At 41.9% G+C, this 72,089-nt stretch overlaps 2 protein-coding genes across 2 annotated transcripts; one reads left to right on the top strand and one right to left on the bottom strand.

Annotated features, from left to right (window-relative positions):
* Positions 1–42,160: 42,160 nt before the first annotated feature.
* Positions 42,161–58,041, top strand: LOC110901667 (DNA-binding protein HU homolog). Its single transcript, XM_022148476.1, has 2 exons — positions 42,161–42,465; positions 57,753–58,041. The coding sequence occupies exons 1-2, from the start codon at positions 42,161–42,163 to the stop codon at positions 58,039–58,041; spliced, it is 594 nt and encodes a 197-aa protein (XP_022004168.1).
* Positions 58,042–58,536: 495 nt separating this feature from the next.
* Positions 58,537–68,705, bottom strand: LOC110899283 (DNA repair protein RAD50). Its single transcript, XM_022146162.2, has 15 exons — positions 68,377–68,705; positions 67,492–67,640; positions 67,330–67,401; positions 67,140–67,253; positions 66,767–66,835; positions 66,640–66,696; positions 66,327–66,380; positions 66,173–66,235; positions 65,999–66,040; positions 65,245–65,409; positions 65,013–65,168; positions 60,114–60,194; positions 59,688–59,749; positions 59,439–59,561; positions 58,537–58,924 (listed from the first exon to the last, which is right to left on the bottom strand). The coding sequence occupies exons 1-14, from the start codon at positions 68,540–68,542 to the stop codon at positions 59,489–59,491; spliced, it is 1,323 nt and encodes a 440-aa protein (XP_022001854.1). The 5' UTR covers positions 68,543–68,705; the 3' UTR covers positions 58,537–58,924; positions 59,439–59,488.
* Positions 68,706–72,089: the final 3,384 nt, after the last annotated feature.

Below are 72,089 nucleotides of genomic sequence, written 5' to 3'. Positions count from 1 at the left end.
CGGTAAGCAGAAGTCTGATGCTGAGGTGCGGCAGCAGGATGCTGAGCCGCAGAAGTCTCCTGCTGGGGAGAAAGGTAGCGGCTCGTCTGCTGGTTATGACGGGCCTCCAATTCAGCCTGGGGAGTCTGAATTGGAGTATTATTACCGCACCTACTGCCCGGGTCGCAGTATGGTGTATCACCGACCCCCCTGGACTGTTATGCAGGGGGATGATATTTCTAACGACCCTGCGGCATGTAGGGAGATTTTGGGTGGTCTGGGGACCCCGTTTGAAGTCGAGCGTGCCCGTGCCGCGCCCCGAGAGCTGCGTATTAACCAACTTTCATCGATGCTGGTGGGGACTTCCATTGTGGCTAATGCCATCTTGGAAGATTATAAGGTGCTGGGCCGCCGCGAGGAGGAGGCCATTCGTATGCGGGCGGAAGCAGAGAAGTTAGTCGAGGCTGCTCGTGTGGGTGCGGAGCAGCTCGAGAAAGACAAGGCTGCTTTTGAAAAGCAGAAACAGACTTCTGAATGGGCTGCCGCTGCCCAGCTGAAACAGGTGCGTACCCTTGCTAAACTTCTTGCTGATGAGCGCAAAAGTTGGAAAGAAAAAATGTCCAATGAGCGCAAGAAGTGGAATGCATCATGGGCTAAGCAGAATGACATTCTGTTTCATGCTCGGCAGGAGCTGACAAATGCCAAGGCAGCGAATGCTACCTTGAGCCAAGAGAAGGCTGCGGCTGAGGCCATTTCTGTGAAGGCACTGCAGGCGAAGGCCGACGCCTTGAAGGCCCTTGAAGAGGCCAAAGAAGCCGGGGCTCGTGCCTCAAAGGCCCATGAAGAGGCCGCAGAGAAGGAGAGCCGTGCTTCTAAGGCTCTTGAAGAGGCGAATGCGGAGCGCATTCGTTTAGGCAAAGTTGTTGAAAGCCTGCAGGTACGTTTCTTTAACGTTGTTGCTTTCGTCTTTATTGTTTTGAAAATATTCACCGAGTGAACTGTTTGCTGTTCTTGTAACAGGCTGAGGTTCAGGCCCGGGAGGTCGCAGTTACAGACCTTACTGCCCGCGTGTCTGCTGCGGAGAAGCGGGCCGACGCTGCTGCTGAGGCCAAGGATGCCTTGGTGTCCTCTTTTAACCAACTGGAAGCTGACCGTGAGTGGTTGCGGACTCACGGCATCGCGCGTGTAAGTATCCATTGCCTTTACATTGGCTTGGATTAGTATGTTAAGACTTATGATCCTTGTATTGCAGATTGTCGAGGCTATAATGAATGCCCCTGAGACCTCATCTGGTTTGGACCTGGTTAAGGAGCGTGCGCGCGATGCTGGCTTCAAGGCTGGTTATAACCGCTGCATTGGGCATATCAATGTATTATCCGCAGGCGGTTATACTGATCAGGCATCCGGGTTCCGTGATGTGGATACCGAAGGTCGTCTGAAAGCGGCCGTAGCCTCCTTTTATGACACGCCCCTTGCCTGTGTAGGGGAGCTGGACGAGTGTTTGGAGGTTGCGGACTATGTTGACCGCTTGCGGATGCTTTATCCTGATGTGGAAGAGGAAGAACCCGCTGGTGGTGCCGGAGGGGACGCGGGTACCAGCGGTACAAAATAGGGTTTAGGTTGGCGAGTGTGCCTCCTTTTTGTGTTCCTCTTGTATAGAATAGGAACTTTATGTAAATTCAGTAAGCATCATGTGGATACTTGAATTTTTTGAATATAAAGTTTCTTTGTTCAGTTTGTACAAGTGTTTTTAATTCTTGCATGTCTGAACGTGTGTATGCGTAACTTTACCCATTTATGAACGGGGTCAAGTATGCTCCATACTTTTGTTGTATGTGTATGCATCAATTCTGTTATGTACCGTGTGAGGGTTTTAGAATTGCTTTAAGCTTTGTAAAAGCTTATATTACCGGAACTCTACCCATTTGTGAATGGGGTCGAGTGTACTCCATACCTTTGTCGTATGAGTCCGCGTCAATTCCATTGTTTGCCTTTTTGGGCTCAGGAATTGTGTTAAGTGTTTAACAAAACTTGTGTATCCGGCCGGATAAAACATGCAAGTCTTTTTGCCTTTTGCTGGCCTATTACAATATTTGTGTGTGGTTACCACTTTGTATGGGTATCGCGAATGAAGATTTTGCCAATCTGTTTTTGGGATACCGCAAAGTGGAACACGCATTTGTAATAGTAATAACAAACAATAATGTAAAAAATTGCTTATTTATTGATTTGCAAATGGCCTGCGGCCCGATAGGTTACATAGAGAAATGTAAGAACATGGCTTACATATAACAGCGTCGAAGCTGTTGTGCATTCCATGTGCGTGCGATAGGTTCGCCTTCTAGTGTTTGCAATCTGTACGCGCCTTTCCCTAAGACCTCGTTGATGAGGTAGGGTCCTTCCCACTTGGGGGCAAGTTTGCCTGGGCGCTCGGCATTAGATGCCTCATTGTCGCGTAGGACGTAGTCTCCTGGGTTGAAAGTACAAACGCGGACGCGCGCGTTGTAGTACTTTTCAAGTTTGGATTTATATTTGGCCTCGTTGATGGCAGCGTTTTCACGCCTTTCTTCCAAGAGGTCCAAATCGATCCTGCGTTCCATGTTGTTGTCTAGTTTTTCAATAGCCAACATTCTAGGAGAGGGGAGACCTACTTCTGCGGGGATCACCGCTTCTGAACCGTAGACTAGGCTGAAGGGTGTTTCCCCATTGCTTGTTTTTGGGCTTGTGCGGTGAGCCCATAAGATACTTGGGAGTTCATCGACCCAGCCACGCCTGGCCGTTCCCAACCGTGCCTTGATCCCTTCGACTAGGCTTTTATTGATACTCTCGACTTGGCCGTTCCCTTGCGGGTGTGCGACTGAGGAGAATATGTGCTCAATGTGTAGTTCCTCTAGCCATTTTTGAAATTCGTCGGCAGCGAAGTTGGTGCCGTTATCGGTGACAATGCACATTGGTAATCCGAAACGGCAGATGATGTGTTCCCAAATGAATTTTCTTGTTATCATAGCAGTGGTTGAGGCCAGTGGTTTTGCTTCTACCCATTTGGTGAAGTAGTCAACCGCCACTATGATAAATTTAACCGCACCTGGAGCGTCAGGGAAAGGTCCCACAACGTCAATTGCCCATTTCTGAAAGGGCCATGCGGTTGTGACGGGGACTAAGTTGTTTTTTGGCCGCAAGGTTTTTGGAGCATGACGTTGACAGTCGATGCACTTGCGCAACTCTTTGACGGCGTCCAGGTGCATGCCGGGCCAGTAATACCCGGCATTCATGATTTTGGCCACTACCATGCGTGGTCCAGCGTGTATGCCACATATGCCCTCGTGTATCTCTCGAATGAGGTATGTGGCATCCTGGGGGTTGACGCATCGTAGTAGTGGCCCAAGGTATGACTTGCGGTATAAGATACCGTCTCCCATTTGATAATGGCACGCTTTGTATTGTAGTTTGCGTGCTTCTGATTTGCTTTCGGGAGTCACACCGGATTGTAGATATGCGATAATAGGTGTCATCCATGATGTTGAACCGTATTGAATGACGTTGACTTGGCGCAGGGGTACCGAAGGATTTTGCAGGATTTCGATGCGTATCTCCTTTGCCAAGTGTTGGAAGCTGGTAGATGCAAGTTTTGATAGTGCATCGGCGGACTTGTTTTCGCTTCGATTGATATGGCGAATATTGAATGAAGCGAATTTGGATTTTAGTTGCAGGACTTGCTCGAGGTAGAGGATCATGATATCCCCCTTTGCGGCATAGTCGCCGCGTACTTGGCCTGCAACTAACAAAGAGTCGACGTGGGCTTCCAGATGTTGCACGCCGATTTTGACTGCTAAACGTAGCCCTGCTAACAGAGCCTCATATTCTACCTCGTTGTTTGTGCTTTTGAATTCGAGGCGGATTGCATATGTGAGTTCTTGGCCGTCGGGGCTGACGAGTCGCAGACCTGCACCCGCTCCTTCATCGTTGGAGGCACCATCTGTGAAGAGTGCCCATGTCTCTGAGGAGGGTGGCGTTGGTGCAGGAGTTTGTGCTTCTTCGCATTCTTGGATGCGATTCACCGGTACTTCGGCGGCGAAATCAGCTAAGATCTGGCCTTTAATCGCGGGGCGCGGTTTATAATGTATCGTGTGCGCGCCCAGCTCAATGGCCCATTTCGCTAATCGCCCAGAGATGTCGGGTTTGGAGAGGATCGGGCCGATCCTGTAATTGGTTAGCACTGTGATGACGTGGTTTACGAAGTAGCGTCGCAACCGTCTTGAAGCGTGCACTAATGCTAGCACCAATTTCTCCATTATTGAGTACCTCGTCTCTGGGTCGTTGAGCATCTTGCTGATGTAGTAGATGGGTGTTTGAACCCCCTTTCGCTCCACAATTAGTACCGCACCCACCGCGTTGTCCGCGGCGGATAGGTATAGTATGAGTGGCTCATCCTTGCGTGGTGCGGTTAAAGTTGGGAGTTGTATCAAACACTCCTTCATTTCCCGGAAGGCCTGTTCGGCCTCTGCGGTCCACTGGAATTGTTCTTTCCTTGAACAGCTCCGCAGGGTCTTGATGAACGGATAAGACTTAGCTGCGTGGTTGGCTAAGAATCTGTTAAGTGCCGCTAGCCTGCCGGCTAGCCGTTGCATATCCTTCATTGATGAAGGCGATGGCATGCGCTCGATCGCCTGGACCTTCTCCGGGTTTACCTTGAATCCATCTTTAGTCACGATGAACCCAAGGAATTTGCCTTCTTCCATTCCAAACGAGCATTTCCCTGGATTGAGCTTTATGTTAACGCTTCGCAGAGTTTGGAATGTTCTTTCGATATCTGTGAGCATGGTATCTTCTTCCATGCTCATGACGACCAGGTCGTCCATGTAGATTTCGACACTTTTGCTTATTTGGCCGCGGAAAGTGTCGTTCATCAACTTTTGGTAGGTTGAGCCCGCGTTGCGCAACCCAAACGGCATTTTTGTATAGCAGTAATTTCCGGTGGGAGTCCGGAATGCCGTTTTGTCTTCATCCTCGATTGCCATTTGTACTTGATGGTATCCTTTGTAGCAATCGAGGAAACACTTCCACCTGAATGGTGCGAGATTATCGACCTTTTCGTCGATTTCTGGAAGCGCGTAACAATCCTTGGGGCAGGCTTTGTTAAGGTCTTTGTAATCGACGCACATGCGCCAGCCCCCGGACGGTTTTTCTACCATGACTGGGTTGGACAACCAAGTCTGGTATTTAACTTCCCGCAGGATGCCTGCGGAGAGCAGTTCTTCGATCTGCTCTTGCATCGCCTGATTTTTAGCTGACCCAAGGTGGCGTTGGCCTTGGATCACTGGCTTGATACCTGGCATGGTATTCAAGTGATGTTGCGCAATATCACGTGGGACCCCGGTCATGTCTGCGGGTGTCCACGCGAAGATGTCTTGGTTCCTGAAGAGGAGCTGCTTCAGTTGCGCTTTGGCGGTCGGGGACAAGGCGTGACCCAATGTGACCTTTTGTTCTGGGTATCTCGCGTTGAGAACCCATTTTTCTGGCTGGTCATTGGGGGTGGGCCTTGCGACCTTGGTCGGACGTACTTCGTCCGACATCATGACGTCCCTGCGGGCATAGATTATCGCGACCCCCGATTCGGTTGGGAAACCAACCGCAGAGTGGGGGACCGACGTAATCATATTGAAATCTCCTTGGGATTCTCTCCCGAGGAGTATGTCATATCTGGAGGTGTGAGGTAAAACCATGAAGTTCACCTCTTCTGTCCTTGTGCGGTTTCCGCTGGAAAGACGCACAGGAAAAGTAATCTGGCCTAGGGGAAAGACAGTTTCCCCTGCGAACCCGGTTAACGGGTAATCTACTGCTTGCAACCGATCTTTGTCCTCCTGGTCGAACTGGTTGAAGCATTGTTCGTAGATTATATCAGATGTACTGCCCGGGTCGATGAATAGACGCTCGGTGCAGTAGTGTGCCAGTTGGCCTGAAATGACGACGGCGCGCCTATCGCGCGGTCCGCCTCGGACTTTTGGAAAGACGACTTGTTCGTCCTTCCAGTCACATTCCGGCCTTTTTGCCGCTTTCCGCGGCCTGCCCTTGCCTCCGTGGATCATGTGGGTGGAAGCCACGTGCATGGTTCGTTTCCCGGAGGAGGTACCTTCGCCGTGAGGGGTAATGCGCTTGGTGGGTTTTTGCCCACCTGGCAAAAGATGTTGCAGTTTCCCCTCCTTTAAGGCGCGCTCAATCTCCAGTCGGAGACTGATGCAGCTGTTGGTGGTGTGGCCCGAGTCCTTGTGGTACTCACAGTAGAGTGTGAGGTCCTGATTTTTCTTGGACTTCATTGGTTGGGCCGGTCGCAAGAACTGTGGGTCCGCAAGGAGGACCTCACTTGGCGACATGGTGATCTCGGTCCAGTTGCGGTCCCGAGATTCTTTCTTGGACGCCCGATTGTCTCGGGCGGGGTTGTAGTTCTTTGGGTCGAACGTGTTGGTTTGCGGGAAGTATAGTTTGGAAATATCGCGATTTCCAACGTCCCGGTTGCGTTTATTGTTACGCTTGGACCCTTGTTGGGATGTTTCGGCTTGGGGCTTTGCCTTTGCTACATGCGGTTCGAGTGACCGCTGTGTCTGGGCGTATTTCTTGACCGCAGTCATGACATCTTCCCATTTTTTGGGCAAGCCCTCCTTGCCAGAGATGGTCATGATCATCTCTCTGTCTTTGACGGCCCGGATGAAGTGGTTTCGTGCCATCTGGTCTGCCACGTCACCTATCTCCAGGCATTCTTTATTATAACGGGCGACGAATGCTTCGAGCGATTCGTCGTTCCTTCGCCAGATGTTCATGACGTCACACGAATCTCGTTCGTGGCGTCGCTGCTGGCAAAAATGTGCGAGGAACTTGGTACGCAAGTCCTCGAATGAATCCAGTGATCCCACTGGCAAAGAATCGAACCACGCCCTGGCCAGGCCCGTAAGGGTCTGGGGGAAAAAATTGCACCAAGTGGGTTCGTCCCACTGGCCGTTGATGCCCGCGCCTATGAAGACGTTCATGTGGTCGTCCGGGTCGGTCGAACCATTGTATTTCCCAATGTTGAATGGGAACTTTGTCGTGGTGACCTGGGCGTTGGCAATCCGCGTGCCGAACTTGGAATTTTCGGCCGCTGCCTTTGGCCTGTATGGTTCGTTCGCAGGGCGCTTTGCCGCCCTAAGGTATGTGTTGCGGGGGTGACTGGGAGGAACATAGTTGCGTCCTCCCGGTCTGCTACTGGTGTCATGCGAATCACCGCGGTAGCTATGGTCGTCAGGGTCGGTATGACCGTACCCTTCGGTGTATGGTTGTGGGCCCAATCGGCTCTGAATGCCGGGGCCGCGTCTAGAGGTTGATCGCCTCCTGTCCTCGCCATGGGGGCCAAGCCGGGTGTGTACCGGTCCTCTGGTGTGGGACCCGTATGAGGAATCATCCTCGTTGAGGGTGTGGACCGAACAGTAAGACGATCCCCTTTCTTCACGCCGGCTTCTTGAAGCCGGGCGTGAATGGATCCTGCCGTCGTATTGTAAAATACGCTCAACAGGGGTGTGCGGTGCTGGGGGAAGCCCAGCTCGTATATTCGCTTCAGTACAAGCGCGGTTGTATGCTGCAGTCAGCGTAGCTGCCTGCTGCTCGTACCAGGCATGAATGGTCGTGCCTGGTGGGATCACAGATGGGAACTGTGATAAGTCATGTCCGAACATAAAGGAGGGGCTCCTTTGTGTGGACGTGCCAATGTGTCCGGGTTGGGAGGTCGAGGCATTGACCCCTACCGGGTTTGGGATTGGAGGATTTTGGTTATCCGCAGTATTGTTTTGGTGATCAGTCATGATCGTGAGAGGAAAAAGGGATGGATTAGAAAATGCTAAGAGTAGCGGTGGGCGCCAATGATGAAACAATGGTTAACCGGGCGGGGTTAACTCACTGGTCTCGTCAAGAAGGGTTAATCCCTTCCTCTCGAGGATCGCTGGCTGGATCACCGGTGGTTGATCTCCTGCACAAGGAAACAAGCCGTGACTCGTAACAAGGAGGATGGGGTGGGGGGTGCTCCTTGTTACCACTCTCCGGCGTGAGAATCAGTAGTTTGCTTGGGAAGCAAAGTAAGATAGTAGTAGTAGTGAGAGAGTTGTGAGAAGATACCTCAAACCTGGTTTGGGGTTGGTATTTATAGCCGAGGAGTGGAGGAGGATGATGATGGATGGACTGACGACGTGCTGCCCCTTTTCAGGTGTGTCAGGCTCGTCGGTTATGGAGGTTACGCCACGTCAGTCCATTGCTTACGTAGCTCTGACAGGTAACTGTCATTGGTGCCATTTGCACTGTGGTGTCAGTACCACTTGCTTGAGTACATAGGATGCGGTGCAAGCCGCATCGCTACGTGCGGTAACATCTGAAGTTACCGCGTCTCTTACTTGTGATCAAGGAATACGCGAGATGCGGTGCTAGCCGCATCGTCGTCTTGCCTGCATCCCTTGTCGTGACGAAAATGCCCGTATGGTGCGGTGCCAGCCGTACCGCTACGTTCATCTTCTTCTATGCCTAAGGTAAGGCTTTCCTGTATTGATAGAAGTGTTCACTGGACGCGGTGCGATGCCGCGTCGCTGTGAATACTTCTGTTTTCGTACGCCAGATGTGATGCTATGTCGCATCACTCTACCGTTCTCCTGTTCCATGTAAGTCCTCCTTTGCTACTAGATAGATTGGATTCAACCCTTGTGTTGATGCGTTACCGCATGGGCACAAGTGGGTTGTTAGCTAGTGGGGGTTTTGATAAGGGTAATGGTCACTCGCGGTCGATGCTGACGCGAGATCTGGGACCATACCCCTTCAGCAGCCTTGAAGCGTTTCACCTCTAAGCTGGTAGAAAGGTCCCTTCCTTTTTTCAAAACCCTTCAAGGGTGTACAAACAAAAGGGACTTCAAGTGGACAGAATAAGCGGAGGAAGCCTTCAACCAAATGAAGCAGCACTTGGCTTCACTACCAACATTGCAGCACCTGAAACAGGGGAGTTGAACTCTGTCTATCTATCAATCGCCGAGGAAGCAATCAGTGTAGTCCTGACCATCGAAAGAAACAAGGCTCAGGTACCTATTTACTTCTTTAGTAAAACATTAAAATTGGTAGAGACCAAGTACCCCCCACTTGAAAAACTTGCTTTTGCACTAGTCTAAACAGCTAGAAGGCTTCAGAGATACTTTCAAGCACATCCCATACAAGTAGTCACAGGCCAACCAATCAAAAATATGCTTGAAAAACCCGAAACTTTTGGACGTTTAGCCAAATGAGTTGTGGAACTAGGTGAACACAATATCACCTATGTCCCAAGAAAAGCTGTAAAAAAAAACAATTCTTGGCTGACTTTATTTTGGAAGTACCCAAAGAAATAATAACGGAAGTCAATACAGCCTCCACTGAACCCTCCAACCCCCATACCTGGAAGCTCTTTACCGATGGAGCTTCCAGCGTTGAAGGGTCAGGAGCAGGGCTACAAACAACAAAGCTGAGTATGAAGCATTGATTGCTGGGATCAAGCTTGCAAGGAAAATGGGTGTCAAAAAGCTCAAGTGTTCACAAACTCATTACTTGTTTCAAACCAAGTAAGTGATAACTACATGGCCAAAGAACCAAACATTAAGAAATACTGTGAAAAAGCCAAGGAGCTTATGAATTTATTTGAAGCATGCACAATCAAACAAGTCCCAAGATCACAAAACAAAAAGGCTGATGCTTTAAGCAAACTTGCTTCATTGACCTTTGCCCATCTCATAAAAAAGGTATTGGTTGAAGTGTTGAAGCAGTAATTGCTTCAAGAGATCGAAGTACAAGATGTCATCACCGAAGAAGGCACAAATTGGATGACCCCCTTGATTAAATTCCTCACAAATGGCGAACTATCTAGTGATCAAGTAGAAGCCGAAAGGGTTCGAATAAAGTAGAGATAATATGTGCTGCAAGAAAATATCCTTTATAAAAAGGGATACCTTGCACCATTACTTCGTTGTGTTAGCCCGGAACAAAGTCAATATTTGATCAAGGAGGTTCATGAAGGAATTTGTGGAGCTTATTTCGGCCCAAGATCAGTAGTCTCAAAGTTGATGAACCTTTGATACTTTTGGCCAACCATGCATCGAGATGCAAATGACCAATTGAAAAAGTGTGAAGCCTGTCAAATACATGCTCTAGTAAGCATGACTTGGTTCCCATCTCATCTGCCTGGCCATTCCACCAATGGGGTATGGACATTGTTAGACAATTCCCTCCAGCGAAGGGAGGAGTCAAATTCCTTCTAGTAGCAGTGGACTAATTCACCAAATGGCCGGAGGTTAAACCATTGCCAAAGATAACAGGAAAGCAAATTATTGATTTTGTATGGGAAAGCATCATTTGCCGATTTGGGTTACCGGGAGTGTTGGTCACGGATAATGGTAAACAGTTTCCTGAAAAGCCTTTCAGTACATGGTGCAAAGAGTTCCGAATAACACAAGTCTTCAGCTCGGTAGCCTACCCTCAATCCAATGGCCAAGTTGAAAGAACAAATCGAAGCATTGTTGAGGGCATCAAAACACGATTGGGAAAGCATGACACCAATTGGCTTGAAGAACTCCCAAACGTGTTATGGGTAATAAGAACCACCGAAAAAACAAGTCACAAGATAACACCTTATGATGTAGCGTGTGTTACGAAAATGAAGATCAAACACGTTGATTCTACGAATACCCGTGTAGTTCTTCCCCAACCCCCAAGATTCCACCCAAAAGGCATAGAATTTGAAGTGAAAAATGAGTTATGTCAAAATTCAAGTCTACTTCTTCACATTACTAAAGGAACATATAAATAGAAACTGAGATTCGAAATGGGCCTAAAAAAGACAACGGGCCAAACACAAGCCCAAAAACAAAATGCCCAAAACACTTCAAAAAACATAAAATACAAATAACTAATAGAAATAAGCGTTTTTGGCCCGGACGATGACCCAAACCACCATAGGCCATTGGCAGAAAGATGGAGCTCGTTCTCACGTTCGTTTCGCCTGGTCGCACGTCCAAAACGGACCCCCGTAGCCCAAGTTAGAGTCATTTTAGTGAAGCCCCTTTTGTTACGCGGTCTTGGGCCTCCAAATACGAGAGAGCCTGCTGCTCCACACTAGGGCCCGCACCACCTTATAGCTTGGTGTTCGGATCCGAAGCTGTAATCCTAGCAGAAATAGGAGTTACAACAAAGAGAACGTTCAACATTGATCTAGAAGCAAATAAGAAAGACGATGTTGAACTTGGAACTCCTAGAAGAAGTACGGGATCAAGCAGCCATTCAAGAAGCAAGGTATAAACAAAAGATGGAGTCCTACTACAATGCCAGGGTAAAGCATGAACGATTCAAGCCTGGTGACCTAGTCCTCAGAAACAATGAGGTAAGTAAGAAGGAAAGCCAGGGAAAACTTGGTACCAAATGGGAAGGACCATATGCCATCCTCGAAGCCCACAAGGGAGGATCCTACAAGCTAGCTGATTCAAATGGCAAAAGGCTTCCTAGGCATTGGAACAGCAAAAACCTTAAAAGGTTCCATGTTTAAAAAACATGTGTTAGAAAAAATTGGCAAAGTGTTGTTTTTGTTCCTTTGTAATTTGCACACTTTGATGAATGAACAACAAAGTTCTTGTTAAAACTTGTCTTTTTATCCTATGATCAAGTTGAGAACCTAGCAAAAAACTCCATGACAAGGGTCATGTAAGGGGATGAGCTCCCATGCCACATCGCTCAATAGGTTCAAGGGTTGAATGAACCTATATAAGGAGTGAGTTCCTATATCAATACAACTCCATGAGACTTATAAATTTTTTAAAACAAACTTGTCTCATAGACGCGTCTGAGCAGCCTTCACCAAATGTTCCTTAAGCCTTAGAAAATTTTCTAAAAAACAAACCATAATCAACAGGCTTACGAACCAAAATCAAACCAAGAAAGATGATAGATAGGATAAGTGTAATGCCTTCCTGTTAAAAATACCAAGGCTAAGTGACTGCAGCACCGAACCCTTCAAGGTATAAATAACATAAGGATGACATAAAACCAACAAAGACAATTGCATAAACAAAGCACAAGGAAGGAACCAAAACAACAACACAAAAACAAAAGGTGGTATCAAACAAAATCAAAAGTGCTTAGCAAAGCACCAAGCTGCAAACATCAAGCAACAAGCCTTGAAGGCTTCAAGCTGCTTGACAAAAACATTTCAGAAAATATACAACACGAAAATAAAAGAAACATAAAAGATAGCAACATAATGCAAATACGAAAAGTTTAAAGCATAACATAAGGGGCCTTAAGGGCCCTTAAACCTACAAATTGTTCAACAAAGCCTTTAAGGCTTCAACCATCATAGGGACCTAAACGGTTCCCTCCAAGGTAAGAAGTTTAAAAGCATACAAACCGTCAAATTGTTTTAGAGTGCTAAGAAAGCTACGAATATGTTGTTCAAACATCAACAAAAGGCTTTGAAGCCCCAGAACCATCGTTTTTACCTTTTTTGGCCTTCTTTGCCTTCTTGGCCTTTGAACCACCATCACCTCTAACCGCTGAACCCTCGAGGCTTGCTTCCTTGGAAACATCAGCATCTTCTGAAAAATTCTCTTCACTATCTACTGAACGAGAACATTTCTTGGACATGGAATCAAGCACTTCAGCACAAACCTTCTTATTCAGCCCAACTGGTTTCAATTCCTGTAAGATGGAAAGAGGTTTACCATAGCATGATGAAACTTCACTTACATAAGGGTAAGTTAGCCTTTCCATATGTTAAACAAACTTCTTAAAAATTCCGTAAGTATCAGGACGAAACATAGGATATTGTTCCATGGCTTGACCAGACTCGTGAAGTTTGAAACCAACAATCAGGCCCAAATGTTTCCCATAATTCAGCAATTTGGTGTAAACCTCCCCAAGGGCAGAGTTAAATTCATTAGAGTGAAGGAGATAAGTGACAACCTGTTGAAAGCCTTGCTTAAAGCCACTGGTTGTCAGTAGTATCTTGAACGACTGAAGCCTTCAAACCATCCTTCCCCTCAGCAAAGGCCTTCCTTTGAACATCTAGAGCCTCCCTATCAGCCTTCAACTCCAGCTTATCAGCCTCGAAACTCTTCTTCAGATCATTCATCTCAATCTCGTGCCTATGGGTCAACTCACCAACCTTCTTAACCCAGGCTTCCTCCTTTTTCGAAAACCCATCAACCTCCTTTTTCATCACTGCCATGGAAGACTTCATTTTCTCTTTCTTCTTTCAGAATTCTTCGTACTCCTGCATCCCTTTGCGAAAACGGGTGACACCTTCAGCCACCAAGGCAGAAAGGTTGCAGGAACTCAACATCAACCTTGAAATGAAATGGTCACCCTCCATCTCCGATATAGCATCTCGGACACCAGGAGGAGCAAAATGAGCCAACACGTCAGCACAAACATTTGCATCTTTGAAATTGTCCACAACCTTCACACTCCAATCAGGAACATAAACTTCATCTTCACTCAAGCCTTCAACATCTTTGCTTGATAAACCTTGAATAGGGGTTACTATAATCTTCTTGCCTGAAGCTTTCTTTATACCAAGCACCACTAACTTCTTCTCCTTCTCAACATCAGGACCTTGACCCTCAGAAACCTCAATGTCATCACTCAAATCCACAGGATTAGAAGAAGTGGATTTAGGAGCACTCTTCAACATATGACGAGTAGAATGACGAGTCGAAGCCTTAGGAGCAGCAGCCTTGGTCCCTTGACATTCGAAACACTAACATACCCAGCATCTTCAAACCTTTGTTCTGAACCCCTAGCAACTGTATCATCACCCTCTACAGCTTGGGCATTCGTAAAGACAACATCTGATGTGTCATCACTCTTGACAAAATCTAAGGCAGACATGACTGCAAAAATTACAAGAAAACAAAATATAAGCAAACAATTCAAGGAAACCCAAAAAGGTAAAATAGGGAAAATGCATACCCTGACCACTCCTTGTTATAACCGGATCTCGATCAGCCTTATCCCACAATTTGCTAATGCCTAACAGAACTAGCAAAAGTTCGGGAAAAGGCCGAACCCTTGAAGGACATTGCCGGTGGCCTTAAGAAAACAATCATTCAACTCAGACTCCGAGGGTTCCGGTTCATTGAGAACGGCATCCGGGTGTCTCCACACCATTTTAAAGGGAACAATAGAATCAGAAACCCAGAAGAATCGATCTTTCCACGCACCAAGGGTGGTAACCATGGAGGAAATTAAGCAAGTATCAACTTTGGATGTCTCGAAAGTAAACCAATCGCCATTCTTCGCTAGACAGAAGAGCCGGCGGAACAACAACAACGAAGGATCATACCCAGAAGCCCGGCATAAAAATTCAAAATGCAAAACCCTAGCCACACCTTTTGGATGGATTTGACCAAACAAAACCCGGTAATACTCTAAAACATTCGGTACAAAAGTTGAGAAAGGATGACGAAGGTTGGAAAATTCAAAGTGACGACAGTATAAAGCAATAGACCCGGAAGGGCATTGATCAACGGACTTATCACAACTCGTTGCACCCAGATTGAATTTCAGACCAATGCCCTATTCCATACAAAAGGCCTCTACTTCCTCTTGAGTAAGGCGTGAAAAACTAACGGAAAGATCTTTACATGCACCGATGATCAAAGCAAACAGCAGAAAAAAAAACATTGAAGAAAAATCGATGACTAACCTGAATTAAGGAGGAATAACCGGAACTCTTGAAGAAGATAAGTGAAAAAGTTATCAAATGATATTAATAAATGGTAAATGAAATTAAAAGAGAAGTTATCATTACCTATTGGGTAAATTAAAACCGCCGACTGAAAAAACTAGTTGTCAGTTCAAAATTCAAATTATCAACCGCTCCCAACCTTTGAAGCCTTGAAGCCTTCAAGAAATAAAAAAACAATGTGAAAAAGTCAGAAGCATTTGAGCATAAGCCCCAAACACCTCTGACTTGGGGGGCTGATGACGGGGGTAGCCCAAATCTTGAGTAATATGACAAAAACACATGATAGCTTAAAAGGTTAAATGATTAAAGGGTTCAAAACCCGCGAAGTATTGTGAGCAGAAGAGTCCATGCACAGTAATCAGTCACATCAATTGATATCTCACCAACTCAACCGAAAAAAGTAAACATATGCAAAAGGGGATTGCCTTTTGTCTACAGGTCCAAAGCCTTCAACCCCCAAAAAGGGTAAGCCTCCTACTGCAGCAAGGTTCACTATGTCAAAGGTTTCCCCTTTGGGAGAAAACCTTCTCTATAAAAGACATCTCACTGCATTCATTTCAGACATTCCGGATCAGTTCTGACCTTCTTGGGTCTCTGATCTTTCTTCTTGTCTTCCGAGAACTTGTTCGATGCAAGTTTCTCTTCTTCACTTAAAATCACACAATTTACTTGCCCTTGCATCCGAGGCTGAACATCCTTCAGCCGAAGATCATAAGTAAATTACAAACACAACTAGTAAACCTCCTTCTACGTCTAGCAAACGTAGGGGGACCCCACGACCTGCGTTAGGCAAACTTCAACCCTTGAAGCCTTTTGCCTAACCAGCCTGTCCACTACTCAAGGTCGCATATTTGTTGTAACAACAGACCTATCAGGATGTATAAGAGAATAATGGTGGTTTCTCTTGATTGAATTTTGCAATGAAACTTAATCTGTCATACTATCCATCCTTTGTTGCTATAGCTCAAACTTAGTCTGTTGTATGATATACAAAACTTGATTGCCATAGTATGTTCTAATTATGAAGACATGTATTGGTTGATGTTGCATTAAAAAAGTTTAGTCTAATCACAGTTTTCTCCTTTAGTTTGTTGTATCGGCTTATTCATTTCATTTATTCACCTCGTTTAGTCTGTTCAACTAAGAATTCACCATATTAATCTGTTCATAAAAGTCAACTGGATTTGGAAGAAAAGATTAAACGAATTGAACATGTGGAGTTGCAATCATCACTACTAGTGTGCCGCGTGGAGACATGAGTCGTGGCATGGTATAATAAGTTCAGGTGACTTCGGTTTCAGGTCAGGTTTCGGTTAAAAAAGGCAACCGTACATGAGGTAGTGAAGAAGAAAAAGGGCCAGGGTTTTAGTTTATTTGAATTTTATTGGTTTTTATAATAAAATGGTATAATAGCTGTTTATGAAACTTAAAAAAATACTCAACGTCCATTTTCCAGTCGATATCTACCTAGTCTCAGCCGATTATTTACAATAACAAAACCTAATGAATAAACATCCACCAAACCAACCAGATTATGTGGGTGACCGAGAGACAGTCTTCTGTTTACAAGCAGCCCAAGAAACAAGATTGTTACCTAGATAGATGGCAAATCCCTAGATGGATCGACGGTCATCTAGGCATCCAGCCAAGTCAGCATCAAAGAAAGCTATAATAGAGGCATTAGCGTGGCATGAAGTAAGGAACCAGAATCTTGGTGTAGCAAAAGACCATAGTAAAATATGCCCTGATGGTATCGTAACAACCATTTAACGCCAATGGTTAACTGTAGGAGAATGCATAAACCAGAAGAATTTTGTTGATTGCAAAAGTAAGATCAGGTCGAAACAGTGTAACATACTAAAAAGCCCCAACCATTTGTCAATATTGAACTGAGTTATCATGCAGGGAGTTGTCAGCAACTGTTAGATTGGCGGAAGTGGTCATGGGTGAAGGGACCGATTTGGCTTGGGAAAGTCCAGCCCGACATAGTAAGTCCAAAACATATTTTTTTTCTGCGATAGTATAATATCTTTGCCATGGATGATGATGACACAGATGCCTTAGCCTTTGAGTTACAACTCAAAGGGAAAATAAGGGAACTATTGATGAGGCAATAAAGATCTACCAATAATGAAGAGTTTTGACATTATCTGTTCCAGGGGGAGATTGTTGGGATTGAACCCTATAAGAGGAACAGATAATTAAAGCCAAAACTGGATCAGAGTAGGGGATCCAGAATAAGCAGATGTTATGTACACAAGTCTCTCCTCTTGAAAGTGGTTTCAACATCTGCTGACCTCCAATCATCTGATCATTACAACTGCTTACCTACAACTGCTGCTCAAAGTCAAAGACTGATGGAAGACTAAAGCTCTGTTGTTCAATCTACTGCTATGGGTCAAGCTTTGCTGGATATATCAAGTACTGCTGGTTTCACATCAGTGGAAGGATGCAGCAGTAGTTTAGTTTATATTATGAAATGAAATGTACAACAGTAGTTTAGCATAGCAGAGTGTGTATAGGTCAGATGTTAGAGTTTATTAGGAGGTTAGATGTCACTTTCATGGTGACGTCAACTTAGATGCTTCAGTGGTTTGCTCGTGCCTATAAATAGAACAGTGCTCTGTACTGTTCTATTAGCTCTTCACCATCTTTCTCCTGCAAGAACAAATCACAGTGAGCTCAGGCTGAGGGGGAGTTTGTTACATACTTGCAATTGTAATTGAATCTTGTAATAAATTCAAGCATTCGGTTCAATGATAAACTTGTGTGTTGAAAGCAATTCTCCTGTTTGCTTGTGTGCAAAGTTTGTTATCATTTATATTCCGCTGCATTTCTCATTCATCTTCATCTTAATTCAAACGTAAAACATAATCAATCCAAACTTAGATCCTAACAATTGGTATTAGAGCACGGACAGTCAAATTTGATTTAACAATCATTTTGACATAAATAGTTCAGCTCACAATCGTTGATACTGACAGTTTGTTCGTTTTGTTGAAAAACAGAGCAAGGTTTAATCACCATCAAAGTTGATTAATCAGTGCCTGTAAAACAACCAGGATGGCGTCACAATCACAAGATAATAAGAATAACATTGGCTCTCTTTTCAAACCACCCATGCTTAAACGTAATGAATACAACATCTGGGAGAGAAGGGTGGGTCACATCCTTGCTCAACAGAACACTGGATGTTGGAGGTCTATTGTTTTTGGTCCCCATGTTCCTATGGTGCCAAGTGCTGAGGATGCAAAGAAGTTCGTACCTAAACCAACTGAAAATTATACTGAAACTGACTTTCAAAAGTTCGAACTCGATGCCAAAGCATTTAGCATCATTGCATCTGCATTACCAAATGAGATCTATGCTGGACTGTTACATTGTAACAGTGCCAAAGAGCTATGGGATGCACTGAAGGAATAGTTTGGGGGAACAGAAGAAGTTATTGAAAATAATAGGGAAATCCTGAATCAGCAGTATGAAACCTTTTGTCACATCAAGGGTGAATCATTGACCCAACAGTTTGAACGATTTAGCTGTCTCATGAGTGAGCTAAGACTTGTTAAAGTTACATTTCCTAATGCAACTCAAAATAGCAGGTTTCTTAGATCACTGCCTGAAAAATGGGATACAATTTCTTTTGTAACTAGAAATTCAGCTAGTTCAAAGATCTGACCCTGACCCAACTTCATGGTAGACTCTTGACCTATGAAAGGGAGTTAAACCAGAAAAGGAAGTTGCAAGAGTCTGGCAAAGTTACTGATGATTATTCATTTGGCAGCACAGCTCTTCTTGGTCAGGAAGAATCTGGTAGCAGTAGTAAGGATCAGAGTTTTGACCACTTTATTGATATCACTGCTGGTGGAAATTTCAACAACTCTGATTCTCACTCTGCAAATTCTGCTTTCGCTGCAAATTGTGAAAACGAGATGTCAGATAACTTGTGTTTTGAACTTAATGATTTGCAACACTTTGATCCCACTGACTTAGAAGAGATGGACATTTTGCATCAATTGGCTTTGCTTAGTGTAAGAACAAGCAAATTCTATAAAAGAATAGGGGGAAAATTCCCAGGGTTGCATGGGAATTTGAGAGTGGGGTTGGATAAATCAAAACTGAAATGTTACAACTGCAATAGGCTAGGTCATTTTGCTAGGGAATGCAGGAGTCAAACCACTGGTCCAATAATAACTCATCCCAGCTCAAACCCTAGACCACAACATCAAAGCACTGTGCAATATACCCAATATACCCCTGCAACACATGTTAACACTGCCCACTATGCTGCAACCCCTGTGCCTATGCACTATGTTCAAACCACTGTTCCACAAATTCAGTATGTCCAAAACCATGTCTCTCAGGCACAAGTGCAACCTGTTGCACCTCAACAAGCTGCTCCAATAGTGGTACAACCAGATCAACAAAGTTTTTTCACCCAAGGCTTTGTTGACTGGAGCAGTTTGCCTGATGAGCTTGGTGATAAAAATTTTGCACTCTATGCTTCTAATGATACTTTTAATGATGAATTTTGTTTGATGGCATTAGAGTCAATACCAGAAGGGGTAGAAACTGAAGATGAACAGCTAAGTACTGAAACAGTGGATGAAGTGGCTGAAGCAGTGGTTACTGTAGTTGCTGGTGAACTACTGCTGGGAGAAAATTCAGAAACCCTGATTGAACCACTATCTGACCCCTGGTCCAAAGAAGACAAAGAAAAGGAGGAAGAGAAGAAAGCAGGTGAGGAAGAAGTCAGAACTGATGAAGAAGGTGATCATCAATGTGATTGTGCCATGATGGCTGCTGCTAAGGTATCACCTCAAGTTCTTGAAAAACTGTGTTCAGACAAGTGTATTATTGCATTTTCTAACATTAAAGAGGTAAATGAAAACCTGAGGGATAAAGTCTTATCTGATGAAGTCAAATTTGAAAAGTCATTGAAAGAACTTAAAAACAAATTGACTGAAAAAGATAAAGAAACCAGCAGTCTCAAAGAAGAGCAAAGCATAACCAAGACTCAACTCCAAACTATGGTAGAAAAATACCAAGTTTGTAAAAAGGAGTTAGAATCCACCCAAATCACTTGTGAAAAATGGGTAGAGTCTTGCAAAGGTTATGAAGTCATGCTTGAAAAACATATTAAAAGCAATGTGAAATTTGGTGTAGGTTTTAGAAAACATGATGAAATTGAAAACAATGCTTCAAAAGAATCTGTTCAAACCATGGTTGAAGTTATTCCAACAAACAAGGATGGCCAGGAGGTTAAAATAACTGACAAACTTGGTAACAAGATTACTCTGGAAAGATCTGTGGGGTCCTCAACCTTTGAGGAAATTGAAAAATACCAATTTAAACCCACATGGTCTGATGAGTGTGACATCCTTGAAAACTTCAAACCAATGGATTTCACAACCACTGATGGTGTAAAAGCTCCAAAAGAAAAGGTTATTCCTATCAAAGACATCCCAACAGTGGTTCAAAACTCTGTTGCTAAGGAGTCTGAGAAAAGCAAGAAAAGAGAAAAGATCAAAAACCTGTTTTGTGATTTTTGTGAAAAGAGAAATCATCTAACAAAAGACTGTTTTCATCTAAAAGCATATGATCTAAACAAAACAAGTGTCATTGTACCTGCTGAAAGCTGCACCATCTGTGGTAAAACAAACCACAAAACTCAAGAATGTGTGTATCTCAAGAACTTTGATGTAAAAAAGAATTAGTACACTGCTTAAACATCCTTGAGTCCATCATCATCATCATCTATCAAGTTCACAAGGAATCAACCACTGTTTGTGCCAGTCCAAACAACTGTTACAAAACAGCTAAACCAAACATCTGTCCAAAGAGATGTTCAAGTGACTGATGCACCCCCTACCAATCAATTTAGAAGAGGTAAGGGACAACCATCATACCAAAGGATCCCACATGTTTATGAGGCTTACAAAAGGCCTTCTAAACCAAGAGTGAACAGGCATCCTTTTGGTTATCAACAGGTGATTGGTCAAGACCCTCAACAATGACTAGAGAAAAACAGTCCTAAAATTGTCCAAACCCCTGACCTAACCACTGTTCAACCATCTGAACTCACCTCAGACACTGTTGAGACCCCATCCAAAGCCTTATTGGCTTTGGAGACCCTAATGAACTAATCCTTTACTTCATGTGCAGGGAGCTTCTGCATGCTTAGATAGCCTTTGGTATGTAGATAGTGGAGGCTCTAGGCACATGACAGGATGTAAAGCCCTTCTCAAAGATTTCAAAATCCATGGAGGGGGTGATATATCCTTTGGCAATAATAGTAAAGGGAAAGTTCTAGGGTCTGGTACAGTTCAGTCTGGTAATGTAAAATTTGAAAATGTCAATCTGATAGACAATCTAAAAATTCAACCTTCTGAGTGTTTCACAAATGAGTGACAAGGGGTATGGCTCATTTTTCACAAAGGATTGTTGTAGGATTGTTGGACCGGAAATGGTTGAAAAGATTGAAGCAATAATTAAAAGTGGAAAAACTAACCTTGTTGCTCAAAGAAGTGGCAATGTTTATGTAGTTGATATGTCAAAAGACAGCCCCAGAACTGATGTCTGTCTGTTCTCAGCTGCATCAAACAAAGAGATAGAATTATGGCACAGGAGACTGGGGCACACAAATCTCAAGACAATCATTACCATTTCAAAACAGGGGTTAGTAAGAGGTCTACCTCAAAAACTGTTCACCTGTCCTGAGCATTGTGTTTCCTGCTTAAAAGGAAAACAACATAAAAGCTCCTACCAATCCATTGATGAGTCCAAAACAACCAAATGTTTGCAAATGCTTCATATGGATTTGTTTGGCCCAGTTAAAGTCATGAGTCTGAAGAAAAAGAGATATTGTTTGGTTATTGTTGATGACTTTTCTAGGTTTACATGGACATATGTTTTACATTCAAAAGATGAGACTACAGGCATTCTGCAAGACTTTGTGAAACAGGTTGAAAAGCAGTTTGACATTCCAGTAAAAATCTTCAGAAGTGACAATGGCACAGAGTTCAGGAACAAGGAATTAGATGATTTCTGTGTGTCAAAAGGAATTGTGAGGCAATACAGCATTCCAAGAACACCAGAACAAAATGGGGTTGTTGAAAGAAAGAACAGAACTTTGATTGAGGCTGCCAGAACCATACTTGCTGATTCAGGTTTGCCATTAACTTTTTAGGCAGAGGCAGTAAACACTGCTTGCTATGTCCAAACAGAGTTTTAATCAACCCCAGGCATCAAAAGACTGCATATGAACTGTTGTATAAAATTAAGCCATTGATCTCATATTTCAAAGTTTTTGGCTGCCCATGCTTCATTTTAAACTTAAAAGATTCTATCTCAAAGTTTGCAGCCAAAATTGATTGTGGTTATCATCTGGGATACTCAACCACTGCTAAGGCCTACAAAGTGTTTAACACAAGGACCAAAACAGTGGAGGAGACTTTGAATGTAAAGTTCAAAGAACTTTCATCAATGAAAATCCCAGCAAACCCTGCAGACTTATTTGATCTTGATAAATTTACTTTTGAAAATAATGCTGTCAAGACTAACAATGCAGGTCCATCAAAAGAATCATCACCAGACTATGGGTATGAAATCATCATTCCTCAACAAAAGTCTGTCACAATGGGAAGAGCAGCAGAAGTTCAAAACAACTGTCAAAGCTCAACCACTGCTACCTCAACAGTTGTTGACCAAAGTAGCCCCTTAACCCCTGCCTCCACATCATCAAACACTGTTGATAAAAGTCCTCAAACAGTGGATCAAAGTCAGCATGTGTCCACACCATTACCACCTATTCCACCACCTTTTGAAGCCACTGCTGGGTCATCAAAGTCACCAGCAGTGGTTAGCTTAGATGATTCACATTTGCAGCCATCCCCATTCAATGCCATTGTTCCATACCAAGGAGAGCTCATCTTCTTGAAATCTCATCCACCAGACCAAATTGTTGGCAACATCAATGAAGGGGTGCTCATAAGAAGGCAATCCCAAAACATTTGTCTTTTTGTTGGTTTCCTATCACTCCATCAGCCAGTCAAGTACCAAGAGGCACTAATAGACAACAGCTGGGTAGAAGCCATGCAAGAGGAGCTCCAACAGTTTAGAAGACAACAAGTATGGGAGCTTGTTTCATTGCCAGAGGGTGCAAGTCCAATTGGCACAAAATGGGTCTTCAAAAATAAAATTGATGAAAGGGGTATTGTTGTCAAGAATAAAGCCAGGCTTGTGGTTCAAGGCTTCAGACAAGAAGAGGGCATTAACTATGATGAAACATTTGCCCCTGTAGCAAGACTTGAAGCTATCAGATTATTTTTGGCCTTTGCTGTCAACCACAACATCAAGGTGTACCAAATGGATATCAAATGTGCATTCCTCTATGGTAAGATTCAAGAGGAGGTTTATGTTTGTCAACCTCCAGGCTTTGAGGATCCATTTAATCCAAATCATGTCTACAAGCTGAATAAAGCTTTGTATGGCCTGAAACAAGCACCAAGGGCCTGGTATGAAACTCTTTCCACCTTTCTACTTTCCATTGGTTTCACAAGAGGTAAGATAGACAAAACACTGTTTCTAATATGTAGAGGGAAGGATTTGATGATTGTCCAGATTTATGTGGATGACATCATCTTTGGAAGCACATGTAATAAGATGTGTGAAGAGTTCAGAAAACTCATGACAACTGAGTTTGAAATGAGTGCAATGGGTGAACTCCAGTGCTTTCTTGGTCTCCAAGTAAGGCAACAGCAAAATGGCACTTTTATCCATCAAGGCAAATACGCCAAAGAACTTTTAAAGAAATTTGAGATGGATGATTGTAAGCCATGTAGTACACCCATTGCAACCAATAAATTAGTCATGTCTGATGAGAAGGATGAATTGGTTGATCAAACTTTATATAGAAGCATGATTGGGTCTTTATTGTACCTAACTGCATCTAGGCCAGACATCATGTTTGCAACATGTGTTTGTGCAAGATCCCAATTAGCCCCTAGAAAGTCAAACCTTATTGTTGTAAAAAGTATATTCAGATACCTAAAAGGTGCTCCCTGTAACACCTCGAATTTTTGTGTCCAATAATGTGTTAGCACGTGTCATTGGTTTACACGTGGCATTGATATTAAATAAAGGACTAATATTGACAAACCTTGAAAATATATAAATTCGAGGGTTATAAATGTCAAACAAGGGTAAATATACTGTATAGTAACCCTAAATGGTGCTTGTACCTTCAAACGAATAAATTATGGATCGTAAGGGAGCGAAACGCGGAGGAAGTGAGAGATTACAAGCTACAGGGGTTAACTGTGTCAACATGTTTAATTATACCTCTGAGTGACCCTTTAACGCTCCCGAGGCTTCGTAACAGTATTATACGCTCACAGGAACATATTGTATAAATTTCGCGAAGTTCCGTTTTAAAACGAGAAAGTTATAATCGAATTCGTATAAGAAGGGTTAAAAGCGTCAATAATGAAAGTTAAGGCTTTCTGAATAATTAATAAACTAACCGGGGACTTAACAACGCGGGTAAATAACACGAGGTCCTTAGTCGTAATTAACCGAGGGCCAAACCGCAAAGTTACCCCTTCAAACCCGAAAGGTCAGGTTAATAATTACGAAAGATTTCGTTATTAATTACCAGGATTTCGTAATGATTATAAAAGATTTTAAAAATCTGAAAAACAGGCCCCTCGCGACCCGCGTGATGTTTTGGCCTAAGTTGAGGCGGGCCGCGAGCCACCTCTTTTACTCGCCTGATATTTAAATCTCAGGCGACCCGCATTAAACATGCATGGAACTCCCATGCGGGCCGCGTGAGACGCCCAGATGCAGAATGTTTGGACAGACTTGCCTTTTGAGCTTGTGAACGATCAAAACATCAATTAATGAAGCATGAGCGCCCCCTACTCGACCCATAGCACTTAGGGACACCTGCCCATCATCCATACTCAGTTGTAGAATGAGTTGTGATGATCTAAAGGCCTTTTGAACACTATAAATAGCCACATTGTGAGCATATGTTCACCACACCTCAAACACACTTATCTGATCATTCCAAGAGCTCTAAAGTGTTCCTCTGTGTTCTTAAGTCTTGCCTTAAACTTCTGTAAGTGGTCTAACCCTTTGTGGTTTCATATTTCCATAGTTATAGCTTGAAAGTCAATCCGTCGTAACTATCGGTTGACTTTGCGATAACTCACAGATGGTTCAGTCTTATGACGAATCAAAGATAGTTATGAGTTGGTATTTATGTGGGTAACAAACCCCTAAAAGGGTTCCCTCTGATCACCACTCTAACTATGTCAAATATCGAGTCAAACGCGCACTTAAAAAGTCAACAGAAAGTCGTTTTGCCATTTTGTACATAATCTGTAATGTATATGCTATGAAACCTGTTTTGACAATCATAAAACATGATAATAAGTATATAAACTTGTTTGCGCTCGTTTGAATCGACCGTTTGCTATATTGACCCGGTTCGGAGCCGAATGTCGCAAAAGTTTGACTTTTGCTTTGACTTCAGTTCTGACCCGTTTTAGTGAGGTATAGATATGCCTTAGGACTCTCTTAGGACCAGGTTACATGATGGTATAAACCTCTGTGATCGGTTCATGAGTTATCCGAGTCTTTTGCACATTTCCGTTAATCGCCTAAAAGTTGACCGTAACGCCATTTTGAAAATAAAACGAGTATTTCGGACACGTGAACGGACCAGAACCTTGCTTATTAAATTATAAGCATGTCCTTAAAGTTTCACGTCAATCCGAGGTCTAGAATGAGAGTTATGCTAAATAGCGCAATTAAAGCAAACTTTTGTAATAAACGGCGCAATTAGCATAACGCCTATCTAAACCAAGATTTCGTCACCAAAACTTTTACCCACTGTATTAAAATAATATTTTGGGAATTTTAAAGATTTTTAATAATTTTTACCTCGCTCATAACCTGCGGTTATGGCTACGGTTCGGTAAATACCGAATATGCCCTTTTCGGCCAAAACTTGAGTTCTACAAGGTCTTTTGACCCGATTCCAGTTGCTACTGATTTTAAATAATAAATAAAGTATTTTAGACTTTATAAACTGTTCGGGAAACTCAGATTTCCTGTAGAACTCGAAAAGCCCTTTAAAAGTCTTTAAAATGACCGAAAAGCCCCTACGGGGCATAATATTAACTTAAACTCGTTACGGGCATCACGGGAGGTATCCTACTGATACCACAACCTCTTTAAGGCATATTGACTTAGGAAATAAGCGTAAGACTCTCATGGTAAACCGTTTCGCCTATTGCGCGCACGGTTCGGCTTATGAAACTAGTTTTCATAAATTAGCCGATACGGGTAAAATTATAATATTTGAACCCCAAAATCCAGAGTGTGAACCTTGAACCCATCTAAAACAAGTCTCTGAACTTGTTTGGGGCAGAATCACATTCCATTCTCGGTTTTCGCCTTTTCGCGCGATTAAACCATATTTATATTCCGGAACCAACCGGTCTAGGCCACGGCCAATATAAAGACCCGTTAGGATTCTAAGAGGTTAATTAAAACCTTCGTTCCAGATTAGGAGCCCAGTAAAAGCTATCGGTGATTTGATCAAATTAAGGAATAATACTTGCAAAGGTAAATACTTTAACTTATTTCCCCTATATGGGCTTGGGTTACGGTATGTTAATACCGCTTGATTGAGCATTATATTTTTCCATCGCTTAGGTGGTTAATTAAATAATATGATCGGCTCATTTAAACAGTTTTGTTTCTTAAAAGCCTTTGGGGGGTTTAATGACCGTTGTCCCGGATATCCTTGGCATCATTTTACGAAATGGCCACGACCATCGACATCCCGGTGTAGGCGTACACCCGGTATATATTGTCGACATTAAATTAAAATACGTAGCCGTTGGTTTTTATACTACGGTTTTACGCAATGTGGTGTGTCTATAAATCTTTAACCCGGCACGACCCGGGCTACTGAACGCATAAAAGAACATGTAATACGTTCACAAGATTTTAATAATTTTCCCAAGTTATAAAAGAGTTTGTGCCTTGTGCATTTAAATCAATTTTAATAAACATTTTCAAATGTGTCAGTTGAATGTATTTACCAGTGTAAACTGACGTATTTTTCCCAAAAAGATTAAGTGCAGGTACTATACGAAATTGGTTGGTATTAGCTTCCTAAGCATCACGAATAGTCTCGCAAACTCGATGCCGTATCTGAATGAACAATATTTTATTATTTTTGATCCGCTGTGGATACATTCGACTTCTGTAATACATTTGATATTACAACCAGAGGTTGAAGTATATATTTATCTTTAAGCTTCCGCTGTGCATTTATATAATTGTGTGGTTTGACTATATTGTTGCCAACTACGTCACGGTAATCCCCCACCGGGCCCACCGGTGACACACGTGGAAATCGGGGTGTGACAGGTTGGTATCAGAGCCAACGTTGAGTGAATTAAACACTATCCTATTGTGTTTAATCTCAATGACACAATTGCACATACTTGTGTCTAGACAATAACTTAGGACAAATTCGGATTAATACTCCTTTTTGTCTTTATTTTCATTTCGATTTTTAATAAGCTTTGGAGCAGGAAAATGCCACCTGTTATATTCCGAGGAAGAGGAAGGGGAAGAAGAGGCAGAGGAGATATCGTGACACATCACGATCATGAAGCTGGACCGTCAGGTACAAGACCTCCTTCAATGACAAGGAGCGAAGAACCACAACGACGAAGAGACCTTTACGAACCCGCGAGGCATTCCACCTCGCACAGCTCGACGCCATCATACCGGCACTCCTTTGGGCCAAACTCAGAAAATGATCCCAACAACCCACAACCTTCCTTCATACCTCTACAACGTTCGGTATCGCACCGAAACTATGACGACCCTACTCCATACTTCATAGGTCAGTTTAATCCAGCTGACTACATACATGAACCTTCAGGCTTTGTTCCACTAGGGCCACAAGATCACTTCTCCGAAGACCATATGGATGAAGATACTGATCCAACTGAACCTGCTCGTGGTACGCCCACGCATCCGATAGAAGTCTCTGATGGGTCATCCTTTCATGGCACACCCTATCAGGGACCAGACAGTTTCCAAGCGTTGTTTGACCGACATGAGTGGTACTACACACCACCTCAACAAACATCACAACAACCGCGACATCCACAGGATCCCTCTGAGGATTCACGCTTTGTGGCAGTTACGCCACCACCTCCGCCACCGGCGCAACCAGTAATACCTGATCCGCCAAGGCGTAGGAGGACGAATGCTCGTATGTCCACACGAGGAGGAGGGGGTATCCACTTCAGCACCCCTCGACACTCTAGTAGTAGCCACTATCCGCCACTACAAGAAGAAGGACCTTCAAGTCCTATACAGGAGGCGAACTCCGCACCAGCTGCACCAAATTCGCCACCATTTGGGTATGACCAACCCATACCTACTTACACGGGTCCAACGGCTTACAACCCGTTCGAACCGTCTCAGGCACATTACAACTACAATTATGAGCGCGACCCATATGTGGTGTCGGCTAGATATAACGCACGCTACCCTGACGGAGCTCACGGGAACATGGGAGCAGCGGACTACTCAGCTCATGGGTATCCAATACCTCCCAGACCTCCAGTTCCGCAACACGCGCCACAACCACGATTCTCTCCTCCTGAACAGGAAGAGATACTCCATCGACTAGATCGTGTGGAAAGAGAGTTCGAGGAAGAGAAAAAGAGCCACCGAGGATTTCTCAAAGGCTTGGCGAACCTACTAAAGGGCAAAAAGAAGAAACGTGACCATTAGCCCTTAATAGTTTTACTAATGTAATTTCTACTTTGAAATTAGTCCCTGCGTGGACACTTATCGTATTTCAGTCCCTACGTGGACTTATCTTTTAGTCCTTACATGGACACTTATCTTATGTTAGTCCCTGCGTGGACTTGTCACTTATTTTAAACCTCTATGGAGGTATGTACTATTTGAAAGACCCGTTTAGGGCAATATGTAATTGTATTTAAGATTATGGAATGTATGTTATGAGTTTAGTTTTAATATGTATGAAATAAATCAAAACCAATCCTTTTAAATTGATCTGCCTAAATAAAGAATCTTACGAGTGAAACCTAGCCTGGTGTCTTTTAAGATCCGGTCAAGATGGTAGGACTTAATTAAAAGATTCAGATTCCTTGTTAACCGCTGCAAGCATGTTAACAACCATGGCAGATGTGATTCGTTAAAATCACGCGCGTCATTCTTATACAATAATCCTTTAAGGATTTCAAAGCCCAACTAAATGATTTATAAATCGTGGGTTAAATCACCTATGCAAGTGATCAATCGTATTAAAACATCCATTAGTGATGTAGTGCCTACGGGCCAATCTTATTAAAACATCCATTAGTGATGTAGTGCCTACGGGCCAATCTTATTAAAACGTCCATTAGTGATGTAGTGCCTACGGGCCAATATTATTAAAACATCCATTAGTGATGTAGTGCCTACGGGCCAACCATATTGAAATATCCATTAGAGGTGTAGTGCCTATGGGCCATAATAATTGTCTTATAAAGACAAAAGGCAGTGGTGGTCTATGACTCTCTGTCAGGAAAAGATAAAAAGAACTACGGTTCAAATCTCTACGCCTTTGATTCTCTGAAATCTCGGCTAATATTATAAAACATCCTCGTAATTAGGCTTTATGCCGCCAATGTTATTGATATAGCTGAAATAGGATATATTCAAATCCTAATAATTAATGAGTAATAAGTTAACCAAATATGGTCTCTGTTACCATGGTTGACAAATTGTCATAAAAGACAATTATATAATAATCTCCTGAATAAAATTTTGTTATCTTCTGTAGCAGATTCAAGTAACAATGGCGGATCCCAATGGAGAGAACAGCCATACAAATGAAGATGACTACGACAATGCGCCAGTGCATCTGACAGGCGCACAGCTAAAGGCTCTGATTGACAATGCTGTTCAGGCAGCTCTTGATCGTCAATATACTGAGTCCCAAGGCAGAACCGTATCAAAACCACCCTCTAAACCAAAGACACACTCCAAACCACCCTCTCAACCCAAGAAAGATGACGACAAACACTCGTCCACTGAGAACAGCGTTCATCGCGATAAGGAATATACTGATGCATCAAATGCTAAGGGTTGCACCTACAAATACTTTGTATCTTGTAAGCCCCGGGAATTTACAGGGGAGAAAGGTGCTGTTGATTGTATCACCTGGCTAGATGAGATGGACACTATTGTGGACATCAGCGGGTGTGCAGAGAGGGATGTGGTGAAGTATGTGTCCCAGTCATTTAAGGGCGAGGCCCTGGCGTGGTGGAGAGCGTTGGTGCAGGCATCAGGTAAGTCTGCTTTGTACAAGATGACATGGGAGGAATTTATTGCTCTCATTAAAGAAAACTACTGCCCTCAGCATGAGGTTGAGAAGATCGAGGCTGACTTTGTGTCACTGGTGATGACGAACCTGGACTGCCAGGCTTATTTGACGAGCTTCAATACGATGTCTCGCCTGGTCTCGTACCTTGTGACACCAGAGTCTAGAAGAATCGCCCGTTTCATTTGGGGCTTGGAGCCTGCGATAAAGGCGAGTGTGAAGGCCTCTCGGCCGACGACCTTCAGGTCAGTTACTGACCTCTCCTTGTCTCTCACTTTAGACGCGGTCCGTCTGAGGACCCTAAGGAGCAAGGAGGCTGAGAAAAGGAAACGTGAGGATGATACCTCACGAAGGTCAGGGAAGAAGCACCGTGGAAACGGTGAAGGCAAAAGAGGGTCGGAGGCGAAGAAAGATGGGCAAGCTGGTGAAAGGCCCAACTGCAAAATCTGCAAGAAACCCCACTCTGGGAAGTGCAGGTTTGCATCGAATTCACAGTCACAACCAAAGAGTCCTTCCTGTGGACTGTGCAAGTCCAAGGATCATAAGACTGTGGAATGCAAGAAGATCAAGGATGCAACCTGCTATGGTTGCAACGAAAAGGGGCATATCAAGAGTAACTGCCCTAAGAACGCCAAAAAGGCGGAGGAGACAAAGAAGACTAATGCTAGAGTCTTCCGCATGGATGCAAAGGAGGCAGTACAGAACGACAATGTGCTTACAGGTACTTTTCTCGTAAATAATATATTTGCAAGAGTACTTTTCGATTCTGGCGCTGATAAGTCCTTTGTAGACCAAAAGTTTTGTAAACTATTGAACATGCCGATCAAAACCCTAGATGTAAAATACGAGGTAGAGTTAGCAGACGGCACGATAGAAACCGTCTCCACCGTATTAGAGGGATGTGAAATGTCCATTAAGAACCACTCTTTTCCTCTATCTCTACTTCCCTTCAAACTAGCGGGTTTCGACATTGTTCTAGGCATGGACTGGTTATCCCATAATCAGGCCCAAATCATTTGCGGCAAAAGGCATATAGTATTAAAGACTCCGAGTGGTGAATCGCTTACCATTCGAGGAGATACGCAGTACGGATTGACCGAGGACGTATCTATGCTCAAAGCTTCTAGGTGTTTGAACAGGGGCTGTGTTATTTACATGGCTCAGGTGATAATTGAAGAACCGAAGCCGAAGATCGAGGATCTTCCTGTCATTTCTGAATACCCCGAGGTTTTTCCTGAAGAACTACCTGGTTTGCCACCAGATAGACAAGTGGAGTTCAGAATAGACATCATTCCTGGAGCAGCTCCGATAGCAAGAGCACCTTACAGGCTAGCTCCAACGGGAATGAAAGAACTGAGGACCCAGTTGGATGAACTGCTGGCGAAAGGTTTTATCAGACCTAGTTCATCTCCCTGGGGAGCACCAGTCCTATTTGTAAAGAAGAAGGACGGATCGATGCGGTTGTGCATCGACTATCGAGAGCTAAATAAAGTGACCATAAAGAATAGATATCCTTTACCAAGGATCGATGATCTATTCGATCAGCTGCAAGGAGCAAGCTATTTCTCGAAGATCGACTTGAGGTCGGGCTATCATCAGCTAAGGGTCAGAGATGAGGATGTACATAAGACAGCATTTAGGACTCGCTATGGTCATTACGAGTTCCTAGTGATGCCTTTTGGGCTCACAAATGCACCGGCTGTGTTCATGGATCTCATGAATCGCGTCTGCAAGCCGTATTTGGACAAATTTGTCATAGTCTTCATCGACGATATCCTTATATATTCCAAGAACCAAGCTGACCACGAGAAGCACCTCCGTTGCATTCTCGAATTACTACAGCGTGAGAAACTCTACACCAAATTCTCGAAATGTGAATTCTGGCTACGAGAGGTTCAGTTTTTAGGTCACGTTGTGAGTGAGCGTGGTATCCAAGTGGATCCCGCTAAGGTAGAGGCGGTCATGAACTGGCAAGAGCCAAAGACGCCTACCGAAATCCGTAGTTTCCTGAGGTTAGCAGGATACTACAGGAGGTTTATTGAAAATTTTTCGAGGATTGCTGCGCCCTTGACTTCCCTAACCAAGAAGAAAGAAAAGTTTATTTGGGGCCCAAAGCAGCAAGAGTCCTTCGAAATACTGAAGCAAAAGCTAAGCAACGCACCTGTGCTGACATTACCGGAGGGTACAGATGAATTCATAGTTTACTGCGATGCATCACACACGGGCATGGGGTGTGTGCTTATGCAGAAGGGCAAGGTGATTGCCTATGCTTCAAGGCAATTAAAGGTGCACGAAAAGAATTACACCACCCACGACTTGGAGTTGGGTGCCGTTGTATTTGCACTGAAATTGTGGAGGCATTACCTTTATGGTATTAAATTTGTGATTTATTCTGATCACAAAAGCCTCCAGCACCTGTTCAACCAGAAGGAGTTGAACATGAGGCAGCGTCGTTGGATGGAAACCTTGAATGACTATGATTGCGAGATCAGGTACCATCCCGGCAAAGCGAATGTGGTCGCTGATGCCTTAAGCAGGAAAGAAAGGGTAAAACCTATTCGAATCAATGCCAAGAGCATTGAGGTCAAGAACAATTTAATTGAAAGGATTTTAGCTGCACAGCGAGAGGCTGTGCTGGAAGCTAATTATCCTAATGAAAAGTTAGGAGTAACTGAGGAGCAGTTGACTCTTAGCAAGGATGGAATCCTTAGATTAAACGGACGAATATGGGTTCCGATTTATGGAGGACTACGAGATATTATCCTCCAGGAAGCCCATAGTTCCAAATATTCTGTCCATCCTGGTGCAGACAAGATGTATCAAGATTTAAAGGCAAGCTATTGGTGGATAGGCTTGAAAAAGTCTGTGGCCGCCCATGTAGCAAAGTGCTTGACTTGTGCTCAAGTCAAAGCCGAGCACCAAAAGCCGTCCGGCTTGCTACAACAGCCTGAGCTTCCCGAGTGGAAGTGGGAATGCGTAACTATGGACTTCATAACCAAGTTACCCAAAACCAGGAAAGGAAACGATACAATATGGGTCATAGTCGATAGGCTGACTAAATCAGCTCATTTTCTACCCATCAAGGATACGTATAGCTCCGATATGTTAGCCCAACTTTATGTTGATAAGATTGTAGCCTTACACGGCATACCTGTGTCTATTATCTCCGACATGGATACTAGATACACGTCTCATTTCTGGAAGAGTTTCCAGCAATCTTTGGGCACGCGTTTGAACTTCAGTACAGCTTACCATCCACAGACGGACGGTCAGAGTGAGCGTACTATCCAAACGCTAGAAGACATGCTTCGTGCATGTGCAATCGATTTAGGCGGTAACTGGGATAAGAATCTACCCCTGATCGAATTCTTCTACAATAATAGCTACCACACCAGCATAAAGGTTGCGCCTTTCGAGGCATTATACGGTAGGAAATGTAGATCGCCTGTTTGTTGGGCGGAAGTAGGAGAGGTCCAATTATCGGGACCAGAGATAGTTTTCCAGACAACGGACAAGATTGTCCAGATCCGGGAACGTCTCAAGGCTGCCCGCGATAGGCAGAAAAGCTACGCTGATCCAAAACGTAAGGATCTTCACTTCGAAGTAGGTGAAAAGGTGTTGCTTAAAGTATCGCCCTGGAAAGGGGTGATGCGTTTCGGCAAGAAAGGCAAACTGAGTCCGAGATACATAGGACCTTTTGAGGTCATTGAACGTGTCGGATCAGTTGCCTACAAGTTGAACTTGCCTGAAGAGCTCAATGGAATTCACAACGTGTTCCACATCTGCAATCTCAAAAAGTGCTTCGCCGATGAATCATTGGTGATTCCACACACAGATGTGCATATAGATGAGAGCTTAAAGTTAGTAGAAAAACCTTTGTCGATTGAAGATCGACAGGTGAAAAAGCTTCGAAGAAAGCACGTACCGATTGTAAAAGTCAAACGGGATGCTCGGAGAGGTCCCGAATACACGTGGGAAGTCGAAGACACAATGAAAGAAAAATACCCCTATTTATTTGAGTAAATCTCGGGTCGAGATTTATTTTAAGGGGGTGAGGATGTAACACCTCGAATTTTTGTGTCCAATAATGTGTTAGCACGTGTCATTGGTTTACACGTGGCATTGATATTAAATAAAGGACTAATATTGACAAACCTTGAAAATATATAAATTCGAGGGTTATAAATGTCAAACAAGGGTAAATATACTGTATAGTAACCCTAAATGGTGCTTGTACCTTCAAACGAATAAATTATGGATCGTAAGGGAGCGAAACGCGGAGGAAGTGAGAGATTACAAGCTACAGGGGTTAACTGTGTCAACATGTTTAATTATACATCTGAGTGACCCTTTAACGCTCCCGAGGCTTCGTAACAGTATTATACGCTCACAGGAACATATTGTATAAATTCCGCGAAGTTCCGTTTTAAAACGAGAAAGTTATAATCGAATTCGTATAAGAAGGGTTAAAAGCGTCAATAATGAAAGTTAAGGCTTTCTGAATAATTAATAAACTAACCGGGGACTTAACAACGCGGGTAAATAACACGAGGTCCTTAGTCGTAATTAACCGAGGGCCAAACCGCAAAGTTACCCCTTCAAACCCGAAAGGTCAGGTTAATAATTACGAAAGATTTCGTTATTAATTACCAGGATTTCGTAATGATTATAAAAGATTTTAAAAATCTGAAAAACAGGCCCCTCGCGACCCGCGTGATGTTTTGGCCTAAGTTGAGGCGGGCCGCGAGCCACCTCTTTTACTCGCCTGATATTTAAATCTCAGGCGACCCGCATTAAACATGCATGGAACTCCCATGCGGGCCGCGTGAGACGCCCAGATGCAGAATGTTTGGACAGACTTGCCTTTTGAGCTTGTGAACGATCAAAACATCAATTAATGAAGCATGAGCGCCCCCTACTCGACCCATAGCACTTAGGGACACCTGCCCATCATCCATACTCAGTTGTAGAATGAGTTGTGATGATCTAAAGGCCTTTTGAACACTATAAATAGCCACATTGTGAGCATATGTTCACCACACCTCAAACACACTTATCTGATCATTCCAAGAGCTCTAAAGTGTTCCTCTGTGTTCTTAAGTCTTGCCTTAAACTTCTGTAAGTGGTCTAACCCTTTGTGGTTTCATATTTCCATAGTTATAGCTTGAAAGTCAATCCGTCGTAACTATCGGTTGACTTTGCGATAACTCACAGATGGTTCAGTCTTATGACGAATCAAAGATAGTTATGAGTTGGTATTTATGTGGGTAACAAACCCCTAAAAGGGTTCCCTCTGATCACCACTCTAACTATGTCAAATATCGAGTCAAACGCGCACTTAAAAAGTCAACAGAAAGTCGTTTTGCCATTTTGTACATAATCTGTAATGTATATGCTATGAAACCTGTTTTGACAATCATAAAACATGATAATAAGTATATAAACTTGTTTGCGCTCGTTTGAATCGACCGTTTGCTATATTGACCCGGTTCGGAGCCGAATGTCTCAAAAGTTTGACTTTTGCTTTGACTTCAGTTCTGACCCGTTTTAGTGAGGTATAGATATGCCTTAGGACTCTCTTAGGACCAGGTTACATGATGGTATAAACCTATGTGATCGGTTCATGAGTTATCCGAGTCTTTTGCACATTTCCGTTAATCGCCTAAAAGTTGACCGTAACGCCATTTTGAAAATAAAACGAGTATTTCGGACACGTGAACGGACCAGAACCTTGCTTATTAAATTATAAGCATGTCCTTAAAGTTTCACGTCAATCCGAGGTTTAGAATGAGAGTTATGCTAAATAGCGCAATTAAAGTAAACTTTTGTAATAAACGGCGCAATTAGCATAACGCCTATCTAAACCAAGATTTCGTCACCAAAACTTTTACCCACTGTATTAAAATAATATTTTGGGAATTTTAAAGATTTTTAATAATTTTTACCTCGCTCATAACCTGCGGTTATGGCTACGGTTCGGTAAATACCGAATATGCCCTTTTCGGCCAAAACTTGAGTTCTACATGGTCTTTTGACCCGATTCCAGTTGCTACTGATTTTAAATAATAAATAAAGTATTTTAGACTTTATAAACTGTTCGGGAAACTCAGTTTTCCTGTAGAACTCGAAAAGCCCTTTAAAAGTCTTTAAAATGACCGAAAAGCCCCTACGGGGCATAATATTAACTTAAACTCGTTACGGGCATCACGGGAGGTATCCTACTGATACCACAACCTCTTTAAGGCATATTGACTTAGGAAATAAGCGTAAGACTCTCATGGTAAACCGTTTCGCCTATTGCGCGCACGGTTCGGCTTATGAAACTAGTTTTCATAAATTAGCCGATACGGGTCAAATTATAATATTTGAACCCCAAAATCCAGAGTGTGAACCTTGAACCCATGTAAAACAAGTCTCTGAACTTGTTTGGGGCAGAATCACATTCCATTCTCGGTTTTCGCCTTTTCGCGCGATTAAACCATATTTATATTCCGGAACCAACCGGTCTAGGCCACGGCCAATATAAAGACCCGTTAGGATTCTAAGAGGTTAATTAAAACCTTCGTTCCAGATTAGGAGCCCAGTAAAAGCTATCGGTGATTTGATCAAATTAAGGAATAATACTTGCAAAGGTAAATACTTTAACTTATTTCCCCTATATGGGCTTGGGTTACGGTATGTTAATACCGCTTGATTGAGCATTATATTTTTCCATCGCTTAGGTGGTTAATTAAATAATATGATCGGCTCATTTAAACAGTTTTGTTTCTAAAAAGCCTTTGGGGGGTTTAATGACCGTTGTCCCGGATATCCTTGGCATCATTTTACGAAATGGCCACGACCATCGACATCCCGGTGTAGGCGTACACCCGGTATATATTGTCGACATTAAATTAAAAGACGTAGCCGTTGGTTTTTATACTACGGTTTTACGCAATGTGGTGTGTCTATAAATCTTTAACCCGGCACGACCCGGGCTACTGAACGCATAAAAGAACATGTAATACGTTCACAAGATTTTAATAATTTTCCCAAGTTATAAAAGAGTTTGTGCCTTGTGCATTCAAATCAATTTTAATAAACATTTTCAAATGTGTCAGTTGAATGTATTTACCAGTGTAAACTGACGTATTTTTCCCCAAAAAGATTAAGTGCAGGTACTATACGAAATTGGCTGGTATTAGCTTCCTAAGCATCACGAATAGTCTCGCAAACTCGATGCCGTATCTGAATGAACAATATTTTATTATTTTTGATCCGCTGTGGATACATTCGACTTCTGTAATACATTTGATATTACAACCAGAGGTTGAAATATATATTTATCTTTAAGCTTCCGCTGTGCATTTATATAATTGTGTGGTTTGACTATATTGTTGCCAACTACGTCACGGTAATCCCCCACCGGGCCCACCGGTGATACACGTGGAAATCGGGGTGTGACACTCCCGCACTTGGTATCTGGTATCCAGCTGATGGTAAAATTGAGCTTTCAGGTTTCTCATATAGTGACTTTGCTGGATGTAACAAGACAAGGAAGTCCACTTCAGGAGGGTGCCAATTCCTAGGCAGTTGTTTAGTGTCTTGGCAAAGCAAAAAGCAAGCAGCTGTTTCCACATCCACTGCTGAGGCAGAGTATATAGCTGCTGCAAGCTGTACAGCCCAACTGCTTTGGCTTCAAAATTAGCTGCTGGATTTTGGTATCACTGCCCTAAAGACACCACTCATGTTGGATAGTCAGGCAGCAGAAAATATCATTAAAAATCCAGTTTCCCACTCAACCACCAAACACATCGACATCAGACATCACTTTGTGAGGGATTGCTATGAAAAAGGTTTGATTTCTCTGCATCATGTTCCAACTAAGGATCAGTTGGCAGATGTGCTAACTAAAGCATTAGACACATCCACCTTTGAAAGCTTGATCTCTAGGATTGGCATGCTAAACATGGAATAACAGGCAAAATCCTGTTTTTCCCTGAATAAAAGCATTAAAATGTTTTCAGAAAATCAAAAATCCATCCTTAAAAATAGCTAAAAATGAAGTTTTCATTAAAATCCTTAAAAGTCTACCATAACCACTGCTTTGTTCAAAAGTCTGCTCTACTTCAAAAGCATGTCCACTGCTGAAAGTCAACCCCTGTTCTCCCATCTTCTTGATAAGCACTGTTGTTCAAAATCAGTGTTTTATCCACTGATGTGCTATCTACTGATAGTAAAAAATCACCCACTGCCTTCATTTGTTACCGTTGCAACCACTGATCCTCTTTCATCAGTGGTTTTAATAAAAGTATTGTCCTTCATTTTATTAGGGGTTGGCACGTGGACAGTACATAGTGGTCAGACCTTTTGTAACCGCTGCCACGTCAGCATTCACTTTTTCTCCATAAAACCCCTTTCAAAACCCCAAACATGGTTTTACTGTCGAATTGAATTCTTAAAAATTCCTTTAACAAAGCAGTTTTCATCTTATCTTCTCAAATTTCTTCACAACCAGCTTTGATCATCTTCTCAAAATGACAAAATCGAAGTCAACCGCAAAATCCACCTCAAAATCATCGTCAACACCCACTGAAATTCCACACAAACCTTCTCACAACATTTTGGGTCTTCTTACAAAACCCGGCACCACCGATGCTTTCGATTCCATCATTGATCTCATGTCTGCAACAAAGTACAAAACTTTGCTTACAGCAGATGCACCAATTTATCTGCAAACCCAAAGAGAGTTTTGGAAAAATTGTACCCTTGACAAACAAGGCAAAGATGTCATAGCCATTAACTCTACTTTACTGGGTAAAGCAGTCAAAATTACACCATAATCCTTCTCGGAAGTCTTTGAACTCAATGATCAGGAAGGTAAAAATTCTTTTCCCAAAAAATGAGTTAAAATTTGATTTCCTTGAAAGAGGGTATGCTGATCCAATGATGAAGAGGGATACCTTACAAAAAGGATATCTCCCTCCTGCAACAAGATTTTTATTTCATACCCTGTTATTGTGTGTTTCAAACAAAACCACCTCTTTCAATGAAATACCATTAAAGATTCAAAACCTGGGGTATGCTATTCTTAAAGAAGAAAATTTCAATTATTCTCAGGAAATCTTTAATGATTTGGGTAAAAATGTTGATAAAAAGTTATTCTTACTTTTTCCAAGATTTTTAAGTTATTATTTTGAAAAGAAATTTAGTAAGGATGATGCTTCTTCAATAAAACAAGGTAAATCTTTTCAAAAAAACATCTTAACTACTGAAACTTTTACAAGAATGTCAACACCTTGCAAAACACAAGCAGAGGTGCCTGAGCAGAATTTAGCAGTTACAGCTGCTCCTCAGGTATCTCCTGCTGAGCCCACTGCTCAAGGTGATCAAAGCAGCAAAACAACTGCTTTGAAACCCACACCTACTATCCACAAAAAGCCAAAACAAAAGAAAACTCAAAAACCCCCCCAAACCCACCAAAAAGGCAACTCTGGAGGATGAGATACCAGAGCAACTGCCAGTGACAGCACAAAAGTAACAAGAAACCACTGCTGCTACTTCCTCACAACAGTTGGTAGAAATATCTCAACCCATGACTGAAACTCCTCCTGCTTCTTCTCAAAAAGAACAGGTTGTACAAATACGGACACCACAATATGATGCTCTGGAATTACTTGCTTCCATCATCCACAGCCCAATGCCCGGGGCCATTTCTCTTTCTACACCCAACCTCACCTCCACAATTCCCTTACCAACTAAACTACTGTTGGATGCTATTGATTTGAACCAGGCACAAACCAGTCCTTCTCAATCACCTATCAATGAGAATATACCTCAACAACTGACTGGGCCTGATGTATCAATCATTGCTAACCCACCAACACAACCTGAGGAGGTTACACCCCTTGAGTTACAAGTAACTCTTGGTGATAGTCTAAGTGAAGCAGCCACTATAAGTGTTGAACCCACTGGTTTACACTTGGACAGTGGTTACATCAATAAGACTTCCTTGGAGGCAATTCCATATATAGCACCTCTGATAACCACTGGTGAGTTTGTTTTAACCACTGGTGCCATCAAAAGGTTATCAAGTGTTGAAGGAAGAAGTCCCCAGAACCAAGAAAAAGGGGCATCAGTGGATGATACTTGGAGTATACTCCCTGCATCAACCACTGTTACAACCACTGCTAGTGGGAAATCAGATGATCCCATTAAATTAGGTGATGGATTAAAGTACCTGGAGTTGACGGAACGAGTTGAAAAACTGGATACCTCTGTTGCAGAAATCAAAGAAATGCTGCAACAGTTATTGACAGTACAAAAGGTGCAATCCACTGTTGTTCCACCTCAAGCACCTGCTCCACCACAAGCACCTGCTGCAGATGAGTTATGGAACCTATTTCAACCTTTTCTCCAACAACAAAAACAAATGGCTGATCAGCAACATACAATACATGTACAAGAGCTGAGAAACACAATGGAGTCTAGGTTCAAGAACACACAAGCAGACATTAAGGCTATCAAGGCCCACATATTGAACACCACTGGCACCGCTCTTCCAACGGTTCTCTTCCTTGATCAATTACCCCCAGATAATGCCAAAAAGGGGGAGAAAATTCAGGAGTGGAAGAAGAAGGGAATAGATGATGGCCTTTTCATTGAACCAGAAAAAGATGCTATGACCAAAAAGATTCCCTTGCCAGATGGTAGCAAAAAGGTTGATGTTACCCAAAATGCACTTGATGAAGCTAAAGCAAGTGTAAAAAGGGACAGAGAGGCAAAGGACTTGTCCAGGTGGAATAAGGAGAAGAGAGCTTATATGGAGCTGAATGCGCAGGGTTGTTCTGAGTCAAAGGATGTTAAAAATCCTGAGCTGAAAAGAAATCCCACTAGAAAGTGACGGAACCCAAATCCATACCATCCAGACCCACAAAGCATACTCCAAAACCACCCTCCAAAAGCCCCCAACATCAATCTTCCACCAAAACAGTTGTTACAACACATGCTGTATCAACAACTGTTGATACTTCAGTGGTTCAACAACTGTCGGCCAAACACCTGCCATCTCTTCAAGACACACTACTTCAACACACACCACAACCACTACCTTACCACCATCACCACCAAAAACAACCTCACCACCATCACCTCCTGCCAAAAAGCAGAAAACATCAGATGTTACAACATCTGCTGTAATGGCAACAGTGGTTGAAACACTAGTTGTTTCAACAGCTGTTAGTCAATCACAAATCACCTCCACTCAAATCACAACCACTGATCCACCCAAAACATCATAAGTCTCTCCTCAACCAAAAAGGAGAAGACTAATTCTGAAAGATGATGATACTTTACCACCACCAAAATCCTCAAAATTTCTATCACTTGTTACAGTACCAAAACCTGTTCCTCTCTCATCAGCTCAGATTCAAAGGCCATTAGCTCCTGCAGGTGTTCAATTTCCTCTTGAGCTTTTAGCAGTCAGAGATGAAATCAAATCTTTTTACTATGAGGATGACCCTGCAAAAAGGAGACTACCATCTGTTAAAGGATATCCAAGGCCAAATAATATTGAAGAGTATTTGAAAGTCAAAGCCAAACAAGCAGAGGATATCTCTAAAAGAAATTCACAAGGGAATTTTGACAGAGAAATTCAACAGAACTATCAATTCTTGCTCACACAAGTCAGAACTTTGGAACAATTTGCAAAGAATGTGTGTCAGCAGATATCAAAGAAGGCCGATGAATCTCTAAGAAAAGACTACGTTGAAAACATCATGGCCCACAAGAAATACAAAGGAGAGAGATACATGTATAAAGACTGGACAATTCCTGAGCTGGAAAGTGAAGCAGCCAGGATTCAAGACATGATCAAGAACAAAGTCAAACATACTCCTCCAGAGTGGGCCAAGTTCAAAAAGAATGTACCTGATAAAAAGGTAGAGCTGAGGAGAATGAAATAGGAATTAATTGCTGCTGATTATGGGTCAGAAAATCAAGTGATGAGATGGAGAGAAGATAAAGTCAGGGCTACCTACAAAAGTTTGGAGAAGTTAAGGAAGACAGATCCTAGTGCTCCACAAAAGCCTGACTATCCTGAAGCAGAGGTTTTAAAACGACCACTAAAGCTGCAAATCAGGAGAGCAAATGCTCCAGCTGGTGCAGCCATCTTCAAAAGAAGGCAACAAAAACAGTTGGGTGCTGAAACAATACAAGAGTTAATGGCAGGAGATGACCTTGTGAAAGAGGGAATTAAAAAGATGATTGAAGAAACTCTTGGATTGAATCAACCTGCAAGTACTGCTCAGTCAGTCATCAATAGGACAGCATCACCAAACTCCTCAACTAACAAAAATCTCCCAAGAAACCCACCAGACTCAAAAGTACTAAAATGGAAAACTGAAAAATAGAACCAGGTACTGACAGTGATCAAGTCTAGTGGAGAAGTGAAGAAAATAACAAGCGAACAAGCACTTGGCCTAAGTCTTGAAGATTTGCAGGATCTCCTTGATCTTCTACTTAGCAGGGATGATGATGACACAGATGCCTTAGCCTTTGAGTTACAACTCAAAGGGCAAATAAGGGAATTGTTCATGAGGCAATAAAGATCTACCAATAATGAAGAGTTTTGGCATTATCTGTTCCAGGGGGAGATTGTTGGGATTGAACCCTATCAGAGGAACAGATAATTAAAGCCAAAACTGGATCAGAGCAGTGGATCTAGAATAAGCAGATGTTATGTACACAAGTCTCTCCCCTTAAAAGTGGTTTCAACATCTGCTTACCTCCAATCCTCTGATCATTACAACTGCTGACCTACAACTGCTGCTCAAAGTCAAAGACTGATGGAAGACTAAAGCTCTGCTGTTCAATCTACTGCTATGGGTCAAGCTCGGCTGGATATATCAAGTACTGCTAGTTCACATCAGTGGAAGGATGCAGCAGTAGTTTAGTTTATATTATGAAATGAAATGTACAACAGTAGTTTAGCATAGCAAAGTTTGTATAGGTCAGATGTTAGAGTTTGTTAGGAGGTTAGATGTCACTTTCATGGTGACGTCAGCTTAGATGCTTCAGTGGTTTGCTCGTGCCTATAAATAGAACAGTGTTCTATACTGTTCTATTAGCTCTTCACCATCTTTCTCCTGCATGAACAAATCACTGTGAGCTCAGGCTAAGGGGGAGTTTGTTACATACTTGCAATTGTAATTGAATCTTGTAATAAATTCAAGCACTCGGTTCAATGATAAACTTGTGTGTTGAAAGCAATTCTCCTGTTTGATTGTGTGCAAAGTTTGTTATCATTTATATTCCGCTGCATTTCTCATTCATCTTCATCTTAATTCAAACGTAAAACACAATCAATCCAAACTCAGATCCTAACAAATATGATAATTTCCCCATATCTTGAACAACAAAAGTGGTACTGAGACTATGAACCACTTTGTCAATGGAAGCAGAATCATTTCCAATGAGGATAATGTCATCCACATAAATAAACATGTACAACATCGTTTTATCGGCTAAATATACAAGGAGGAGTTAGCTTACGACCCTCTAAAACGAAGACCAATTAAGGGAGAGGACAGTTGATGAAACCACGCCCGGGAGCCTGCTTTAGTCCATAGAGGGACTTGTGAAGAAGGCACACATAATCTGATTTTTGTGGATCAACAAAACCGGGCAGTTGTTGTAGGTAAATGGTTTTCTTTGAGATCACCATGCAAGAAGGCATTTTGTACATCCAATTGTCGAAGAGACCACCCTCTCATAACAGTGACAAAACAAATCGAATAGTAGTAGCCTTGACAATCAGGCTAAATGTATCTAGATAATCCACACCCAGTTGTTGACAAAAACCAACAAGATGAGCCTTGTAATGCGTGATAGCTCCAATTTAATCTTGTTTCACGTTATATACCCATTTGCAATCCACTACATTTATGTTTGGACTACGCGGAATAAAAGACCATGTGTGGTTTCGAACAAGGGCTGAGTATTCATTAGCCATAGCTTTCCGTAGTGAGGATCTTTGTTGGCAAGGTCAAAGGACACAGGTTCGGTAACCGGTGAGAGGTTAGTATTATAGATAGAATGGTTGTAACGGTCAAGATGTTTTGGGTTGGGTCTTAGGTTGGAGGACGAGTGCGAGGGGTGAGGGGCCATGGTCGGAAGGAACATGTATATGTGAGTTGGGAGGAGTAAGAGGTTGTGGGATTGGGCTGGTTTAAGTGGAGGTGGATTGGGCCAAGGAAGGTGTGTGGGCGGAGGAGGGTGTGGGGGCTGGTGTGTGGGCCGAGGTGGGTGATTATGCTGATGTGTTGGGTTGGGTTGCGGGGTGTGGTATGAGGAGTAATAAGGAGAGCTTGGTGTGGGGCTTGGTTGGGATGAAGATCATGATGGCTGAAATGGGAAAGCTTGTTCGTTAAATCGAACATGACGAGCTACATAAATACATTCTGATTTGGGATCAAAGGACCTATTTCCGTGATGGGAGGTACTGTAACCGTGGAAAACACAAGGAATTGACCAAAAATACATTTTGTGGGATTTATAGACTCGAAGATCACCTGAAAAACCTAAAAAAGGAGTAATCGAGTTTGTGATGAAAAATATGTTCAAAGGGAGACATATGTGAGTTGGAACAAGAAGGAACCGACTAATGAGATAAACTACGGTGCCAAAAGCAAAGTGCCAGAACTTTTGTGAAACATGGGATTAGGCAAGTAAAATGAGCCCAGTTTTGACATCGTGTCATTGACGATGCTCACCAACACCATTTTGTTCACTCGTGTGTGGACAAGAAAGTCTGTGTATAATGTCATGTTCCAAGGGATAGTGCTCGAAATTCTCCTCCCCGTTCATTTGGATCGATTTAAGTTTGGTTTTAAATTGTCGCTCAGCCATTGTCATGAATTATTTAAAAGTGGCAAACACATCAGACTTAAGTTTTAAATGAAAGACCACATAAATTTAGAATAATGATCCACACATAATAGAAAGTAAATATGGCCATCATATGAAGAAATAGCTGTAGGGCCCATACATCATAAACAACTAAATCCAAAACATGTGAACTTTTATAATCTAATAAAGATAATGATAGTTTGGAAGATTTTCCCACGAAACAAGAATTACAAACAAAACTAGAATGTTTATTTGAAACAGGTAAATAGTACTTATAAAGCATTGAATTTAAAAGATGATGATGTGGGTGACCAATTCGTTGATGCCAAGTGTTGGACGAGGTATGAGTAGTGGAGAATGCAACTTTGGGAACATCCTGAATTCGAGGAGGACAAAATGAATAGAGATCATCATTACTGGGACCCGTGAGGAGGGTAGTGTGTGTAAACTTGATGTGTGTAAAATGCAACATATAAATCACATCAATTAAGGCATAAAACTAACCCTTTTTAAGTACTAATGTTGGAAAAAGAGTGTTTTTGTCTTCCTTTTGTATTTTCAGGATGAAATGAGCTCAAAATCACAAAAGAAGCAAAAAGACAACTAATTCTACCATAAATACAAGAAAAGGAACAAAAGTGGACTGCCCGGACCCTCAACGGCACCTCCCAAGGCAAAGGAGAAGAAACAGAGTCTGAACACGCCCCGTGTCCAGCGAACACGGGGGCGTGCCCAGGAAGCAGCAGAAAAGACAAACCAGTAGAAGCTTCCATTGCCCACCACGGGGCCGTGTCCAGCGAGCACGGGGGCGTGGTGAAAGTACAGCAGGCGCATTAATTGTAATTCGCAATTACAATTAATGAAGTGAGAGAATGTCAGACGGGCACGGGGCCGTGTCCAGCGGACACGGGGCCGTGTCCAGCCTTCTGTTCAGCCTATAAATAGAGGAGCTTGGGTTCATTCTCTCTCATCCCTTGGCACACCACCTCTCTCACACTTCATCCACCACCCACCACCACCATAACACCATCATCCACCACCATCATCCATTGTCCATCGTAGAGTGTGTGAGTCGTCTCGGGATCCAAGATTGATCGTAAGAGTTCTTGACAATCAAGGCCATGTTTGCCTAAGTCTCTTACATCACTTGGTGAAGACAAGTGTTTAGTATAATACTTTTTATTTTAATCTTTTGCACTTTTTATTTGGTTTTGTATTAATGACTTTAATAACTAGTTACTTATGTTGAAGGTGATCTTTCATTATCGTTTGTCCGTGGTGTCTTGGCATTATTTTACTGTCTATATAAAATAAAAGATTTTCACCATTCATATCTCCACGGTCTATATGGAGGTATGTTGGCTACCTGGTCGGGGGTTAAGGGAACGGTTTGGTAAGGGTCTTGCCCTTGTTCAGCGTTTAGAGGTCCTGCTTGGGACCTGGGTCAAATTTAGTAGGATCTCCTTCAATGCCCATAGGTATTGGATGGCGGGGATCCAAACTCTTTGACCCCCTCATAAGTTAACTACTATTAATACTATAACCCGGCTATTTAGGACTGTATCCCTGCTGACTCAGACTACTTAGCCGAGGGTAACGTCACCGCCAAAAGCGGGGCCTACCACAATTTGCATTAATAACTTAATTCATTATCTTTCAATAATCCGACCCTTTAGGATTGTATCCTTGCTGACTCGAACTACTGGGTTGAGGGTAACGTCGCCTTCAAAAGAGGGGCCTACTACAATAACTAAGATAATCTCTTAAACAAGTGCAAAAGTGCGAAAATAATCAAAGGTTATACTAATACACGTGTCGGATCCAAGTGATTCATCTTGTCTATCTGTTTTTATTTTATTTTTATTTTCAGCATTTAGTTAGTTTTTATTTTTCTTAGTTTAAAACATTTTTCTCACTTTTTGATCTGATTAGACGTTGAGGATAAACCGGTATTAAAAGCTCTTGTGTCCTTGGACGACCTCGGTATCTTACCAACACTATACTACGTCCACGATGGGTGCACTTGCCCATATGTGTGTTTAGTGTTAGTGAATATCGTGTTTTATAAATTTAAAACTTGGCTAGAAGTGTAAAAAGGGGCTTAAATACTCATAAAAAATATAACACACTTCACGCACATCAAAACTTGTCCTTCACAAAAAAGAAATTAGAGTGAAATTTAAGAACATGTTGGATCCGAGAGGGCTAGAGGAGGCTAGGGTGGGGTTAGTTACAGCTGTGAAGGCTTGGGCTTGGGGGCGGTGGGTATAGATTTTCGGACCATAAAAAATCATGGTCAGAAATCAAGGCATGTAATTCATTGAAGGCTGTAGGGAATTGTCGGGTGAGTAGGTTACCTTTGATACCATTGTACTCGTCTCATAACCAGCAACAACCAACATAACAAGGTCTTTTTCCTTGACAGGTTCACCATTGTTAGCCAGGACATCCGCGTACTCTTGTGCCCGTTCAATATAGGCTGATGATGTCTCATCACTTTTCATCTCAATTTTCAGCAATTGTTGGGAGTATATGCTTGTTCAAGAGCCAACTAAAGATCACGTGATGTGTTGGTGTGTTGAACGTGACCAAAGGCAGATTCAGAGATGGTTGAAAGGATGAGCATTTGAACATGCGCATCATTCGATAGCCATGTAGTCTGATTAGGATTAGGTTGTGTTGTGGTGCAGGTTGATCAGCGGATGGTGAGGCTGGTTGAATGGTGGCGAATGGACACGGGACGTCTGCATAGCCATACAAATTGTTTATAACTAAAATGGGTTGAAGAATGGCTTTCCAATACCCATAGTTTGTGGGAGAGAGTTTGAATGCAAATTTGTGGGAGTTGTGAGTAGTTTTGGTAGTGTCGGAAAAGGGCTAAAGAAGAGCCATGTTTTGATCCGAAAGGTTAAGGTGGTGGACGGCTGAGAGTTTCTGGAATGGGTTAGGGTGGGTGGTGGCTGATTAGGGTTACAGACTTTGATACCAAGTTAAACTTGGTAATTGTATTATGAATATTTTGATTAACACTGATGAATACAAGATATAAACAGATTACACATTTAGGGGGTGTTTGTTTTTTGTGAAAAGTACTTCCAAACCTCTTATGTCTGCCCCATGCAGACCACGTGCAGACGTTTGAGTCTGCAGCTTGTTTGTTTTTTTGAAGTGATTTCATTAAAAAGCATCTTCTAAACCTCTTCTTGGCACAGACCTGGCCTCACATCTTCGAGCCACTTCTACACCTCTTCTTTCAAAACATGTCACACCCCCATGATCCACACGCAGAGTACCACCGCTTGGAGGCGTGACATGACCAGGATCAAGCCATCAATCATATTGAACATAGCATAATATCAATAAGATAGTTCGCAAAACCCAATTCAATACAATTGATGTTCTAAACCAAACATAGTATCAATAGCAGAAGCGTAATAATGAAAATCCAAAGTATGTAAATGTAAACCCAAAGTAATGTTAAGTTTGATTGTTTAAACGTTTTAACATGACATCCACGATCCATGTTCCACAACGACCTGCTCCTTCCTAGTGCAAGCTCCATAAGTACCTAAGGTCCTGCAAGGCATGCAGCAGAGAGTCAACAACTAGTTGAGTGAGTTCACAGTTAATAGTTCAATAATAATATAGTGTGAGTAGTAGTATGTTCGTTCATTATGTCATGTATCGTATTAGTTCCCATCGCGGCCTCCCAGGCAGGTATGCGTAGATATTAGGGGATGTTTTTCCCAAGTGTTCTAGACTAGGTTTATTTGTATCGCGGCCTCCCAGGCAGGTGTGCGAAGATTAGTAAGTTTAGTTCGCGGCCTTCCTATGGCAGGTGTGCGAAGTCAGTCATAATATCGCGGCCAACCCTTGGCAGGTGTGCGAAGATCAGCTCAATAAGTGTTACTAGTCTAGTCGTATCTTATCGTTAGGCTCTACCATCTGAGTATACACAATAATTCATCAAATCCCATTCCCACCCGGGAACCCCATGCCTTGGCTGTGTGAACTCACCTTGGGTTTGCTCGGTATGCTAAGTATGTGCTCGAAGTAAATCAATCACGTCCTAAATACGTACGTATGCATAATCAGTTTATATCCAAGTTGTTCACGTATAGGTATGATCATAGAAGTACTAGTATGTAACCGTTATCACATAAGTCATGCACATCACTTAACAGCAGTTAGTTAATACAGTTAACTTCTAACAGAGTCTAACTAAGTTACTGTGCAGTTAACCAAGTTGACGAATCACAGGTTGGCGAAACACAATGTGTTTCGTCAACTACCCTTTTGACGACACAAGATTCTGTTTCGTTGACAACCCTTGGCGAAACACTTCCTCTATTTCGTCAAACCCCCCTTGGCGAATCAAATCCAGTTTCGTCAAACATTCTAATTCGTCAAACAATCTATCTCGTCAAACATTCTATTTCGTCAAGGCAGCAGTTACGTCAACACAAGTCAGTTACGGATTTAATCACAGAAACCCTAACTATCTAAAACAGCCGTCAAGAACATCCATCATGATCATCATCAATCAGTAATCATACACAAATCGTTCAACATATAACCACTTAATCATCATGTTACGATTCGTTATTCGTGTCTATCCCGAACCCTAGTTTAATAATTTAACAAAGTACGTTATCCGGTTCACATATGCTAGCCGATTCCATACACATCAATGACTAATGATTTAATCCACACTTGTTTACAAGATATCCCTAATACATCATGCAAACAATCCGAACAAAACATGATAGCCGATCAATACCATTCATAACCGATTCACAAGAACGTCATCAATCATACACACTTTATCATTGTCAACAATGACATAAACACACAAAACAATTTACGGAGCTAATCACACTAACCGGAATAGATGAAAGCAAGAACAGGATTGATCTAGAGGGCTTCAAGGTTGCCGTCACACTGAGAAAGCTCTAGGGTTTTCTTGTTTTGCCAAAACGTATCAAACATAGGTCTGAGTGTGTGTATATACGTGTTTTACCGTAATGGGCCCGTAGCTGGGCCTCAACGAATCTGGGCCGGCGAATCAAGTTCTATTTTGTCGAGACTGAGTTGGCGAAACAGGCTTGTTTCGTTGAGTGGTCCTTGGCGAATCACAACTCTGATTCGTCGAGTTGTGCTTGGCAAAACACACTTGTGTTTCGTCGGGTTGTTCAAGTGTTAACATTTTAAGTTTATCAACAGATTTCAAGTTATACAATCAAACACATAATCATGCAAATCACAAGACACTTTATTATATCACAACGTGTACATTACAAGTCAATCAAGTCAAACACTTAAACAGTCAAAGTCAACGTGCATTAAATGCGAAAGTGAAAGTCGAAAGTTCGAGTTGTCACATTATCCCCAACTTGAAAGAAATTTCGTCCCGGAATTTAGCATGCGTTTACTGAGGAAGCTAGGTAAGTTGTATCGTTCACTGGTTTTCCTGGGGTGTCACATCCTCCCCCCGTTGATCTGGAATTTCGTCCCGAAATTCCGTGGTAGTAGCTTCAGCCTCAGTAGTGGTTGCATTGGTTCCGAATAACTGGGGATACTTTTCTGTCATCTGGTCTTCGCGTTCCCAGGTGTACTCTGGGCCACGACGGGAGTTCCAACGAACTCGAACAAGAGGGATTCTCTTGTTTTTGAGGACCTTTACATCCCGCTCCGTGATTTCAACTGGCTCCTCGACGAACTGCAATCGCTCATCGATAGTGAGTTCCTTAAAAGGAACTATGAGGGTCTCATCTGACAGGCACTTCTTCAGATTCGACACGTGAAATACATTGTGAACTGTACCGATTTCAGCTGGTAGGTTTAGCTTGTAGGCCACTTTGCCTATTTTCTCAATGATTTCAAATGGTCCGACGTACCGCGGATTTAGTTTGCCCCGTTTGCCAAAACGTACCACACCCTTCCAGGGTGAGACTTTAAGTAAAACCCGGTCCCCGACCTGAAATTCCAACGGTTTCCTACGCTTATCCGCGTATGCTTTCTGACGGTCGCGTGCTGCCGCCATGCGTTGTCGTATCTGTGCAATCTTTTCTGTGGCGTCCACCACAATTTCTGGACCCGTGATCTGACTATCCCCCACCTCTGCCCAACAGAGAGGTGACCGGCATTTACGCCCGTACAACGCCTCGAATGGAGCGGCTTGTATGCTGGTGTGATAACTGTTATTGTATGAGAACTCCACCAAAGGGAGATGATTTTCCCAGCCGTTGCCGAAATCAATAACACATGCCCGAAGCATGTCTTCAAGAGTTTGGATCGTTCGCTCAGACTGCCCATCCGTCTGAGGGTGATACGCTGTGCTCATGTCTAACCGTAAGCCGAAAGATTTGTGCATCGCTTGCCATAGCTCTGACGTGAATCGTGCATCCCGATCCGAAATGATGGAGGTGGGCACCCCGTGCCTCGAAACAACTTCCTTAAGATAAACGTCTGCGAGAGTGGAGAACTTATCCGTTTCCTTTATAGCCAGGAAGTGTGCAGACTTGGTGAGTCGATCCACGATCACCCATATGGTATCATTCCCCCGCTGGGTTCTAGGTAGGCCTGTAACGAAATCCATGGAAATTTCTTCCCATTTCCATTGCGGTATCTTAGGTTGCTGCAGTAGGCCCGCTGGTTTCTGATACTCCACTTTGAGTTTTGCACATGTCAAACACTTGCCGACGTAAGTAGCGATGTGAGCTTTCATGCTAGGCCACCAGTATGTTGTTCTGATGTCATGGTACATTTTATCCGAACCTGGATGTACCGAGTAGCGATACTTGTGTGCTTCATCCATCACAAGTTCTCGTAAGCCGCCATAAAGTGGGACCCAAATACGCCCTGTTACATAGTAGGTGCCGTCTTCCTTTTGTTCCATTCGTTGCCTCGAGCCGCGTAAGGCTTCAGCCTTGACGTTTTCGGGTTTCAATGCTTCTATCTGAGCAGTTCGTATCTGTGCTGGAAGACTAGACTGAATGGTGAGTTGCAAAGCTCGTACACGTCTAGGTGTAGTATCTTTCCGACTGAGGGCATCAGCCACAACATTGGCCTTGCCTGGATGGTACTTGATGGCGCATTCGTAGTCGTTCAGAAGTTCAACCCATCTTCGCTGACGCATGTTCAGATCCTTTTGCTTAAGGATATGCTCGAGACTCCTGTGATCGGTGTAAATTGTGCACTTGGTACCGTACAGGTAGTGTCGCCATATCTTAAGTGCGAAAACAACATCTCCCAGCTCTAAATCGTGCGTCGTGTAGTTCCGTTCGTGAACCTTGAGTTGACGAGAAGCGTAAGCAATAACCTTATCCCGCTGCATCAATACACACCCAAGACCCTGTATCGACGTGTCACAATAAACCACAAAGTCGTCCGTGCCCTCTTGCAATGAGAGAATAGGTGCGCTGCAAAGCCTATCCTTTAGGTACTGAAAAGCGGTTTCCTGGGGACCTCCCCAACGGTAGGTGACACCCTTCTGTGTCAGTAGTGTAAGCGGCTGTGCGATCTTGGAGAAGTCTTTGATAAACCGTCTGTAGTAACCCGCCAAGCCCAAGAATTGGCGTATTTCCGTTGGTGTACGCGGTGCAGGCCAGTTCCTGATCGAATCTACCTTGGATGGATCGACATGAATCCCATCCCTGTTCACCACATGGCCTAAGAAGTGGACTTCACGAAGCCAGAAGTCGCATTTGGAAAACTTGGCGTACAATTGCTCCTTTCTAAGAAGTTCCAAGATCAATCGTAGGTGCTGTTCGTGCTCCTCTTGACTCTTGGAGTAAATCAAAATGTCGTCGATGAAGACAATCACAAACTTGTCTAAGTACGGCTTGCACACCCTGTTCATCAGATCCATAAATACGGCAGGCGCATTCGTTAACCCAAATGGCATGACAAGAAACTCGTAGTGACCGTAGCGAGTTCTAAATGCGGTTTTGGAGACGTCCTCATCCCGGACTCTCAGCTGATGATACCCTGACCTCAAGTCTATCTTGGAGTAGTAGCTCGACCCTTGCAGTTGGTTGAATAAGTCGTCTATACGCGGAAGAGGATAACGGTTCTTCACCGTCACCTTGTTCAGTTCACGGTAGTCGATGCACATCCTGAAAGTGCCATCCTTCTTTTTCACGAAAAGTACTGGAGCTCCCCAAGGCGATGAGCTTGGACGAATAAAGCCCTTTTCCAAGAGCTCTTGTAGCTGCTTCGACAGTTCTTCCAGTTCGGTTGGAGCTAAACGATACGGTGCGCGGGCTATTGGTGCTGCTCCAGGAGCTAACTCAATCTGGAATTCGACTTGGCGGTGAGGCGGTAAACCGGGTAAATCTTCAGGAAACACCTGAGGAAAGTCGCGTACAACTGGAATATCCTCCAGCTTCTTTTCCTTTGCTGATGCATCAGTGACAAGTGCCAGAATTGTAGTGTGCCCCTTTCGTAAACATTTCTGCGCCTTTAAGAAAGAGATGATGCCAACCACAGCACCACTCTTGTCGCCTTGAACTTCGAGAGGTTCTTGACTAGAGCGAGGAATACGAATGATCTTTTCCTTGCATAAAATCTCTGCGCGATGTTGGGATAACCAATCCATACCGATGACGACGTCGAAACTACCCAAAACTATGGGTATAAGATCAATCGTGAAGGTCTGACCAGCTAAAACGATGCTACAACCCTTGATTACATGTGCGGCTTCTACACTTTTACCATTTGCTAACTCTACGACATGTTTGGTGTTTAGGGGTGTTGGTGTACGTTTTAACAATTTACTCAATTTCAAGGACATATAACTTGTATCAGCACCCGAATCAAATAAGACAGTAACATAAATATCGTCGAGAAGAAACTTACCCATAACCACATTGGGATCATTCATTGCGTCGCCCCGACCCAGCACAAAAGCACGACCCCGAGCTTCATTGCCATTGTTGTTGTTGTTGTTTCCCCCGTTATTGTTGTTCCCGTTGCCCTGGTTATTGTTGTTGTTGCGATTCTGGTTCTGGTTCAATTGAGGGCAATCACGTTTGTAGTGGCCTTCAGCCCCACACTGGAAACATCCCCGGTTTCCACGCTGTGGCTGCTGCTGGTTCTGTGGAGCTGGCGGTGGGAGTTGCTGGTTCTGGTTTGCTGGCCGTGAGCTTCTACAATCCTTAGCCTCATGACCCATCTTGAGGCATCTTTGACAACGTTCCCTGCGACATCTTCCACTGTGGTGTTTGTTGCACCTGCTACACCATGGGTGAGTTCCCCGATATCCACTCTGCCCCTGACTGCCTGATGATTGCTGATTCGGACTCTGGTAGTTATTTGTCTTGCGCTGCTGTGCTTGGGACTGAACAGAAACTGATCCCTTGCTGGAATCCCCCTCCCATTTTCTCTTGTTGTCACTGGGAGTAGGAGAAGTAGTGACAGCAGTAGTGGTAGCACTGATGCGCTTTGGCAGCTTGTTCTGTTCCACTGCCTGATCGGTGAGTCGATGAGCAAGACGCTGAATGTCTTGGATGTTGTTGAGGTTAGCCGACGTCACGTGGCTCTGAATCTCTGGCGCAAGCCCCTTGAGATACAACTCAATGCGCTTAACTGGAGGGTCCACCATCGTTGGACACAAGATGGCCAGTTCGTTTGATCGTTTCGTGTAAGCCTCAATCTCTGACCCCGTCATCTTTAAGTGGTATAACTCATCCTCCAACTTGTGGATGTCGTCTCGCGTGCAGTATTCTCGTTTGATCAGTTCTTTGAAATCTTCCCAGGGTGTGGCGTTAGCAGCTGCCAACCCTAGGATCTGAACTTGCGCGTTCCACCAGGTTAGCGCAATCCCTTCCAACGTGCCAGTGGCGTACTTGACCCTGCGAGCCTCAGGGCATTCACACATCTCAAATACCGACTCGAGCTTTTCAAACCAATGGAAGAGTCCCACTGCCCCCTCGGTGCCACTGAAAGTGCTTGGACGACAGTCCATGAAGTTCTTGAATGTGCAGACAGGTTACGGAGCGTTTTGACCTATTGTGCATAGAATAGGACAATGTTAAATGCAAAGGTTGGTTTAAGTATGTAGGATTCAAAGATCCTAATGTGTATCCCATCCGCAGGGTATACTACCTGCTTGTGCAGCTGCAAGTGCCGCAGCTACTTGTTCGTTGATAAGAGCCGTCAACTGGGCTTGAGTCATGTTTACACGTCCAGACATGATCTTCATAGTAAAAGTAGCATAAGTGAGAAAAGTTCGCGAGTAGTGCGATGACAGAAGAGTGTAAGCACATAGGTATTCTCATGTAACGACGTATAGTAAGCAATGTAATCTAGCATACTATGAGCAAGGTTCTATGTAGTTCTAGCAAGCAGGTAATAAACATAAACCTTATTACCTAGGATGTTGAGTCTTGCACGTGGAGCGAAGCGTCGTTGTGGATCGTTGAGAGCACTGTTCTGGTTATAGTCTGGTTTTAATAAAAACATTTTTTTTCCATATTAAAACCAAGTTCTCTATAACCAATGGCTCTGATACCAATCTGTCACACCCCCAAAATCCACACGCGGAGTACCACCGCTTGGAGGCGTGACATAACCAGGATCAAGCCATCAATCATATTGAACATAGCATAATATCAATATGATAGTTTGCAAAACCCAATTCAATACAATTGATGTTCTAAACCAAACATAGTATCAATAGCGGAAGCGTAATAATGAAAATCCAAAGTATGTAAATGTAAACCCAAAGTAATGTTAAGTTTGATTGTTTAAACGTTTTAACATGACATCCACGATCCATGTTCCACAACGACCTGCTCCTTCCTAGTGCAAGCTCCATAAGTACCTAAGGTCCTGCAAGGCATGCAGCAGAGAGTCAACAACTAGTTGAGCGAGTTCACAGTTAATAGTTCAGTAATAATATAGTGTGAGTAGTAGTATGTTCGTTCATTATGTCATGTATCGTATTAGTTCCCATCGCGGCCTCCCAGGCAGGTATACGTAGATATTAGGGGATGTTTTTCCCAAGTGTTCTAGACTAGGTTTATTTGTATCGCGGCCTCCCAGGCAGGTGTGCGAAGATTAGTAAGTTTAGTTCGCGGCCTTCCTATGGCAGGTGTGCGAAGTCAGTCATAATATCGCGGCCAACCCTTGGCAGGTGTGCGAAGATCAGCTCAATAAGTGTTACTAGTCTAGTCGTATCTTATCGTTAGGCTCTACCATCTGAGTATACACAATAATTCATCAAATCCCATTCCCACCCGGGAACCCCATGCCTTGGCTGTGTGAACTCACCTTGGGTTTGCTCGGTATGCTAAGTATGTGCTCGAAGTAAATCAATCACGTCCTAAATACGTACGTATGCATAATCAGTTTATATCCAAGTTGTTCACGTATAGGTATGATCATAGAAGTACTAGTATGTAACCGTTATCACATAAGTCATGCACATCACTTAACAGCAGTTAGTTAATACAGTTAACTTCTAACAGAGTCTAACTAAGTTACTGTGCAGTTAACCAAGTTGACGAATCACAGGTTGGCGAAACACAATGTGTTTCGTCAACTACCCTTTTGACGAAACAAGATTCTGTTTCGTTGACAACCCTTGGCGAAACACTTCCTCTATTTCGTCAAACCCCCCTTGGCGAATCAAATCCAGTTTCGTCAAACATTCTAATTCGTCAAACAATCTATTTCGTCAAACATTCTATTTCGTCAAGGCAGCAGTTACGTCAACACAAGTCAGTTACGGATTTAATCACAGAAACCCTAACTATCTAAAACAGCCGTCAAGAACATCCATCATGATCATCATCAATCAGTAATCATACACAAATCGTTCAACATATAACCACTTAATCATCATGTTACGATTCGTTATTCGTGTCTATCCCGAACCCTAGTTTAATAATTTAACAAAGTACGTTATCCGGTTCACATATGCTAGCCGATTCCATACACATCAATGACTAATGATTTAATCCACACTTGTTTACAAGATATCCCTAATACATCATGCAAACAATCCGAACAAAATATGATAGCCGATCAATACCATTCATAACCGATTCACAAGAACGTCATCAATCATACACACTTTATCATTGTCAACAATGACATAAACACACAAAACCATTTACGGAGCTAATCACACTAACCGGAATAGATGAAAGCAAGAACGGGATTGATCTAGAGGGCTTCAAGGTTGCCGTCACACTGAGAAAGCTCTAGGGTTTTCTTGTTTTGCCAAAACGTATCAAACATAGGTCTGGGTGTGTGTATATACGTGTTTTACCGTAATGGGCCCGTAGCTGGGCCTCAACGAATCTGGGCCGGCGAATCAAGTTCTATTTCGTCGAGACTGAGTTGGCAAAACATGCTTGTTTCGTTGAGTGGTCCTTGGCGAATCACAACTCTGATTCGTCGAGTTGTGCTTGGCGAAACACACTTGTGTTTCGTCGGGTTGTTCAAGTGTTAACAGTTTAAGTTTATCAACAGATTTCAAGTTATACAATCAAACACATAATCATGCAAATCACAAGACACTTTATTATATCACAACGTGTACATTACAAGTCAATCAAGTCAAACACTTAAACAGTCAAAGTCAACGTGCATTAAATGCGAAAGTGAAAGTCGAAAGTTCGAGTTGTCACAAAACACATATAAAAAAACAAAACCCTAGACCTCTGCTCTTCTCCACAGCATAAACCAAAATACCAGCGCTGGTAAGAAGTCCACCACGGCAGCAAGAGCTACCGCCACCACCACCGGCGGGTGTAAGAAGGCTACTCCGGCGAAGAAGGTTGTTAAAGCTGTGAAAGCGACTCTGATGAAGAAGGCAAAGAAGATGACTCCGACGAAAGCCAAACAGCCAAAGTCGATCAGGTCACCGGCTGCTAAGAGGTCACCGGCTTCCGTCGCTTATCTTCCCCCATCAAGCACCACCGTCCGCCGCCGCCCCGCCACGACCGCACCACCTCCGGCGCCTTGAACCGCCTGTGCAGCCACGCTGTCTAACTTTACAGGTTTCTGTTTAATTTTATTTCTTGCTTAATTTTTGTATTGTTGATTTGTGGCTATAATTGCTTGTGGGGTTTATTTGAAAATTGACTATAAATTTTGTCTAGTTGATTCATATGTCAACTAGCGTTTTTTTTTTTCTATTTTAATCGCGGTTTTGAATCTGGTTGAACTTTGAAACTTGACTGTAATTTTTGTATAGTTTTCTATTTTAATCAGAGTTTTGAATCTGGTTTGCATAAGTTAAAAAACAAACAGTCTTCTTCTTGCAGACTGCAGAGGTTTGATCCACCTCTTCAGCTACAGATGTCTGCAGATGTGGTCCGCACACTGCAATGTTTTACCTCTGAAAAACAAACAGCACCTTACATAGCACACCCTCTAATGTTAAGTGATTATATCTATTTGTCTATTAAGGATGCATATGTGGCACAAATGAAATCTCAAAACTAGTACAAGAGGGTGCTTTCGAAAAAGGTTTGAAATAAGTTTACAACTAATCAGATATAGAGTTCTAATAGAACTCCAAACTTTATGGAATGCCGGATAAATTCAGAGAAATTAGTGTAGTAACCGGAGCCTTGTGGTGGATATTTCAAAAAGACGAAAAAATTAACAGGTAAGAAGATCCCAACCCGCTAATGGTATATTCTTCTTCATATTCTATTCTGAACCATAATAATGAACTACATTAAAATAAAAGAACATGATACACACATGTCCTTAATAACCTTTTTCTCAAAAACACCATTTGTCACTCTTTTTCTACGTGAAGAAAACATAGAAGACATCAGCAAACAACGGGTGCCAGAAAATATCCATGAAGCTTCATAAAAGCTGCAGAGAACGCCGATCTGTATGTAGATTAACAAAACAAAAAAATCAGCAAACTACTTAAGACCCAATTATCTTGAATCTTGATCAACATTTGACTTTTGAAGGTCAAATGGATTAGTTCTAAATCACCACACTTAGTCATAATTGTAATAAAACATTTCAAAATTAAATAAAAAAATTATGACAATTTTTTATTTCAAAAGCAGAATGTCAGGAAGTTAAAAAAAATGCACAACTAGTTTGTAAAGTAGTTTAGAGGTGGCAATTCAATCCACTTATATGGAAACGGGTCAATTCCAGTTGAGTTTACTGGTAATGTGTAACGGTTAAAATATAAAAGTTAGCTGGAAATGAACGCAGTTCCAACAGGTTAAACGTATCAAAGTTGCTGAGGTGTATTTGTTAAGTTCAATCCAACCCTCCCCATTTTGACCCGTTACCAAACCTGCACATTTCTTCACCACTAAAAGTAGGTGCATCTAAAACGCTTCAATGTAGATGCAGTTTGTTTTTGGATTAGAAGTTTCATACCTAAAGTTAATGTAAAATGAGTATATGGGCTTCGTGCTTCACTACTTGTCTCAATGTGCTCGTTTAGCCTTACGACGTGTATGGCTTGGCTTGCTAGTTTTAGTGGACTTCTTAGCGGTCCCACTGCATTCAACATCAAATTTATTAGTTTTTTGTATATTAAAAAATAAGAGATGTAAAATAGTTACAGCAATCACGTAATGATAATACATTGGGGACAAGTGAAACATGCAGATTAAGAAAACTTACATAAAGATGGCTGATAAAGCTTTGAACAAAATGAAGATAGGTAGTGCCAACACCGCAGAGGCCTGAAAAAATTTTAAAAAATAAAACAAAAAAACAAAACAAAAAACTAATGCATGTTGGATTGTATAATAGAAAAATGTGACTAAATGGGATAACTTAACCTACTCATATGAAACTAAGTTATATTGGGTTAGGATTTATAATGGGTCAAACATATTACATACTTAGAAATTATCATTTACAAACCAAACGGTTTTAACACATTGCCCAACCCGGCTGTTTTGCCGCCTAAAGATGATACTCCTTTGCCTTCCTGTGTGTGCCTCTGTATATATGCATATATATATATATGTGTGTGTGTGTGTGCGCGCGCGCACGCGTGTGTGTGGGTGGGTGAGACTGTGAGAGATAGAGAAGTTGACATACTATAAACCATACAAACTCCTTGGTTGCAAGAGTTCTTGTAATTACATGCTTTTTCAGTGATTCTCCAACGGTTCCTTGAACCTTCATACATAACAGAATTTTATTACATTAATTTAGATCAAAACCACCAAAATAATAATAACACAGTCTATAAATGCAGCCGTCAACATTCGTCGCATCAACAAAAATGCAACTTTCTAAATAACTTTAATCAATTAGTCATATACGCTCTACAAGAGTATATCAAGATTCGGTGCATGAGTGCATGTAACATATTCATATCAGCGTAGGGTGGCATGCATTTCCTTTAAATGTCCCAACATAATCACTGACACAATCTAGAAGACTCGCATGAGAAAACAACTGATTATCCGACATTGAATAATCAAAATCAAATCACTTGGTGTGATAATACGTGTTGACGAGATGGTGATTGCTTATGCCGCCTGAAATTCAGGAGTTGTAGTGATCAGGTTACTTAGTTATTTGAGAGCTTGGTGATTTTGACTTATCAAGTATCTAATATAGTAATACGCAACATTCCAAACACAACATTCTTATACTGTTGAAATGTGCATATGTAAAATATGTCAATCTGTGATTTTATCAATTACACTATATTGTAGACAGATTACCTATAGGAAAACCTTCAAAAATAGGCCTCTTATAACTCCAACAATTATCTTTTATTCACAATAGTACCATTAAGAAACAGGTATCTTGTATATTGAATTGCTATTGTACAAATGATTACAAGGGGAACTAGGATATATATTGACATGCTGGACCTAATCATAGACAGCTCATAAAACATAATTAAGGAAAAATAATCGGGGTTAATACATGATACGATTGTTCTGTCTAATTTTCCCCCGCAAGCTAAGGCCGGGGACCGAATCTTAGCTTGGACTTCAAAACGAGAAAGCGATCTGATGATAGTTGTAACATCCGGCCCCTCGCACCACCAACATTGTCCGCTTTTCCCCCGATGGGTTGCCCATCTAGGAACTCATGTATTTGTTTTTGGTTGCCCTGGTGGAGACTTCCCAGGAGGTCACCCTCCTAGTACTACTCCCCCCTGAGCACACTTAACTGTTGAGTTTTCATGAGCTCCACAGCGAACTAAGCTCAAAACACGTTGGTGATTTAAGAGGCATTGGATTACTTATGAACCAGTGATCTCTCCTGCCCACGGCCGATGTGGGATTTGCCTAGGGTGTTACAATGATCCATGTTAATCTTTCGGTAGACAGTATCGGTATCATTACAATAACCCCCCCCCCCTTCCCCGAGGGACTCATCGTCCTCGATGAGGTTTGCCCCACCATCCGAACGGCATAGGAGTGGCTCTGATACCATTTGTAACATCCGACCCCTCTCACCACCAATATTGTCCGCTTTACCCCTATGGGTTGCCCATCTAGGAACTCACGACTTTGTTTTTGGTTGCCCCGGTGGAGACTTCCCAGGAAGTCACCCATCCTGGTACTACTCCCACCCGAGCACGCTTAACTATGGAGTTCTTCACTCATCCACTAGCATTAAGCCCTTCAACATATCCCCAAGTATGCAAAATTGTTAAAAGACCTCCTGAAAAGGAAGGATAAATTGAAGGAGATCTCAAATGTTCCATTAACAGCTGATTGTTTTACGGTGGTAATGAACAAGCTACCGGAGAAACTAACGGATTCAGAAAGCTTCACGATCTCGTGTCTGTTAAAAACCAAACATCATAAAACACTAAATCAAGAACACGTGAACTTTGATAGTGAAGTTAAAAACCACGTGTTGGTGGACCTAGGTGTTAGCATCAACTTGATGCCATACTCGTTGTATGCAAAGCTAGGCCTTGATGAGTTGACGCCAACGCGCATGACTCTCTCGCTAGTCGATAAATCTGTCAAATACCCGAGGGGCATTGTGGAGAACTTGCTTGTCAAAGTTGACAAATTTGTGTTCCCATGGAAATTTGTAGTTCTTGACATGGAAGTCGATGAAAACATATCTCGTATTTAAGGTAGACCTTTCCTCTGCACCGCCAAAGCTTTAATAGATCTTTGTAGGCATGATCACACTTAGGGTAGGTGAAGAGACCGTCAAATTTGAAGTCTCTGAGTCTAGGAAGAACGTGAGTGGTAGAGGAGAGTCGGTTTTTGTTGTTGAGGTTAGAGAAGCTAAGAATAGAGTGCGAGAGTTGACGTTAGAAGAGGAGTTGGTTGGTTTGCCAGTTTACGAGGAAGACAGAGTGTTCGATCCAAAAGGTGACATTGCAATGCTAGAAGTCCTATTAGAAGGCACACCCTCCACGGTGAAATAGTTGTGACAATCAAAAGAGGTGACAGGTGCGGATCCCCAAACATCACAATACACTAAATCAAGAACATGTGAATTTTTGTATTCCGAAGATAATAAATGTAATTTCATAGATTTCCCAATAGAACAAGAGTCATGATGCAAAACCTAAGTTTTATTGGAACATCTAAATAATATTTAGAAATCATAGAGAATGTGGATGCCTCAATCTTTGGTGCCATGTAGAAGCTGTTGCACAAGTCGTTGAAAAGGCAACTTTAGGAACTGGTTGATTTGTGGGAAGATGGATTGTGTAGAGCCCACCGTCACTTGGACCCATGAGGAGGGTAGTGCGTATAAACTTGTCCTTCACAGCAAAAAGGTAGAGTGCAATTCAAAGCATACATGATTATGGTTACAAATGTTTTTGAACGGAAAGGAGGTTTTTCATTATTACAGGGACATATAAGATGTTTGTTAATTGAAAGATTTTGTTAGGTGAGTAAAATCGTTTGGGTCCAATATGTAATATGGGAAGAGGAGTACCATTACTAACATGGAGATTATCATCACCGTAGTAGGGTTCGGCAGAGTCAAAACTCATCATATCTGGTGCAACATGCTCGCTTGAACCGGTGCCAGGAAGCCATTGTTAGGAAGCTTGTGATCGAGTATCAGCACGGTTCGGACATTGAGAAAGAAGATGACCAATGCCGCACCTGTTGCAAGTACCATAAATATTTTGGTTAGAAGCCCAACTAAACTGACCTTGGTTATTCCGGAATCCTCCACCTCCTTGGTTGCAATTGTAGTTAGGTCCACGGCCCCACGACCCTTGTTGTATATGTTTCCATGTCCGCATCCTCGATTTGTGTAAAAGGCGGAGGGGCCAATGGTGGATGAAGGTGAGGAGGTTCTGGGCAGCTGGAGTTGCAGCCCTAATTTGGAGGCGAGCTACTGTATGATCTGCATTGTTTCAGGCGAAGGGATGCACCTTGGTTGGTGCAGGCTGTAAAGGCCTACGTTGGTCCAACATCAGGAGCGGTTTTTCTGATTAGAAATCATGGTAGGCCAGAAGGCCGACGAGTTCAGAAAAAAAAAAACAGTTGTAAAATCTCTTGCAAGCAAACTTTGTTAAAGTCCACTGAATTCATCATGGAGACCTGCAACCACAAGCATGACAATATCTTTGTCCAACACTGGTACTCCAACATTTGCTAGAGTAGTGCCATATTCTTATACAAGATATGTTGCAGATGTTTCATATGTATCTTCAACAGTTGAGTTTTAAGAGTAAATTTTCGTGAAGAAGTGTGCGGTGCATATGCATGTTCAAGGGCTAGCCGAAGATCACGAGATGTAGTACCTTGCCGGAACAATGCTTTAGAAATAGTTGACATTAGTAGCATGCGTGTGTGGGCATCATTGGACACCCAAGCCGTGCAACTAGGGTTAACAACAGGAGCGGTTGTTGTTTCTTTCCCAGTGATAACCGGCGGTTGGATCAGTGAAGCTGGACATGGTATAGTTCCGTTGACATGGCCGAACTGGCTATTTGTAATCAGAAACGGTTGAATCATGGCCTTCCAATAGCCATAGTTGGTTGGGGTGAGGGTGAAGCCAAACTTGTGAGAGTTGTGTGTGGTTTTATCTGTGGAGGAGAAAGACTCTATCGTTGCCATTTGTGTTTAGGGTTAATCAAAACAGAATTATGATCGAACAAAATGGGACTGATTGAACAAAAGGATGTATCGAAATCGGCAATAAGAGACTAGGGTTTTGAATGGGAGAAAGGCTCTGATACCATAAGAAACATGTATCTTGTATATTGAATAGTGATTGAACAAATGATTACAAGGGGAACCGAGATATATATAGACATGCTGGACCTAATCATAGACAGCTAATATAATATATAATATAATTAAGGAAATATAATCAGGGTTAATATATGATAAGATTGTTCTATCTAATAACCATTAACAATGAGAAATGTATTTAAGAAATCTTTAAATCATTGTAAAACAAAGGAGTGAATAAGTATAGTTTTTCCTTAGATAATTGACACTCACGTTTAGCATGTAAGTAGTTATATAAATTTAACTATTTGACTCCCGAGTTATAGATGGTGAGAATCAGAAATTCAAGATCACTTTAGGGTGTAGGGAGTGGTTAGACACTTGAAAGTGGTAAACTTTAAAATCCTCATGCCATTCAATGAAAAGTGTTTAAACTATGCTCAAAAGTGTTGGCAATGGTTAGACACTTCATGAATTGGTAAACTATTTAAAAAAAGGAAAAGTTGTGATTGATTGAGATGGCATGGACCCGACCACACACCCCCTCTCTCTCCTTCCTCCCTCTCCCCGATCGGTAACCAAACACCGATCCCATCCCCTCACCGTGCGGCAAAGATGGTTGGCAGTGGTGTTCCCGTGCGGCAAACTCCTTTTGCCGAACCACTTTGCCGCCCACACCGTATCCCCTTATCAAAACACTAAAAGTGGTTATTATTAGCTTCATAACGTCTAATGCACATCGAAACAGCCCATCAACCACACGTGAAATATGAAAAAAGCCAAGAACATCAAATAATAAAAATAGTACCTGTTGATGGTATTTAGATGCAGATTCTAGAAACTTGCTATACACTTGAACTACCTTATTAGTATAAGGCTTCACAGTGTCACGTGCTTTATCAAGGTGAGGTTTTGTTGCAACAGCAACCTGATCAATGTATGGCTCACAAAACTTCTTTGCAACCTGGCCCCACAAAACTTTCATATTATGATTAATGACACATCTTGTAAAAAATAGAAAAAATGTAGAGTAAAAGTACCTGAAAATGAGGGTTTACAATTTCTTTTACTTTAGTCACATGAGGAGTTAGAGCCTCCGTTGATCGAGCATAGACCTCTTTGGTCTTTTTGGTCAGTAGTTGCACACGTGTCTCAACGTTAGTTTTCACAATCACCCATTGTTCCTTTGCAGCAGGGATCCATTTCTGCATGAGGGTCACAGCAAAGTACCAGTGACTATAAATACTTGAGGTGGAATAAGCGTGGTGCAAGCGGACACTGGTCAAAACAATAACTTTTGTATCGGTTAAAACGGGTCAGATTAGGATGATCCCAAACACCTTTGGTCCAAACGCTTCTACTTTTAGCGACTAGCATGTTATATATGATTACAGAAATAATTTAGCTTTTTTAGTAAAGAGATTTACGAGACTGTATATACTAAAAATACACTTTGGGTGGCTTTCGACACGTTTCCTGTTTAGCTAAAAAATATTTGACCCATTAGAGAAAGAAATACCCCAAATCAGCCCATTTAAAAGTAAATGGGTCAAAATTGCAACCTCTAGTAAGAACCCAACAAAAGGTGACTAATAATGTAAGTTTCATTAGTTATTAGTTAAGTAGTAGGAAAACATAAAACCGAACTAGAGTTAATGTAGTAATTTGAAGAGCATAATTTAACAAAAAGATTGTAGATGAACATAAACATTGACTAACTACTTACATCATGCATCTTGACATTAACATGTGAAAGTACAAAATACACTAATAAATATTGAGAAAACTTCTTACGCTTTTGGCTGTGTCAACATGAGGTTCAGCCAACGTTTCAGCCTGTCATAATGAAAAGAACACTATTTTCATGAAGACGAAAAAGAAAACATCTTAAATAAATGATTAATAACATGATGTGGAGTATAATATACATAAAATGAAAGTACAAAAAACAGGATCATACAAAATTACCTTCTTTGTGAACGTATCAAAAACAGGTTTTGCATGCTCGTTCCAACGAGCCACCACATAAGACTGAAAATTAGTGATGTAATTAGACCTCACGGCTATAATTCTTGATGTTATTATGTACATGAGTGATGGGACTAATTCAAATGTGAGTTACCTTAGTCGACGACAAATAAGCTACAAGCCAAACTGGTAGCCATGCAGAATGAACCTGAATATAAAAGAAGACCAAATAATAGACAATAATTGGTCTTAAATTAAGCAATACTAACATCTATATAATCACATTTGACTAGTAAAAATGTAATATAAATACAACTTAAAAGGGGAGATGTAATCTCATTTGCAGTTAGCAATGCATCATATTAAAAAAATATCGCCGGTTTATAACAATATGCATCACATACTCGCATATATGATCACTTGACACAATTAACAGCACCAAGTAATAGCAATCTTTCTGATTTTACCTCTGTTAATTCTCCAATTTTCTGTGTGGCTTCATTCTTAGTCTTCGTAAGTTCCTCCTACAAATAATTACAGACGATAATACATCAAATGTAAAGGAGTATGCCAAGAAACATGTTGTAAACCTACCTCAGCGTATTTAAGAGCGCGCTCGGTTTTTTGAAGTTTTGTCTTCTGTTCTTCAATAGTCTGTTGAAGCTAAAACAAGAAATAGAAAGCAAAGGTATTATTCAATTACTTCGGTTATACGAAATCAACAAGCCTCTTACCACATATGGGGAGGGATGTAATTTAGCTACTAGCTATCGAGACGCTAAAGAACAAAGCCGATACATAAATGCTGCCATTAATGTCATATATCTAGCATTGGATTGATCTAACCATCAACAATGAACAACCAACCACAATGCCGCTATGCATTCATTTCTCAGTACTTTTCTAAATTCTGTGGATTTATACATTCATGATATAAAGCGAAACAAACACAATAAACAGGCCTTACATTCTGAAGCTTTGGATTCATTTCAAGCAAGTTCTTCTCCAGTTCTTTCGATCGAGTTTCCAAGTCCTGCATTAAACCGGCCTTTAGCTCCAAATCAAGCTCCAGTTTCTCCACCTGAAACAAGAAACAAAATCCCATAAATCACCACACAATGATATCTCGAAATACTTCAATAAAAACAATTAAAAACCTGCTTCTCTAACTCCTGGGACCTTGTATGAGCCTTTTCAACCGCCTCATCAGTATCTGTTGACCCTTTAACCTATCCAAGACACAATAAAATCATCACATCAAAAATATGCATTCATGCATATAACAAACTGATACATATATTCATAATTCATAATCTTACCTTAAGAGAAGCTACCTCATTTTGCAACGAATCCATGCTATCTGATTTCTCTTTAATCGTTTTCTCTTTCTCTACAACTTCCTTCTCTTTTTCAGTAATGATCTCATCTTTGGTTCTTGATTCTTCACTCTTCTTATCAACAAGTGATTCTTCAAATAGAACATTTATATTCAACATAAATTATACAAAATTTATTAAAGCATTCACATTCAATTCTCTATCTCTATCTCTAAAATTTAACTACAACCCACTTTTATCTCTAAATTTTATTCATCTTTATTCATTTAAATAATACTTCTTTACTCTTTTTTTATTATTTTTTCTCTTTCATATGCTCACAACCACTCACGTACATGAGTACATTGCAATTCGCTTTCTTGTGTAATTTGGGCGGGATCAACTTGCGTCCCCACTTTCAAAGTAGGGACGCAAGCTAATCGTGCACAAATAACAAAGAAATGCAAATTGTAGTTTACTCGACATACATTAACAAAGACTGATATAGAGAATGTATAGTAAATCTCTATATTTAGAGATCCACTGCAGCATCTCTATATATATTTTGTCTTTTTAGATAATCCGATAGAGGAAGGATTTAGGTAGTTCTTTTTACCATTCTATATATTTGTCTATAAACTTTAAAACAGTGTATGTGTTAGAGACTTCAACGTGAATGCTCTTAATCAACTATATACCAGGATACAATGATTATTACAAACGAAACCTAATCAAATCATATCTCATAATTACTTTGTAAATCCTAACCAATATATTACATCTAACATAAAACTTCATCAAACCACTAATATAAACAATGCTGATACCGAAACAATCGTAAAAACAAATAAATGATCTAAATCATAACAGAGAAGGTGAAACACAAACCTAGTGATTGGATCTTTGCACTGAGCTTATCGAATTCTGTCGGAAACGATTCGGATTCACCCGATCCAGGTGATACTCCATCACCGGTGACATGAGCTGTAATTTGAGTGAGAATGAGGGCGAAAAGGAATGAATGTAGGATGATATGGAGGTTTGAGATCGCCATTGATACGTAATTAGAATCAAAATGTATGTACGAGGTCGATAGTTTTGAGGTTTTTGTTGTTGAGATGGTGAGAGAATACGACAATACGTAGGTTGTTGGAATTGGAATGGATCGAGTGATGTTTTGTTGACTGAGGAATTTATATATTGGAATGGTGAATGTTGGAAATGTTAGTTGGTTGGATCGTTGGGATTTGAGTTTGGTTTTGTTGTTGTTTTACATGTGGGGTCGGTTTAAAACCCGCTCAACCGGACTATCAACCGGACCGTGTCATATCATATGTTGTGGTCACCGAGGGAGAGCTCTCACGTCACAGTTGACCTGTTTTATGGTCTCACTCGTTATCACTAGCTTTCTTATTTAATTTTTAATGTAATTAGTATTTATTTTTAATATAGGTCTAGCACACTTGGTAGAGGTATATGTCTTTTAGAAAGGTACCGGTTCAAACCTACACTATGTCGATTAAATTAGGATTATTGGTGTAATAGAGTAGAAGCAAGGGTTGTGATTCAAAAAATAAATTAATTTTTATTATTTTGAAACAATTACTTAGTATATATAAATATAAATATGAGATTATTATTAATTGGAATTTTTTAAAATATTATACAATATAAAAAGAATATATCAATTTTTTAACAATGTTGGAACTAACCCAAGTACCCGAGTGAGCTTTCCTGACAAAGGATATCAATCGTTCGTACTAATTTTGATGCTCCACGCCGTACTTACATTGCCATAAAATCATGCAACTTCAAAGCAATAGGCTCGGGTTTGATTCTCAACCAATTCCCCTCTGCCATTTCCATCTATTTTTCTTTTCCTTTTTGTTGTTTTCTTTATATCTATATATAGGTTTGGTTCTTTTATTGTTGTTGGTCAAATTCCCCATTCGTTAGACTATAGGGCGTGAGTTGGGGCGGCGGATTGGGTTTAACGTTGGCTACACCACACCACACCGGCGAAGCGTTAGGCATGGCGACGCCCTTTTGGCGTGGGGATTGTGTCTCTCATGGGGCGGGGTAGCTGGGTGACATGGCAAGCCATGGTTGGCATGTTTAATATAAATTGTGTTTTTATATAATTGTCAATGAATAAAACACTTCACGCCGTTTCCACACCCCACTTTTTTGAGGGTAGACTGGTGGAGCCCACATCTACCATGTGTCAAGCAATGCCACAAATCCAAGCCCCTCCACATGCTTCCACACCCCACTTTTCTTTTTTGTTGTTTTCTTTATATCTATATATTTGGTTCTTTTATTGTTGTTGGTCAAATTCCCCATTCATAAACCATTTCTTGCTTGCGTGTAAAAACCATTTGTGTTGGCTAATTTGCTTTTTCTTGGTTATACTATTCTTGAAATGTTTACGTGGACTAGTGAAAAGTGGCTTGGTCTACAACCCCACATTCGGGTTTCAAATCTGGCGCCATCTGGTTCCGAAGTCCTTTTTATGTGCAAAACGCAAAATTAAGGTGCCATGGGGATCGAACTCGGTTCTCTTTATTTTAAAACCAAATGTCTAACTAAGTGGGCGACGTGTTTGTTTGTTTCGGAAATGTATTGGGTAAATTATTTTTTTGAGTCCCTTTATTTTATGAATTTTAACTACTTGAGTACAAAATCAAAATGTTTAACGTCCTGAGTCCCTATAGGCTATAGCCACTTTTCTTAACCATTTGATTCCAATTTTTTAACTCAATCCACCAAGTCTGTTAGCTACAAGGGCAATTTAGTCATTTACACACAAAGTAGAACTCTTATATGCACAAAACTATAATGAACAATGTATAAGATTTTAATATTATATATAAAACTAATTATACACACATTTCACACACTCACACTGCGCGCGCGCACACACTCTCTCACTCTCTATAGACATCCTAGCACCCTCCACCACCACACCCCCACTGCACCACTGTCGCAGTACCATCACCACCACCGCACCAACCAAACCACCATCACACCAACCCCACCACCATCACCATCACCATCACCACCACCACCACCACCATTGTACCACCATCACCACCACCGCATCAACCACACCACTACCGTACCACCATCACCACCACCGCACCAGATCCCCATCTTGACACACATCACAAAACGCACAGCGAGTTAAGCTCGAAATTGAAAAAAAAACTTGGCTTCGAATTTTATTTATTCATCCCTATTCCCAAATCAACTGCTTATAAACCCTAACTTCTATAATACACCAATTCAAGGAATACATATGAATCTCTTCAAGAAATTATTGTTTTCCTTGCTCGCCTTTTCTGTTGATGATGCGCTTTATAGCTACTGTAGTGTATTTCTTGGATGCTAACAAACTATTGCTGCCAAACTAATAAAGTTCAGCTTTGTAAACAGTCCCATTTGTGTCTAAACCGATGCAGTATGTTTCAGCAAAGTTCGTTGTAGCGAATACTATATCATTGAGTCGAAATGGAGTGTACCACTGTATTCCCCTGCAACAATATGTGTTAACAGATGAGATAATAGTACATGTCGGTAAAGGGTGGTGATGAAATTAAAAGGGAACTGTTCTTTATCCTCTACTCCTACTCATTTATGTTTATCTGTGAGAGTTTAATTTAAAAGATTGTTTAATGGAACCATATCAATAACAAGCTCGCAATAAAAAAGACCCCGTTTTAGACCTAATCCGTTCAAAAGAGGGTGGGTTGTGGTGTTTGAGCGATAGGGGCCGAGACAAACATGGCTACGTGATCGTAATTAGGTAGGTGTTAATCCCTCAAAAGGGCACCTCCTGAAGATCACGTTTACTAGGTCAATTGACGGGTTAAAGTTTATTGTTTTAAAAAATCAAACGGTCAGATTTTATAAATGTTAAATTATGAGTTTATAGATGTTATAAAATTTGTTTTGACACATAAACAAGTTGGTAATAATTATTAGAACATGTGTAAACATGTTCGGCTCGTCAATTCCAGTTTTAAGGTCGGTTCGCAACCGAAAGTCACGAAGTTTGACTTCTGCTTTGACTTTTGATTCTGACCCGATATAGATTAGTTTGCTACTGATTTAAGGTTGCATTATGATCGTAATTTAAAGTAGCATGACCATCTGAGGTTATATTACATGATCATAATCATATTCTGAGTTTTATACAAGTATAATATATTATGCCATACTTTGACTAAATTGCCCTTTTTGTAATAAATAAGGTTTTAACCAATAACGAACTTGTAAATGGTTTAGCTACTGATATGTTATTGTAATTAACATATCTTGATGTTATTAAACTGATAATAAACTGAGTTTTCGTAGAAGATCGTAAAGTATGTTTTAAAATGACCAAAGTGCCCTTTCGGCACATTGAATGGTTTTAAACATAATTTCTCATATCAAACTCATTACCTACTGATATAATATCATAATTAAAATATTTTGAGATATCAAATTAGTTCCTAACCTGAGTTTTTACTGAAGATCGCAAATGTCGGTATTTAATGACCGAAACGCCCTTTTGGCGCATAGTCTGGTTTTAAACCATAACTATCAACTAAAACTTG

This window comes from Helianthus annuus, chromosome 13, assembly GCF_002127325.2.
Source record: "Helianthus annuus cultivar XRQ/B chromosome 13, HanXRQr2.0-SUNRISE, whole genome shotgun sequence".
Taxonomy (NCBI): domain Eukaryota; kingdom Viridiplantae; phylum Streptophyta; class Magnoliopsida; order Asterales; family Asteraceae; genus Helianthus; species Helianthus annuus.
The sequence above is the reverse complement of the archived record's forward strand: the minus strand, read 5'-3'. Positions and strand labels throughout refer to the sequence as shown.

What these genes read in the sequence shown, in the direction of transcription:
- LOC110899283 (XM_022146162.2), bottom strand. Translation starts at nt 68,542, where the DNA reads ATGGCGATCTCAAACCTCCATATCATCCTACATTCATTCCTTTTCGCC. An exon ending in CTTATTTGTCGTCGACTAAG is followed by an intron (nt 66,236 to 66,326) that starts GTAACTCACATT and finishes ACTAATTTTCAG; the next exon opens with TCTTATGTGGTGGCTCGTTG. An exon ending in ATGTTGACACAGCCAAAAGC is followed by an intron (nt 65,410 to 65,998) that starts GTAAGAAGTTTT and finishes ACCCTCATGCAG; the next exon opens with AAATGGATCCCTGCTGCAAA.
- LOC110901667 (XM_022148476.1), top strand. Translation starts at nt 42,161, where the DNA reads ATGAGATGGAGAGAAGATAAAGTCAGGGCTACCTACAAAAGTTTGGAG. An exon ending in CAACCTGCAAGTACTGCTCA is followed by an intron (nt 42,466 to 57,752) that starts GTCAGTCATCAA and finishes TCTTCTCCACAG; the next exon opens with CATAAACCAAAATACCAGCG.